The sequence below is a fragment of the Bos mutus genome, unplaced genomic scaffold (assembly GCF_027580195.1).
Source record: "Bos mutus isolate GX-2022 unplaced genomic scaffold, NWIPB_WYAK_1.1 CTG259, whole genome shotgun sequence".
In the NCBI taxonomy this organism is placed as follows: Eukaryota; Metazoa; Chordata; class Mammalia; order Artiodactyla; family Bovidae; genus Bos; species Bos mutus.
The window spans coordinates 41,483-112,686 of record NW_027219761.1 but is presented as its reverse complement, the minus strand read 5'-3'; the positions used below and the strand labels follow the sequence as shown (position 1 = coordinate 112,686).

The window sequence follows — 71,204 nt, the reverse complement described above, 5'->3', positions numbered from 1 at the left end:
TGCCACCTTGCCACCCCAAACCAGAGGAGATACACTACATGGGTTGTGATGAACAGCCTCCTGTTTTCCACACTGATAAAGGTACAGCCTATTAACCAGGTTAGATTTTAGTCCATCTGAGGTCAAGATTTGTTATAAATCTGTAATTTTCTGACCAAGGGAGTTAAGAGCCTAACAAATTTTCTTTTTTAGAGTTCTTCAAGTATGACACACCTGTTGGTATGCACTGCCTATTTCCCTGACAGCTTTGTATGTGTCCTAGCACTCTGTTCTTAAACAATATATTTATTCATATGTGTTGTGATTTTCTGCCAGTTGTGTATTACATCTTTTTGGCACCTTTTGCCATGCTGAAGTGTATTTAAATCTTTGTACAGTTGGCTTACTCTCTTCCAAGGGTCCATGTCCTACTCAGTAAAGCCTTCCTCCTCTCTGTGTTTGCCTCTAACATATTGTTTCATAATTCGAGCCACTAAAAACAATTGACTCATTGTTCTCTGTAAGGTATGCTTTCCTTTTCATTTGTAGCATGGATAATCGATTGTTAAAACATCATTTCCACAATGATGAAAAACTAATCGTATTATATGTTGTTGTTTAGTTGCTAAGTGCTGTCTGACTCTTTGGGACCCCATGAACTGTAGCAACCAGGCTTCTCTGTCTATGGGATTCACCAGGCAAGAATACTGGAGTGGGTTGCCATTTCCTTCTCTGATGTTCGATATTTTCAAACAGCCAGATGACCAGAGACGTCAGCCTTTGCTGCTCTTCCTGCTAAATGTGAAAGTGTGATGAAAGTTTTGGACTTAAACTAGATGACTAGAATAAGCCATAGCAGCAGGAACTTGAGAAACCTCTTTGCCTGGGACGATGCCAGTGAAGCGATGCTGTGAAAGGAGCATGCAGGTCAGGTGCATGGGAGCAGAGGAAAAGGTTCTTTGTTTCCAGGTAGGATTAAAGCATCGATCATTTCCAAGAGCCAAGCCCAGTGACCGCAGGAGCAGTGAAAAGGGCCACAGAGGTGCGGGTCTGCAGCTGGGGGGCCTTTGTCCACCCCACCCAACCATCGGGTTGCCTGGGGCTCAGAGACATCTAACTGTCCCAGCTCCTGCGGCTTCTGAGAACTGGAGAGTCAGTGGGGTGACTGCTGCACTCGGGCCCAAAGCTGTGCATTCCTTGTGGGATCCTGAGGTCTAACTGCTGGGATGCTCACAGGGACGTCGCTCCGGAGGAAGAGAGGAACCCTAAACCAGGGCCTTTCAGGAACCTCAGTCTCCTTACCTGAGGGATCCTCTGTGCTCACAGAGCTCTCTTCCTTTCAAAATTTGAGGGCAAGTTGTGTCCAAACATGCTTTTCTTGGATGTCACTAGGTACACCTGACCATATGGTTTCTGTAGTGTAGTGGTTATCACGTTTGCCTAACACACAAAAGGTCCCTGGTTCGAAACCAGGCAGAAACAGCTTCACTTTATCCCAAACTTTTTGATGTGCATTTTAAACATAAAAAAGCCTGCAAGAATCATAGGAGGAGTTCTGTGACTTCCTGAAAGCCTACTCAGCATTACAAAGTAGGCCTCCTTTGTCTGAGTCACTGTGGACACCAGGCCCAAGGAGGGCACAGAACAAGGCCAACTTGGGGTCATCTTTCAGTTCAGTTCAGTTGCTCAGTCGTGTCCGACTCTGCGACCTCATGGACTGCAGCACGCCAGGCTTCCCTGTTCATCACCAACTCCCGGAGCTTACTCAAACTCATGTCCATCGAGTTGGTGATATCATCCAACCATCTCATCCTCTGTCATCCCCTTCTCCTCCTGCCTTCAACCTTTCCCAGCATCAGGGTCTTTTCCAATGAGTCAGTTCTTCACATCAGATGGCTAAAGTATTGAAGCTTCAGCTTCAGCATCAGTTCTTTCAATGAATATTCAGGACTGATTTCCTTTAGGATGGACTGGTTGGATCTCCTTGCAGTCCAAGGGGCTCCCAAGAGTCTTCTCCAACACCACAGTTCAAAAGCATCAATTCTTTGGTGCTCAGCTTTCTTTACAGTCCAATGCTCACATCCATACATGACCACTGGAAAAACTATAGCTTTGACTAGACAGATCTTTGTTGACAAAGTGATATCTCTGCTTTTTAATATGCTGCCTGGGTTGGTCATAGCTTTTCTTCCAAGGAGCAAGCATCTTTTAATTTCATGGGTGCAGTTACCATCTGCAGTGATTTTGGAGCCCAAAAAATAAAGTGCTGTACTCAATATGCCAGCAAATTGGAAAACTCAGCAGGGGCCACAGGACCAGAAAAGGTCAGTTTTCATTCCAATCCCTAAGAAAGGCAGTGCCAGAGAAGGTTCAGACTACCACACAATTGCATTCATCTCACATGCTAGCAAAGTAATGCTCAAAATTCTCCAAGCCAGGCTTCAACAATATGTGAACCGTGAACTTCCAGATGTTCAAGCTGGTTTTAGAGGAACCAGAGATCAAATTGTCAACATCTGTTGGATCATCCAAAAAGCAAGAGAGTTCCAGAAAAACATCTACTTATGTTTTATTGACTATGCCAAAGAGTTTGACTTTGTGTGGATCACAACAAATTGCTGGAAAATTCTTCAAGAGATAGGAATACGAGACCACCTGACCTTCCTCCTGAGAAATCTGTATGCAGGTCAAGAAGCAACAGTTAGAATCGGACATGGAACAATGAACTGGTTGCTACCTGGGAAAGGAGTAAGTCAAGGCTGTATATTGTCACTCTGCTCATTTAACTTCTATGCAGAGTGCATCATGAGAAATGCCAGGCTGGATGAAGCACAAGCTGGAATCAAGATTACCAGAAGAAATGTCAATAACCTCAGATATGCAGATGACACCACCCTTATGGCAGAGAGTGAAGCAGAACTAAAGAGCCTCTTGATGAATGTGAAAGAGGAGAGTGAAAAAGTTGGCTTAAAACTCAACATTCAAAGAACTAAGGTCATGGCATCCAGGTCCATCACTTCATGGCAAATAGATGGGGAAACAATGGAAAAAGATCACCTTTACAATCTGGAAATCCCCTCAGTTCCTCTGGCATGTAAATCTCCTCTATACCCTGACAGGTAGTATAGCTCCAGAAGTTCATCCCTCTGAAGCACATTTGGTTTACATGAGAGAACAAAAGAAACCAAACCCAACTCTTCACCTGAGGCTGGAGCCAAAGACACAAATAAAGAACTCCTCTAACTGAGCTGTCAGGCACGAAGAGTCCATACACATGCCATTATCAGGAGAGGCACCTGAGCCACATCAGAGGTCAGGAAATAGATCCACCCATCACCCCCTGAGAGCCAGTCTGCACCTTTTTCTAATACAGACAGCAGAGGTTCAGACAGAGAGCTGGACCTTGGCTCTGCTGCACACAATGCTAAAGCTAAGCCAGAATGTAATCTAGGGGCAAGAGCTGGGGGACTTGCACAGCTTTATTCAGCCCTGCCCCACTGGCAATCACCTCCTTTCCTGCTCTTGGCATCTCAAGAAGTTAATTTTTACTTTTATAGTTTTTACCTGGAGACACTAAACCAGATACTTTGCAAGATTCCTTTGTGGTCTAGTGGCTAGGATTTGGTGCTTTCCCACCCCAGACCATGTTAGACTCCTGGCCAGGGAAATCTTTTTCTCTCTTGCATGTGTGTGTGCGTGTGTGCATCTGGCATGTGTGTGTGCGTGTGCTCAATGTCTCTGGCATGTGTGTGTGCGTGTGCTCAATCACTCAGGCGAGTCTGACTCTTTGGGACCCCATCAACTGTAACCCACCAGGCTCCTCTGTCCATGGGATTTTCCAGGCAAAAATACTGGAGTGGGTTGCCATTTCCTTCTCCAAAGGATGTCCAAAGTGGGGGTACTGATACTGCTTCTACAATGAGAATCCCAGAGGATAACATCCAAGGGGACTTTGACTTTTCTTACTGAAATGTAGCTTCATTTCCTACTAAAATGAAGAAGAAAAAACAAAAAGTTTAGTTTTACTTTATCATAGAGATAAGTTAGTATGTACCTTGTGTGCTAGGTATAAGAAAAAAATCAAGCTGAAAATAAGAATTCTCAAATATTATTAACACTCTATTCTAATAATTGACAAAAAATCACACAGAAAATGTTATATTTATAGAGAATATTCCTTGTATGTATCACACAGGTAAATAATTTTGGTCTAAAAACTGTGTTGCTTTTCAAATACTGTAATAACATGGAAAATACTGGTAACAAAGTACTCTAGTTTGCACAGTCTTGGATTTATTTTCTCTTCAAATTCTAATAACACTGACTGCCTAAGTTTGCTATACTGGTTTTACTTGTTTATCAAAAAATTTAAGGGACTTTCCTGGTGGTCCAGGAGCTAAGACTCCTTGCTCCCAATATAGGGAGCCTGGGTTCCATCCCCAATCATGGAACTAGATCCTGCATATGGCAAGGAAGACCTAGTGCAGATAAATAATGCAAATAAAACAATAAATGAAGAAAAAATTTAACTGGATAAACATTGAAGTTTATAAACTTAAAATTATGTGTTCTCAGAAATTAAATATACTATATAATATATGTTAAATGGAGATGTAGTATTATAATTCTAGAAATCATAATCAATCCACTTAGACTTTGGGGTATCATTTACTGTATGATTCCAACGTGCATTTCTCTATTATGTGACAGCTCAACTTTTGATTTTAAGGTCTATGTTTATCTGAGTTCTTTGACTGATATTAAATTAATTAATGTGTGATCTTTGCCTGTATCATGTATAACCAAGATAGAAATGAGAAACACTATTTTCCTATGATGCTGCCTCCTATGTTTATAGATTACAGAATGACCATATGTGAACAGGTTGAGAGGAGGCTCAGGTGCCTTTTATGGGAGATTGGTGACTATTTCCATCAGTGTCACTATAAGAATTGTGGAACACGTGGAATGTCTGCTCCATGAAGTGGGAAGCTGTTGCTGAATGTCTACTGTTTTCCTAAAGTGCTTATTTATGTAATTAAAAAAAAATTGTTTTGGTTCTTAGTTTTCTGCCTACTAAATCTGAAGTCATCCATCTTCATTGTGCTTCTCTTATCTCCATCACTGCTAGAACCCTAGGCCAAGATGAGCAGATTAGCCTGGGGAAAACTGCCAGGAATCATTTCTCCTCCTGCTGCACCACCCCTTTTCAATGCCTCCAGATATGAGCTCCACAGGGCAGAGACCTTGAGCTGACTCACTATTCAGATCTTTCTTCCTTTCCCCTGCCCATAGCAGGGCCTAGCATCTAATAAGTGCCTGAGAACTTCTCAGTGATTAAAGGCAATCTAGTGCAATGTCCTGGAAAGGGGAAAAGAAGAAATTAGGTAGATTGGGGGAGGCCTAGAGTATGAGGGACAGAGAATGACAGACAGAAAAAGAAGCACACTGAGAGACTAGAAAGAATGTCCAGGAACTAGATTTACTGTGTGAAAGCCTGAGTGCTCATGAGATTCAACAGGGAATTCATCAGGGAAGGTCGACTAATAACTCTTGGTACCAGGTCTGCACAAGATGGATTGTCAGGTGGAGAATCCTATTGGTCCCAGTAATTTGTCTCAAATGGGATAATTTTTGCAGAAACAGCCAAACATTGTCAAGGAATCATAAAGACACAGTTATTGGCATTCCAACACAGTCTTGAGTAAGAGGGTGGCCAGTCATTAAATGTGTGCATCCAGATGGCAAAAATGTATTCATAAAGAAAAGTGAAGAACAAATATCTGAGACCAGTGTTTTTTTCCCCTGTCCTATCCATAACTGGAAGTTTAGTGTGAAGCAACTGGAAGTCATTTGGGGTAGTCTTCTCAGACTCAAATAAATAGGTCATTACCAAAAATAATTACAATTATTGGAATGCTATCTAAACATCTTGGAAGTTTAGCTGTTGAACATGTGCAGTAGGGTATACTGGGTAATGTCCACTTAGAGTTTTGCTGTACCTCTGGCTTAACTGAATCAAGAGGGTACCCATCCTCTTACTAGAGTATCATACAGATGTGTACAAAGCTCGTCATGATGGCAAGAATATGAAGAAAAAAGCTCTTTCATGGATTTGGAAAGATGGAAATACAAATTGGCACACCTACTATGGAAATCAACTTAGAAACACATAAGATGCCTTCAGTTCAGTTCAGTTCAGTTCAGTCACTCAGTCATGTCCAACTCTTTGTGACCCCAAGACTGCAGCACATCAGGCCTCCCTGTCCATCACCAACTCCCGGAGTTTATCCAAACTCATGTCCATTGAGTCGGTGATGCCATCCAACCATCTCATCCTCTGTCATTCCCTTTTCCTCCTGCCCTCAATCTTTCCCAGCATCAGGGTCTTTTCAAATGGGTCAGCTCTTGGCAGCAGGTGGCCAAAGTATTGGAGTTTCAGCTTCAACATCAGTCCTTCCAATGAACATTCAAGACTGATTTCCTTTTGGATGGACTGGTTGGATCTCCTTGCAGTCCAAGGGACTCTCAAGAGTCTTCTCCAACACCACGGTTCAAAAGCATCAATTCTTTGGTGCTCAGCTTTCTTTGTGGTCCAAGTCTCACATCCACACATGACTACTAGAAAAACCATAGCCTTGACTAGATGGACCTTTGTTGGCAAAGTAATGTCTCTACTTTTTAATATGCTGTGTAGGCTAGTCATAATTTTTCTTCCAAGGAGTAAGTGTCTTTTTATTTCATGGCTGCAGTCACCATCTGCAGTGATTTTGGAGCCCCCCAAAATAAAGCCTGTCACTGTTTCCACTGTTTCCCCATCTATTTGCCATGAAGTGATGGGACCAGATGCCATGATCTTAGTTTTCTGAATGTTGAGTTTTAAGCCAAGTTTTTCACTCTCCTCTTTCACTTTCATCAAGAGGCTCTTTAGTTCTTCTTCACTTTCTGCCATGGTGGTGTCATGAGGGTGGTGTCATCTGCGTATCTGAGGTTATTGATAGTTCTCCCAGCAATCTTGATTCCAGCTTGTACTTCATCCAGCCCAGCATTTCTCATGATGTACTCTGCATATAATTTAAATAAGCACAGTGACAATATATAGCCTTGACGTAGTCCTTTTCGTATTTGGAACCAGTCTATTGTTCCATGTCCAGTTCTACCTGTTGCTTCCTGCATACAGATTTCTTAAGAGGCAGGTCAGGTGGTCTGGTATTCCCATCTCTTTCAGAATTTTTCACAGTTTATTGTGATCCACACAGTCAAAGGCTTTGGCATAGTCAATAAAGCAGAAATAGATGCTTTTTCTGGAACTTTGCTTTTTTGATGATCCAATGGATGTTGGCAATTTGATCTCTGGTTCCTCTGCCTTTTGTAAAACCAGCTTGAACATCTGAAAGTTCACAGTTCATGTATTGTTGAAGCCTGGCTTGGAGAATTTTGAGCATTACTTTGCTAGCATGTGAGATGAATGCAATTGTGCGGTAGTTTGAGCATTCTTTGGCATTGCCTTTCTTTGGGATTGGAATGAAAACTGGCCTTTTCCAGTCTTGTGGCCACTGCTGAGTTTTCCAGATTTGCTGGCATATTGGGTGCAGCACTTTCACAGCATCATCTTTTAGGATTTGAAATAGCTCCACTGGAATTCCATCACCTCTACTAGCTTTGTTCATAGTGATGCTTCCTAAGGCCCACTTGACTTCACATTCCAGGATGTCTGGCCCTAGGTGAGTGATCACACCATCGTGATTATCTGGGTTGTGAAGATCTTTTTTGTACAGTTCTTCTGTGCATTCTTGCCACCTCTTCTTAATATCTTCTGCTTCTGTTAGGTCCATACTATTTCTGTCCTTTATTGAGCCCATCTTTGCATGAAATGTTCTCTTGGTATCTCTCATTTTCTTGAAGATATCTCTAGTCTTTCCCATTCTATTGTTTTCCTTTATTTCTTTGCACTGATCACTGAGGAAGGCTTTCTTATCTCTCCTTGCTATCCTTTGGAACTCTGCATTCAAATGGGTATATAGTTCCTTTTCTCCTTTGCTTTTGGCTTCTCTTCTTTTCACAGCTATTTGTAAGGCCTCCTCAGACAGCCATTTTGCTTTTTTATATTTGGAGTGACAAAAATCAGATTTACCCTCCTGCTTGAAACCTCACCCTCCCTTTCTTGCCTGCCCCCACAGGAAAAAAAGGAAAATATATAATGCCAGTTTCTAGACACAGGAAACTGGGCAAAAGAGGACAGCTGAGAATCACCTGAGAATGAGAAACAAGGCGAGTCCTGCCACTGGCCCACGTGACCGCTTTCAGAGCATGTCCAGGTTGGGCATGAGAAGGGCGATCTGAGACCAGCTCTTTGGATTGTTGAGAGGAAGCTGAGTTTTGGTGGAGAGCAAGGCAGCTAGGGTTCAGAGAGCAAAGGTCCAGTGATGAAAGAGAAAAAGATATCCAGGGATACTAAACAGTCTCCCTGAGGTACTAAACAGAGGTCTGATAAGAGCACACTTGTGGAGAATTACCTGAGACCAAGAAAAGAAATTTTGGATCAGATCATGGAACAGTGCCTGGTGTTCACATGGGACAGGCAGTTGTTCTCACTGCCATCAGCCAGACTAGACGATTTATATAACTCATGAGCCTTAGGGCAAGAACACAGCTCTAGAATAATCAGCCCTACACTGACCTTCTGAAAAAAATCATAAAGCAAGATCCAAAGAGATCAAACTGTTTACAAGTCACTTAACTGTACTAACTGTACCCCAATACAAAACTCAAAATAATTCATAGGTATATCAAAGTAGCTAGTATCCAGAAAGGAAATTTTGATAATGTCCAGCATCCAAACAACAACAACAAATGTCAGGCATGCAAAGAGGCATAAAAATATGATGCAAAAGGAAGAATATAGTCACTCAGTCAAAACTGACCAGAACTGACATGATGAAAAAGTCAGCAGAGAGAACTTTAAACAGTTACCATGACTATGTTGCATATGTCCAAAGAGTTCATTAGAAATGTGGAACATACAAAAATGGCAAAAAGCAAACTTTGGAGGTAAAAACAATAACATCTGTGAATCAACAACAAATTAGACATTGCAAGAAAAAAAATTAAGGAATACAAAGCCTTGAACCACTGAAATTATTTAAAATGAAATGGCAATAATTTTTTTAACTGAACATATTAATAGCATCACTGAATGGTAGAGCAACTTTAAAAGGCCTAACACAAGAGAGTATTTGGAGTCTCAAAAAATACCAGAAGAAATTTTTTGAAGGAAAAAACTTTGAAGAAACCCAAGAGGACATACTCCAATCATAATGAAAATTATAAACCCACCATCTAAGGAGCCAGATGAACTGTGAGCACAAGGAACAGGAAAAAAACTGTGCCTAGTCACAGAGTAATTAAACTGCTCCAATCCATTATAAAAGAAAAAAAGATGTCCAATGAGCCAGAAAGAAAATACACAGTACATTCAGAAAGCAAAAGTAAAAATTATGTCAGATTTCTCATCAATAACAGTGGAAGTGAGAAGACAGAGAAGCAACATTTTTAAAGGACTGAGAGTGAAAAAGGGTGGAATCTTATGCCCCCTTCCCAAATCTATTTGAAAATAGACGTTGAATGATGACATTTATAGACGTACCCATGCTTAAAGACTTTGTCACCAGAACAGCCGCACAGCAAGAGAAGTTAAAGGAGCCCTCCAAGAAGAAGGGAACTCACGTGAACTGGAATTACTGATGGACACAAAGGAAATGAAGGAAAAGAGACATGGTCTATGCATGGGAAACATATGATTTTTTATCAATTAAATGTCTTTAAAAACATGGGGAATTTTTTTAAAAGTAGTAACCTTGGATTTGGGATTCAAAACATATGCCAAGTAAAATACAGGACAACATAAGCATAAGGGCAGGCAGGGGAGAAATGTGAGGAAGTGTGCCATCCCTTGAAGGCAGGCTGTGCTAAGTTACAGATGTATGTATGCTATAATGCCCAAAGCAGTTGCTGAAATAACAAAATATTTACACCCAATAAGTCAACAAAGGCAAGAAAAAGGAATTATATACAAACCATGTAAAGGCTATGACAGAGCAATTACTCTCCCAGGAGTCTACCCCGTATCCATGTGTGCAAGAATGATGACTGTCATAGGAAAAGCATAGAACCAAATTAATTACAAAAGTATATGGAAAGGGAAAAATAAAGGCTACTACAAACAGTGAAAGAAATTTCATTGGTGAAAGGAGTTTACAGGGTAAAGATAATGAGCCTGCTGTTTCCTGAATTCCAGGACCCCCACTGACCTGCTTTCCTCCAGAGACCCTTTCTGAGGATCAGTGACTATCTGGATATAGGTTCTCGTGTTTGTGTATACGAGCTTGGGGACGACGTGCAGACTAGAAATAATCAATCATACATCACACTCCAAAAGGCAGAAACACGTCCCTGGGTGGGCTTGAACCACCAATCTTTCGGTTAACAGCCGAACGCGCTAACCGATTGCGCCACAGAGACTGAACACTCACTCAGCTTTGGTCTCAACAGAGTGACTAATACTCAATCACTCACTCATCCCCGCAGAAAGCAAGCAAAGCTACAAAGGTAGGGGAAGCCACCTGCCTTTCGGGGGAGAGCAGCTCGGTCTCCAAGCCTCGGGCCATCGGAGAGACGGAATCCACTCAGTGTTCGTTCCAGTTGGAAAGCCAGGCGTCGGGCGACTCCGAAGGCAGGAGTGCAACCGAGAGTCCCTGCCACGTCTTACTCCACACCCGCCTCAGGTGCCAGCGCCCGGATGCCAGGCCTGAGCCGAGGGGAGCCCGAGGGAAGCTGAACCCGCGGTGGACTCAGTAACGGCTCCCTGTTTGCTCCACCTTCATCCGGCCATCTGCACCTTTGGGCAGCGGTTTAGTAGGTGTGGTCCGTGTGGCTTAACGGGAAAGAGATCACATACAAAGAGGAAATGTGAAAAGGAGTCAGAGCAAGCAAAGATATGGATGAAACCTGCCAGCAGACCTTCCAGGAAGTCTGTGAAGAGGCTTGGGCCAGATCCTCAGAAAGAAAAATTGCTTTTTTTAAGTAGCAAAATGGGGAGGAAGAATCGGAGAAGAGCATGAAAGAGAGAAAAGCACACGAACTTCTGTAAGTGTCCAGGAATGAAACAGTGTGGATTTATTTATGTGGAGATAGTTACCTGAAGTCATGCTGTGCATTGTGCTTGTATAGTGTATAGTGCTGTATTGTTGCTGCCACCTCAGTTCAAATCCAGGCTGTATCAAGTTAGTGTCTATAACCTCTTTCCATTTGCTTTTTTTTTAAATTGGCATATAGTTGATTTACAGTGTTGTTAGTTTCAGGTGTACAACAAAGTGATTCAGTTATACATACATTTTATTCAGATTCTCTTTCTGTATAGGTTTTTATTACAAAATATTTTATTTATTTATTTATTTACAAAATATTGAGTTTAGGTCCCTCCCTGTGCTAGAGGTCCATATTGGTTATCTATCTGATACACAGTAGTGTATATATGTTAATCTGAAACTCCTAATTTATCCCTCATTCCACCCTTTTCCCTTTGGTAACCAGCAGCTTGTTTTCTACATCTGAGGCTCTATTTCTGTTTTGTATATAATTTCATTTGTATCATTTTTGTTTTTGTGTTTTAGTTTCCACATGCAAGTGATATCGTATTTGTCCATCTTACTTCACTCAATATGAGAATCTCCGGGTCATCCACATTACTCCAAATGGCATTATTTCATTCTTTTTTTTTCTTTATGGTTGAGTAATATTCATTTTGCTTTTAATTCCAGCACGAGTTATTCTGCTTAGCAGTGGTTGGAGAGCAGTTTGCTGCTGGCCCTGCATCTGTATTCTGTGACGAGTAAATCCCACAGCACACAAGTGGGCTGGTCAAAGCAAAACCTAGGTCAACTGCTTGTCTCACTGTTGAGCAGAACATATTCCGAAGTGGAAACATTGCCTCTCAAGTAGCTTTGTCTGTAGTTTGCACTAACGAAATGATATGGTCAATGACTTTTTCTGGAAAAGGTATTTCTAATATCAGTAGTTTTTTTTTTGTTTGTTTTTGTTTTTTTTACACTAAAGGAGAATGAGTTTTCAATGTGTTTACAATAAAATGCAAACTAGTTGTCACAGTTTACAGCAGCTTGTCTCCACCCACCATCCACTGATTTTTATGGAAACAGTAAATCATTGAACTATACTGCACACCATGTAAAAAGCACACATCTTTAATTATAGGCCCAATTTGTGAACTTGGGCAAATGTAATCACCACCCAGATGAAGTTATAGAAAACTGCTACCATCCTAGCAATGTCATTTGAAACCCTTTTCAGGCAATTCCTACACAAGATCACTTAATTACTAAATCTGAAGTCTATTGCAATCATGTACTGTTGCCTGCTTTTGAAACTCAAATGAATGAATGTACATTTTTTGTTACTGATTTTTGTTTCATGCAACATTTTGTTCACTAAACATATTCATACTGTTGTGTATATCACTTATTAATTTTGGTATTGTTGGAGTAATTTTGGTGGGGGTTTTGTGTTAATTGGTGTCCTTGATGAATATTCTTGGTGTTTTGATGAATATTCCATATCAATCTTTTTGTATACTTCTGCATTCATGGATGTACTGCAATTTTGGAATCATGGAGTAGGTACAAGATTAACTTTATCAGAAATTGCCAACAGTCTTCTAGAATGATTTCAAACAGACTACTACAGATGCAATTGCTCCACAACTGTCAGCATTTGATGTACGAATTCTTTTAAATACAATCATGCTGCAGGGTAGTGATATCTCCATGTAGTATTAAGGTTTATTTCCCTGATGAGAAAAAATGTCAAGAATATTTTCTTATAACTTTTTGTTATTAAAATATCCATCTTTGTGATCCAGTAAGACCCTGGCTTAGGCTTCCCAGGAAAAGGAAATCAGGTCCTGTTGGAGACAGAGACCCAAGCCTGGGGAGTTCCCAGGAATGGCTGCTTCAAATCCAATGACTGGCCCACCAAAAGCACTCACCCAACCTCCCAGGCCTTTGCCATTTCCACCCACTCTTCAGTAGAGTGAGGGTGGATTATATTTTTTAAATATTCTCTTTCAATCCATTCATTCACATTCATTTCCCTGAGTAATTTGAGTTTCCAGTTCATCTCACTACCACAAAGGGAAAACTGTTATTGTTGACATAAGCAGAAAGTATGTGTAAAAATCAATACCAGAATATCAATATGATGGTGATCCAGGTAAATGTCCTGACTCTCCAGCTGCTGTTGTTGTTTGGAATCCCTGTGGTCTCCATCTGGCAGTGGGCACATTTTCCCTTTTCCCTTGGACACTCACTTAGAAGACCTGTTAGGATAAATGTTATGTCCACTGTAGGGCAAGAGGTGAGTGAGGAAGAGGGGGTGGTGGATGGGGGGGTGGGAGTGTGAACCAAGCTTGCAGAGGGAGCAGTAGATGAGACAGCACAGTGGCTCTGTGTGTGTGTGGCTCTGGAAGAGTTGATGAAAGGCAGTCAGTCTGGTGGGTGAGAGAGTGTGCTTTGCCTGTGTGGGAAGGGGCAGGAGAATTGGGAGATCTTTGCTAGAATTACTTTGCAGACAGTGATTTGGTAAGGGTAGAAGGGCGGAGGGTGACCCTGAGTAAAAGATGGTGGCTCTCGGGGTACGTGCTTATAGTTAGCTGGCAGCAGAAATACCTGATCTTGAAGGGGCTTTCTCCAGGGCAAAAACTTGTCCATTGCTTTCATGTGGTGCTGAACTCCGTGATTTCCTTACTAGTGGGAAACTTGACTTCAGAATTTCTGCTTGATAATCCCTAGATAGTAAAATATGTATATTCATTTAGGTGAGTTTGAAGAAAGGACAAGCTTAATCTGTGGGGTGGCCATCAGAATAGCTTAGAGTAGCAGGGGATGGATAGGCATTACTTGGAAAATGTATCAAAGGGCTTCATCATATATCAAAGTGTATCTTCCATACTACGTTGATAAAAATTTTTCTGAATTTCGATCCTGGTGATGATTTCACATCAAATAGCTGTTCATTAATGATTTGTGCATTTTGTTCTGTGATTACACACCTTAATAATTTCCTTTTTGGATAGAATTGGCGGTCACATTTCAGAGAACCCAGTGTAGACCACTACGGCGTTTAAGAAAAGAAAAAAACAAGGAGATGCCAGGTGTAACCTAATGCCGTGACTCGGATTCGAACCGAGGTTGCTGCGGCCACAACGCAGAGTACTAACCACTATACGATCACGGCGCACCACAACCCAAGCGTTGACAATTGTCCTTAATCTATGTCATTTAACATAAAACGATTCCAATTACTGCACTAATTTATTCTTGAAAACTCTACTCAGGTGTTCGTATTCTCTCTTTCACTGGCTTCCGCTCTCTTCCTCTCATTTCTGATACATGATGAGAAAACAAAACAAAATCAAAAACCAATTCTCATCTCCCCAGATCCGGCACGTGCCGTCTGGGTAGTCTGACTGTCCTCGTCCCCACCTCGCCGGATTCTTTCCCGGCTCTTGGCGTTTGTTCCTTGGACCGACCCTCCCCTCCCGCTGGTTCCAGCTCTCGCCTCACCGACCGCGGCCGAGCGGAGGGAGGGCAGCGCCAGCGGCTCAGACGGCCGGATGAAGGCGGAGCAAAGAACGGAAGAAATACTGGAGCCCAGCGAGTTGATCAGCTTCCTTCGACCCCTACCTATCCTCCGGTCTCAGGTCGGGCGTCTCAGGGCGCTGTTTCTGAGAGGGGAGGGAGGGGAGCAAGGCGCGGCTGGGGCATTCGGCACCCAAGGGGATGAAAAGAAGGCCATTTGTATTGAGCTTTGAGGCGTGATTGTTTAGAGCCTTTGCCTGTTAACCGGAAAGTTGGTGGTTCTAAGCCGACCCAAGGATAACTTTCTCCTTGTATCTTTTAAGTAAGTACTCCAAGGCTTTGTGGTTCTTTCTACTCTGCTCTTCCTTTCCAAAAAATGCCTCCTTCACTAACCTTCTGTCCCTCGTTTCTGGACCTAAACCAAGAGCAGGTTGCCCGGTCAGGGTCACTGGGAGTCCAAAATATCCTGAAAGAGTGCAACTAGCAACTTTATCTCTTTATGTTTCTCCTTTTCGGTGCACGTTATAAACCCTACAATCTTCCGTTATTTTAAAAAATCTGTCCCATATTTCTAAGAGATTTAAATTTAAATCTTATATATTTCCTTCATCCCTTTGTGTAAATCCAGATTTCCAGCTGGTGTCAGTGTTGTACTTCCTGGAGGACTCCTTTAACATTTCTTGTAATATAGCTGATGAAGTGTTTAAGCATTTTAATGTCTCAGTTCAATTCAGTCTCTGTCTTCTCTGGTTCTTTGCAACCCCATGGATTGCAGCATGCCAGGCTTCCCTGTCCATCCCCAACTCCCGGAGTTTGCTCAAACTCATGTCCATCGATCCTACCATGTCATGCCATCCTACCATCTCATCCTCTGTCGTCCCCTTCTCCTCCTGCCTTCAGTTTTTCCCAGTATCAGGGTCTTTTCCAGTCAGTCAGTTCTTCTCATCAGGCGGCCAAAATATTGAAGCTTCAGCTTTAGCATCAGTTCTTCCAATGAATATTCAGCACTGATTTCCCTTAGGATTGACTGGTTTGATTTCCTTGCAGTCCAAGGGACTCTCAAGAGTCTTCTCCAACACCACAGTTTAAAAGCATCGATTCTTCAGTGCTCAGCTTTCTTTATAGTCCAACTCTCACACCCATACATGACTACTGGAAAAAACATAGCCTTGACTAGACAGACCTTTGTTGGCAAAGTAATGTCTCCACTTTGTAATATGCTGCCTAAGTTTGTCATAGCTTTTCTTTCAAGGAGCATGTGTCTTAATTTCATGGCTGCAGTCACCATCTGCAGTGATTTTGGAGCACAAGAAAATACAACCTGTCACTGTTTAGATTGTTTCCCCATCTATTTGCCATGAAGTGATGGGACCAGATGCCATGATCTTAATTTTTTGAATGTTGAGTTGTAGGACAGCTTTTTCACTCTCGTCTTTCACTTTCCTCAAGATGCTCTTTAGTTCCTCTTCACTTTCTGCCATAAGGGTGGTGTCATCTACATATCTGAGGTTATTGATATTTCTCCCCTGCAGTCTTGATTCCAGCTTGTGCTTAATCCAGCCCGGCATTTCACATGATATACTCTGCATAGAAGTTAAATAAGCAGGGTGACAATATACAGCCTTGATGTACTCCTTTCCCAATTTGGAACCAGTCCATTGTTCCATGTCCAGTTCTAACAGTTGCTTCTTGACATGCATAAAGGTTTCTCAGGAGGAAGGTAAGGTGGTATGGTATTCCCATCTGTTTAAGAATTTTCCACAGTTTGCTGTGATCCACACAGTCAAAGGCTTCCTTTGACTAAAAAGTCTTGGTCAATGAAGCAGAAGTAGATGTTTTTCTGGAATTCTCTTGCTTTTTCTATGATCCAAAAGATGTTGGCAATTTGATCTCTGGTTCCTCTGCCTTTTCTAAAGCCAGCTTGAACATCTAGAAGTTCTCTGTTCACATATTGTTGAAGTCTAGCTTGGAGAATTTTGAACATTACTTTGCTAGCATGAGAAATTAGTGCAGTTGTGCAGTGGTTTGAGCATTCTTTGGCATAGCCTTTCTTTGGGACTGGAATGAAAACTGACCTTTTCTAGTCCAGTGGCCACTGCTGAATTTTCCAGATTTGCTGGCATATTGAGTGCAGCACATTCACAGCATCATCTTTTAGGATTTGAAATAGCTCAGCTGGAATTCCATCACCTCCACTAACTTTGTTTGTAGTGATGCTTCCTAAGGTTCACCTGTCTGGCTCCAGGTGAGTGATCACACCATCATGGCTATTGGGTCATTAAGATCTTTGTTGTATAGTTTTTCTGTGCATTCTTGCCACCTCTTTACTGTTTTTGTCCTTTATTGTGCCCATATTTGCATAAAATATTCCTTTGGTATCTCTAATTTTCTTGAGATCTCTAGTCTTTCCCCTTCTATTGTTTTCCTCTTTGTTTGCATTAATCATGGAGGAAAGCTTTCTTATCTCTCCTTGCTATTCTTTGAAATCTCACCTCCAACAGCCAGGCCCAGGTCTAGGGCCCTGAGGTCCAGACTCAGTGACACTTAGGAACTCAGTGCAGAAACTCTTCTGCATTGGATCTTGATGCAAAATACAATTCTGATCTGAGTAGGAAGAGGAAGTCTCCTGTGAGTACAGATGCAGAGTTTTCCTTGACCGGGAATCAAACTCAGGCCACAGAGTGGTGGACACCAAATCCTAGCCAGTAGACCACCAGAGAGCTGTACACAAAAGATGACTTAGAGCCTCCAAATGAAAATTGAGAGTGTAAAAGATGAAACCAGAGGTGCAGAGAACAGGAAATTGCCCAGCAGACCAGAGCTCTGTGCAGCTGTGCAAGGCTCCCAGCCCTTGACCTGCTTGCTCATTGCCCTTCAAATCCCCTTTCCTGGGGGACACTTCTGTTTCTGAGACCAGGTCCCAAAGTATCTACTGAGTCCCTCCTGGTCTAGCTCTAGGGCTGTGTGCTGCCTTGCTGCTCTCTTTGTGAACCTCCATTTTCCCTCGACTCAGGCATTGATTTCGCTTTCAAGGGGTGATGAGCAGATCCGTCTACCTCCAGATCTCTGACCTGGCCTCGGGACCTCTGATGACCGCACGGGTACCAGTTCCTTTCCCTCCGTGACCGTCTCAGTTCGCGGAGCCTTAAATTCTTCATTTCCGTGACTTTGGCTGGAGCCCAGGGTGAGACCTGGGTCCGATCTCTTTTCTTCTACCAGGAAAATAAGACTGCTCCTCAAGTGTGCTGAGGTGGAAAAAGCAAGTGAGCTTTACAGGAATGAGCTCCTTGGTTTTCAGTGACAATCTGTGAACATGTGAAAGATCCAGCAGCCCGACAAGGAGCCGGAGGGGTTTCCGGACGTAAAGGTGACCCGAAGTCAGCCTTGTCCTTCCACCCTGGGATGAACTGGGCCTGGACTCTGCAGAGACTCGGAGCAGAGAAAGGAGGGCTGCTTTCTTGTGCTGAGTAGACTTTCAGGAGGTCACCAACTCCTCCTACAGCTACGTCAGCTGCCTCACCCCGTGCCTTTCGCGCCTTTTCCTTTTGCCAATGAGAATGCAAATCACAGGGGGGAAAAAAGAGACCTATTTCCGCCTGGTTTCGAACCGACCTTTCACGTGTGAGGCAAACGTGATAACCACTACACTACGGAAAGGCGACAGTCGCTGCCACTGAGCACTGTATCCAGGAAAACCCAAGGTTCAGCCGCCACTATCCAAGCCACCAACTTTTAACATTCATGCAGAAACCTTGGAGCCCCACGCTCTCTCAGGCACGGAGACGGCGGCTCCCGAGGGCCCTGCTTTAGGGTTCCTCATCTCCCCTGAAGTGAGGCCCCTCGGACCCCCTCAGACTGCCTTCGGGGTCCCGCACCCAACGCAGAGTCCTCAGACCCTCAGCTGCGCACCCGAGAGCAGAGGTCGCCCCCGCCGACTCCCCAGCTCCCGCAAGCCGCAGGTGGCGAGGGGTGGGTCCGAAACCCAGGAGACCTTGCAGCCCGCAGTGTGGACGCCACCCTTCCCGGGCTGCGGACCTCAATGGCCCTTTTCACGGCGCCGGCCGTCAGCGCTCTGGGCTCTCAGGAATGACCGACGCTTCCAATTCACTCAGAACCATACCCCGCTCCCCGCTGGTCCTTTACACCTGACTCCTGTGCTCTTTCTCTGCAGCACTTCTCCGGTGTCCTCTTGGCAAAAGGGAGAACACCTCTTTGGTGTTCTCTAAAATTTCAACCCGCCGTCCCTGGGTGGGCTCGAACCACCAACCTTTCAGTTAACAGCCGAACGCACTAACCGATTGCACCACAGAGACAATGACACAATCGTCTGCTTGCCTCTGCCTGGAGTAGACACTTCCCTGGTGGTTCAGACGGTAAAGCGTCTGCCCGCAATGCTAGAGACCTGAGCTTGATTCCTGGGTCAGGAAGATCCCCTGGAGAAGGAAATGGCAGTACTCTTGCCTGGAAAATCCCATGGACAGAGGAGCCTGGTAGGCTACCGTCCACAGGGTTGCAAAGAGTTGGACACGACTAAGCGACTTTACTTACTTACTCATTCAAAGGATAAGACCTTTATCCTGAGGGAAAGGGTGCCACATCCTTCCCCCTACCCGCCGCAGATGCCAGCGCCCTCAGAGATACCGGGATCCAGGGCTTGGACCCTCGGGGCCTGAACCGAATGAGATCCAAGGACAGCTGAAACCGGTGGGCGCCGATGATGGCTCTTCCTGTATCCTTGCCTACACTCAATGAATGAGAGTTTGCCCACCCTGGCAAAGGCCTCCGGGGCCGAGGTTGTGCTTAGGTTTCCTGTGTCCACTGGGTAGTTTCCACCAGTGCAGAGGTCTGGTGATGGTCGCCCTGTGTCTGCACCCCTGGGACAGGGTTTGGCACTCACCGGGACACTCTAACACTTGGATGGCTACATTGTCGTCTTTAGCCCTTTGTCCCGTGAAGACCCCTGAGGACATATAGAAAAGTTTCCGAAGTGAACAGTTCTTTTGAAAAAGCCTTTATCCCAGCTATTTGATTTACCAGCATCCCATGGGGCGGGCCATGGAAAAGCTTATTGGGCACAGCCTATCGGATGGAGTTTGGGTAGCCCAGCTGGGTAGACTGTATTTTGTGAGGTCCACCTGGAAACGGGAAGGCGTGGGAATTGAAAACCAAGCAGGGAAGGTGGGTTTGGGAGGAGGGCATGGAGACCTCCCAGGAGGCTTGGGAGAGAGGAGCATTGTCTCAGTCCTCATAACAGAGTGGGGAAGGGGGCAAAGGGCTCTCCCCAAAAGGAAAGAAGGAGGCAAGGGAGGTGGGGAAGTAGGGGAGATGAGAGGGGAAAGGGAGGGACAGGAGAATCAAAGAATTTGTGCTTCCACCCATCCCTCCTCCCTCTTTTGCCCTCTCTCTCCTACTTGCTCTTCTTCCCATCTCTACAACTGAGACATCCTGACACAACTACATCTGAGAAAAAAGACCCAACTAATCTGTGCTCAGAAGCATAAACCCTTGGTTGTAAGAATGGTTCTGCCCATGTGTGGTCTTAGACGAATAAAGAAATTTCTTGTACCTCTCTTCTTTCTTCTGTAAAGTGAAAGCAATAAGACCATTCTTCTTCATTCCATTGTCAGATGTGCCTGGATTTAGAAACTATTGTATCAAGAACGTTATAGGCAGTGAAATAATATTGTTGTCATTATTCTCTGGATCTTTTGACAACCCCTACCCTTATTTATTTCATGTTAAATTAGCTTGTTGCTTCTAGAAATTTCAGTAAACAGAATCAAGACACTGGCTGCTGTGACTGTTCTTTTTCACCAGTTCTCTGATTGCAGGTCTGGAACCAACATATGGGCTGGAGGAAATGGGAAGAACACACATCTCTACCCAACACAATCTGACCTCACCTGATTCCCTCCTTGCCCCTTGTCAGAGCACGGTTTTCCGGGCATCCTGGCTATTCTGTGATCTCTCAACATATTTTCCATGGATATCTTTTCTTCCTATATCAGCCACAGACCATTTCTGATCCTTGCACTTATAAACTTTTACTGACCTTCAGGTTCTCTTGGAAGAGCTCTTTGTGTTGTTTGTTACCACTCAACTTCTTCATTATACAAAAAAGTTTCATCTTCTCACCCCGGAACTATGAACTTCCTCCTCATAAAAGAACTTCCCCTTTGCCTCCTTCTTCCTTGAGTCAACCTCTGTCCAGTCTCTGGGAACAAAATAAGTCTTCAGGCAACACTGGGCTTCTTTCTGACTCTGTTTTTTGGCCATTAAAACAGATGCTACTTTTTCTGTTCTGTGTATTGGATAAGGGAAGAAATGACACTGGGTAAAAACGAAGAAGGAAAGACAATTACTCTGGGCCATAATGTGGATTTATACCTATTATTCATGTAAATATTTAGTGTAAAGGTATTTTGTGTACATAATACTGTCTACACTGTAAGACAGCTTAGATACACACCTTCTATTATCCAGCAATCAGTGCTCTTGGGTACCTTGATTTTGTGTGCTTTTTAAAAAATTGTGAAGTTTCTGGATCTTGATACGTTAATTGGAATGAAATTGACTTGACCAATCTAGTACATCATGAGAAACGCTGGGCTGGAAGAAGCACAAGCTGGAATCAAGATTGCTGGGAGAAATATCAATAACCTCAGATATGCAGATGACACCACCCTTATGACAGAAAGTGAAGAGGAACTAAAAAGCCTCTTGATGAAAGTGAAAGAGGAGAGTGAAAAAGTTGGCTTAAAACTCAACATTGAGAAAACGAAGATCATAGCATCCAGTCCCACCACTTCATGGGAAATAGATGGGGAAACAGTGGAAACAGTGGCAGACTTTTATTTTTGGGGGCTCCAAAATCACTGCAGATGGTGACTGCAGCCATGAAATTAAAAGACACTTACTCCTTGGAAGGAAAGTTATGACCAACCTAGATAGCATATTCAAAAGCAGAGACATTACTTTGCCAATAAAGGTCCATCTAGTCAAGGCTATGGTTTTTCCAGTGGTCATGTATGGATGTGAGCATTGGACTGTGAAGAAAGCTGAGCGCTGAAGAATTGATGCTTTTGCACTGTGGTGTTGGAGAAGACTCTTGAGTGTCCCTTGGACTGCAAGGAGATCCAACCAGTCCATTCTGAAGGAGATCAGTCCTGGGTGTTCACTGGAAGGACTGACACTGAAGCTGAAACTCCAATACTTTGGCCACCGAAGTTGCGGTTGGGCGAAGAGTTGACTCATTGGGAAAGACTCTGATGCTGGGAGGGATTGGGGGCAGGAGGAGAAGGGGATGACAGAGGATGAGATGTCTGGATGGCATCACCGACTTGATGGACATGAGTTTGAGTAAGCTCCAGGAGTTGGTGTTGGACAGGGAGGCCTGGCGTGCTGCGATTCATGGGGTCACAAAGAGTCGGACACGACTGAGCGACTGAACTGAACTGAATCTGACAAAAAATGTGTGACTGCCTAAATGTCAGAGCCCTGCCTTGTGGCCCCTGTGGCATGTAGTTGATTTGAGTCACCCCAGGTGAGTTTGGCCTGGTTTGTCTGAGTGTTTTGTTCATTTTTACTTATCTTGTAAATCTAATATACACTTGCAAAAAAAAAAAAAAAAAAAAGACTACCCTCCCATCAGAAGTGTGAAGAATAGAATTTTCCAGCTCCACTCTCACTGGACTGCTGACACACTTCAGGTCGGGTGCCTAGAAGAACTGCCTTGGGATTACCAGCCAGACGGATGGAGCCTAAAGAAGCCCTTATCCATTTCTGGTAACAAAGAGCAGGTATCTTTCAAAGGGGTTCCATGGTGTAACGGTGAGCACTCTGAATTCTGAATCCCATGATCTGAAAACTGGGTGGGACCTTTCTGGTTAATTAGAACTAGGACACTTTTTACTCCCCTAATAGGACCTGCCTTCCAGCTCCCATGTCCCCAAGCAGCGTGGTTCACATGGGCCCGTCAGACAAGTGTGGGAACGACCCAGGACATCCTTGCTGGACCCAGGCAGCTCTGCACATCCCTGGCCATCGGAGGCCCAGCCCCTGCCCTCCTCTCTATCCCTCTCCCAGGGGAGCAGCAACCTAGCCAGTGCCGTCCCCCTGTCGGGTTACCTAGGGTCTTGGGGGCAAAAGGGAGAGGCTGCGCCCCCTGAGTCCTGCCCTGCGAGGGGGCTTCATATTGCACGTCTTGTAGTCACTGATCAGACAGGATGGCAGCTTTCCAGTACAGGGTTCCAGATCTGACTGGGAAGAACTATGTTTTATTCAGGTTCTCTATTATTCTGAATATTAATTGACCCTATCCCAGTTTATTATGATTTTATTTAGAGTTTCTTGCTCCTAAGTCTCCGCTGGGCATGCAAAACTGCTGTTTGGCCAATATTTGAACCTTGACTCTTGGAAATCTCATCTGTTGGTCCCAGCTCAGCTCAAAAAAGGAGCATGAGTTGCAGATTTCGGCATCTGAGGAAACTCCAGGTCCCTGACCCACGGCCGCCGGGCCAGGCTGCTCCAGGGCCAAAGGGGAGAGGAGCCACTGGGAGTCCAGAGCCAGACTGAGTCCTTCATCCTGCAGTTACTGTTCCACCGAGAAGACTTCCTATGATGGTGAGCAGAGCAAAACAATTGTGTCCTCTACTGCTTGGGAGAAAAATATGGATGAGGCCCGTGATGGACTTGAATAGCTAATTAAAGTGTTCCCTTCCGGGTGCAAAGGAGCACTTCTCAGATTCTTATATTTTGGAACCTTCAGTGGTTAAAGAAGGACTCGGTGACAGAGTTGTCTTTGTTTGTTAAGTCGCTCAGTCATGTCTGACTCTTTTCGGCCGCATGTACTGCAACACACCAGGCTTCCCTGTCCATCACCATCTCCCGGAGCTTGCTCAAACTCATGTCCATTGAATTGGTGATGCCATCCAACCCTCTCATCTTCTGTCATCCCCTTCTCCTCCTGCCTTCAATCTTTCCCAGCATCAGGGTCTTTTCCAATGAGTCAGTTCTTCTCATCAGGTAGCTAAAGTATTGGAGCTTCAGTCTCAGCATCAGTCCTTCCAATGAATATTCAGGACTGATTTCCTTTAGGATTTACTGATTTGATCACCTTGCTGTCCAGGGAACTCTCAAGAACCTTCTCCAACACCACAGTTCAAAAGCATCAATTCTTTGGTGCTTAGCCTTCTTTATAGTCCAACTCTCATATCCATAGATAACTACTGGAAAAACCATAGCTTTGACTAGATGGACATTTGTTGGCAAAGTAATATTTATGCTTTTAAATATGCAGTCTAGATTGGTCATAGCTTTTCTTTCAAGGAGCAAGAGTCTTTTGATTTGATGGCTGCTGTCACCATATGCAGGTCGTTCATTTTTTAAATGTAAAAATGTTAAATACATATAAAGAAGAAAATAAGCCATCATCCATAGTCCCACCTCCTGGAATGAACTACTGTTATCATCTTTACATATGTTCCTTCAAATCTATTTTTAAATTTCCAAGTTTTAGCAAAAAGTCCGTGGGTGCATGCTAAGTCACTTCAGGCCTATCTGACACTTTTGGACCATATGGACTATAGTCCACTAGGCTCCTCCGTCCATGGGATTCTCCAGGCAAGACTATTGGAGTGAAATATTCCAGGGGATCTTGCTGCCCCCGGGATCGATCCCAGATTTCCAGTGTCTTTTGCATTGGCAGATGGGTTCTTTACCATTAGCATTACCTGGGAAGCCCCTAAAGTATATATGTTTATTCTATAAAATTCAAATAATGCAGAAAATACAAAAATGTGGAATTTTGAAACATCTTAAATTCAAAAGTAACTTCTGTTAATGTAGGTAAATGTTGATGGAGTCATTTAGGCATATCAACAGAGAGAAGAATATATACAAATAAACTTTTATATTTGAGCTCTTATAGGTTCTATTCCTATTTTAAAGTATTCCCATTTAATAGTGTATAAATTCAATGGAAAAATACAAAAAGAAACTGTTAAACTTTCAACCTGTTTACCTTAAGAGAGATACATTTCTTTTGTGTGTGTGTGTGTGTGTTTGTAATAAAGTTTTATTAAAGTATAAAGGAGATAGAGAAAGCTTCTGACATAGACATCAGAAGCGGGTAGAAAGAGTACCTGCTTGCTAGTGTTAGCAATGGAGTTATGTACTCTCCAGTGAATCCAAAGAATGTCTGGAGGTTGTAAAGATCTCACCAGACCTACTCCCATAATTTACATCTTAAGATAACAGAATTAGCCAGAAGGTTTAATCCAGAGAATCCTTGTAAAGACCAGACCTATTTTAAAAAGTATTTTAGTATTTAAAGTATTTTAAAGTATTCCCATTTAATAGTGCATAAATTCAATGGAAAAACACAAAAATAAAGAAACTGTTGAACTTTCAACTTGTTTACCTTAAGAGAGATACATTTTTAAAATAACTAATGCTAATAATAATAAAAACAATGATTATAATTTAATCAAGCAATTAAAATTTGGAATAATTTTTCTCATTACTTTTAAAAAATATAATTCCTTAAGATATAATTTTAAAATAATGCAATGTATCCATTTCAAGTTTGATGACTTTTGACAACTGAACATACCCATGGAAACACTACCCAGTTCAAGAACATCTCCAGGACTCCAAAATATCCCCTTGAGCCCCTTTGCCATCAATACCCCTGCCACTCCCTGTCCCAGGGGCTCAGTGATCTAGTTCTTGTCACTATCGATTAGTTTGCCTCATCGAGTAATTCACATAAGTGGGCCCACAGAGTATGTACTCTTTTCATCATTCAGGGTGATGTTTTAATCCATATTGTTGCCATCTATCACAAATTTGTTTCATTTTATTGAAGAGTATCATTCCTCTGAATGAATATATCACAACTATATCTATTAACCTCATGATGGACATTTGAATGGTTTTCAATTTGGGAACTATTATGAACAAAGCTGCTATAAGCAAATCCCTTCTGTGGGCATATATTTTATAAATTTAATGTAAAATTTGTTATTCTTTAATATGAATTTATTCTCTGGAGAAGGAAATGGCAACCTACTCCAGTACTTTTGCCCTGAAAATCCCATGGAAGGAGGAGCCCGGTAGGCTACAGTCCATGGGGTCGCAAAGACTCAGACACAACTGAGAGACTTCACTTTCACTTTACTTCTAGTACATATTTATGTATATTCTTGTACATACTTAGTACATAATTCTTAGTACATGTTTATGTATATTAACATCTTGCCAGATGTTAATTGCATTGACATTTAAAACAAATTTAACTTTCTTAATTCTATTGCATCACAGTTTTATTTTTTAATTAAGTTCTGTTCTGATACATATTATTTTTTCTCATATTTATACATATTGGTTTTAATATTCCTTTTCTAGCTTTATGAATTAGATACTCAGATCATAATTTATTATGCTTTCTCTTTTGTTTTAATGAAAACATTTATGTTTCATTTTCACTGCATATCACAAGTTTTGCTCTGAACATTTTTTGTTATCATTGCTGCTGCTGCTAAGTCACTTCAGTCATGTCCGACTCTGTGCGACTCCATAGACGGCAGCCCACCAGGCAAGAGGACTGGAGTGGGGTGCCATCGCCTTCTCCGTTGTTATCACTAGCACTAAGTATTTTCTAAACTCAAGTATGACTCTAGTTTGATTATTATTTAGAACTATTTTTCATATAATTGTTCATGCTTTTAAAAATATCTAATTTAGTATTGTCAGAAAGTAAGTGCTGTATGTTTTTAATTTTTTTAAACTTTCTTCATTTATAGTACATTTAGTTCAAAATGTTACAAATATGTTATTCTAGGAAAAAATTAAGTTCTTAAATTTGAAGGTTAACTTTCTATCATCAAAACTCTGAGATTTTGCTTTCTCATATAGTAAGAGAAAATAAAAATATCTACATTAAGAGGATTAATAGTGACATATAAAAATATCTATCACAATTTCATGCCATAGTAGATGTTTTTTTTAAAAGTAGCAACTAAATAAACACACACTTCTTGGGTGCAAAAAAAAAAATGAATTTATTTTGCAAATGGATGTTACATTCATAAAAAAAAAATATTGAAATGTTTAAAAAATTAACTCAAATGTTACGAAAGAATGAAGTACCAGCTTATCTTTGATTGTTTCCTACTGGAACATACTTAATATTAGCCACATGCTGTGCCAGCTGCAGTACTTGGTCATCTCATTTAATCTACACAACAGCTTTATGAAGTACTTATTATTTCTTTCACAAGACGCTTGCAAAATTGACCTAGCAAACTGGAGTTGACCCAAGGTTAAATGGAAAGTAAGTGGTGGCGTCAGGACTAAAAAGAGGCCCCCCAGATGTTGGGCTCATTACATTTGGGCTAAATGTTCTCTGCCGTTCTTGGTTTCCTGTCTTCCTTTTGCCCCTGATCTGTGTGCTTGAGGCTGACCCTGGCAACCAGCATTTCCAGGTCTTTCTTGCCCACAGAATCCAATAGGTGCAGCCAAACAAATGAGATCAAAAGGAGAGAGGAGGAAAGTGAATGATAAACGTTACCTGCCATATCAGCAAATAAAGGCTGATCTAGCCACCAGCCACTACCAACCTTAATGAAGTGAAGTGGCTCAGTTGTGTCTGACTCTTTGTGACCCCATGGACAGTAGCCTACCAGGCTCTACTGTCCACGGGATTTTCCAGACAAGAATACTGGAGTGGGCTGCCATTTCTTTCTCCAGGGGATCTTCCCAACCCAGGGATCGAATCTGGGTCTCCTGCATTGCAGACAGACGCTTTGCCGTTTGAGCCACCAGGGAAGCCCTTAATAAGTATGTTAAAAAGAAATCTGCTTTTGGAGAGGGTATGGCAACTCACTGCAGTTGCCTTACCTTTTCTTGCCTGGAAAATCCCATGAAGAGATTTGTGGGCTACAGTCCATGGCATAACACAAGAGTTGGATATGACTGAGCATGCACGACTGAACACAGACTGTGGGATCTTAGTTCCACAAACTCTGTCCCACAGCTGTGAAAGCACCAAGTTCTAACCACTAGACTGCCAACGAATTCCTGTCACATCTTAAGATGTCAGTTCAGTTCAGTTCAGTCGCTCAGTCATGTCTGACTCTTTGCAACCTCATGAATCGCAGCACGCCAGGCCTCCTTGTCCATCACCAACTCCCAGAGTTCACTCAGACTCATGTCCATCGAGTCAGTGATGCCATCCAGCCATCTCATCCTCTGTCGTCCCCTTCTCCTCCTGCCCCCAATCCCTCCCAGCATCAGAGTCTTTTCCAATGAGTCCACTCTTCTCATGAGGTGGCCAAAGTACTGGAGTTTCAGCTTTAGCATCATTCCTTCCAAAGAAATCCCAGGGCTGATCTCCTTTAGAAAGGACTGGTTGGATCTCCTTGCAGTCCAAGGGGCTCTCAAGAGTCTTCTCCAACACCACAGTTCAAAAGCATCAATTCTTCAGCGCTCAGCTTTCTTCACAGTCCAATGCTCACATCCATACATGACCAATGGAAAAAGCATAGCCTTGACTAGATGGACCTTTGTTGGCAAAGTAATGTCTCTGCTTTTGAATATGCTATCTAGGTTGGTCATAACTTTTCTTCCAAGGAGTATGCGTCTTTTAATTTCATGGCTGCAGTCACCATCTGCAGGGATTTTGGAGCCCCAAAAAATAAAGTCTGCCACTGTTTCCACTGTTTCCCCATCTATTTCCCGTGAAGTGATGGGACCAGATGTCATGATCTTTGTTTTCTGAATGTTGAGCTTTAAGCCAACTTTTTCACCCTCCACTTTCACTTTCATCAAGAGGCTTTTTAATTCCTCTTCACTTTCTGTCATAAGGGTGGTGTCATCTGCATATCTGAGGTTGTTGATATTTCTCCCGGCAATCTTGATTCCAGTTACCTGGGTGTAAACTTTGTCGAAGCACTTCATTATATGTGTACTTGAAAGATGCAAGAGACTGGATCATAAATATTCTCATCACAAAAAAGAAATGAGAATTATGTGATGGCATGGAGGTGCTAGTTAATGCTCTGGTGGGAATCATTTTGCGATATATAACTGTATCCAATCAACATGCTGCACACCCTAAACTCACACAGTGTTGTATGTCAATTATATTTCAATAAAGCTGGAGAAAAAATTAATTAAAAAAAGAAAGAAACCTGCCTGTTACATCTTTGGAATCCATCAAAAGCCAAGGGGGACACGCTCCAGTGCTGCAAGTTCAAGTGCAATGCAGCTGGGGAGGAAGAAGGACTGCTTACTCACTGGTCACCTGCCCAAGGTTGTCTGCTTTGGCTCCAGAAACTGGTGGGAACTAGACTGGCCTTCAGCAGTGCCAGGAGGACTGGGTCCCTGCAGGCTCCCACTTCATCCTCATGAGGTGTTTCGATGAGGAAATCACCAAGGATTTATTCTTTCCCCCTAATCTATTACCACTTCTCACTGTGTCTCTTCAAGACCATTGTTGGATGCTGAGTGGACACAGCTTGAAGGAGATGCTGCCCTTCTCCTACTGGTCTCTTCTGGCCTGGACGTTACTGCCTGCAGGATCAGAACCAGGGGGCCAGGAGGGCACCAGCTGCCTGAGAACCAAAAGTCACCGCGTGCACCCAAGTGCGCCGCTCACCTGCGCCTCGCTGGCTCCGGGCAATTTGAATTTATGCCCCCTCCAGAGCTTCTCCACCGGCTCCACGCAAAGTGTGGGGCTCTAGACCTGGTGACAGGGGCCGCCTGAGGCGGCCTGGCCCTGCCCCTGACCCTGGAGGACAGGCCGGAGAGAGGCCAATATTGACCAGCCTGGCCAAGAGAAGTCTCAACTGTGGCCCAGCTCACACACTGGAGGTTAAAATTCTCAAACCCTCAACTTTTAGTGGAGCTAGACCTCGAGTTGAATCCATCTCCATGCCTCTATGAGGAAATCAGACCAAGAAAAAGATTATGTGTATAAAAATGCGCAACTAATCAAAGAAAAACAGGATTTTCTGACAAGTTGGCAGTGTGGTATGAAGGACTGGTGTTAAAGAGAAGTGTGTTTGGTCTGAGTAAACAGAGCATCAGATAAGATGGGAAAACACCCTTGTCACAGGGGTGGAAGGGGAAAGACCCAGAATTTTGCTTGGAGCCCTGGGGCCTTCCCTGATAGCATTATCCATTGAGGCCATCCACTTTCCTGAATCAGCCATCCTTAGTGATATTTCGGAACCCAGGTCTCAGTTGGGGGCCTCCTCATCCCCCTCCTTTTTTCTTTCTGAAGACAGAATCCCAAAGGTTTCAGCACTATGATGTTTGCTTTTCACCTATCAAGCTACCTAGAGCACCTGGGCCTCGCTAATTGAACAAGTAACTGACCAGAAGCAGCTCACTGACTTGCCTGAACTTCAAGCTTGGAAGAAGAGTGGAGGGCGAGGAGAGCAGATTGTATGGCTCCTGAGTGAATTCAAAGGTCTGATCATTTCTGAGAGCCGAGGCTACCGACTCCCTGTGTGATGAACAGGGCAACCCAGGTGTGGGTCCACAGCACTGGAGGATCAGGGTCTACATTGTTGCACAACAGGCTCCCTCAGGTTCAAACAAAGATAACCCCACTTTCCCCACTCCTGTAGCTTCCCGGAGCTGAGGCATCTGCTGGGCCAACTGCTGCTCTCAGGGGCATAGCAGTGGGACTGGAGACTCTGTGCTGGGTGTGGGATCTGGAAGCCAGACTCTGGGTGCTCAAGGATCCTGGTTTCAGGAGGAAGGGAGAAGCCCTAGAGCAGGGGCTGCAGTCTCCTTGTCTGACTTATCACTGGTGGTTCCAGGTTCATTCTTCAGTTTGAAAGACTGGTGACCAGGAGAATGTGGGAAGGACCAGAGGTTTACATGGACATAGCATCAAGCCAAACATAGGCCTTGTTTCCATACTGCAGTGGTTATCACATTCACCTCACATGCGAAAGGTCCTGGCCGGAAACAGAATTTCCCTTTTCCTGAGATTTACATTTCCATTCAAGAAATACAAAGCAGGGTGGAAGTTGTGGGGCATTTTCCTTGGCCCCAGAAACAGGGGGACAGAAAAAGAAAGGCAAAATGGTTGTCTGAGGAGGACTTACCAGTAGCTGAGAAAAGAAGAGAAGCTAAAGGCAAAAGAGAAAAGGAAAGATATATCCATCTGAATGCAGAGTTCCAAAGAATAGCAAGGAGAGATATGAAAGCCTTCCTCAGTGATCAATGCAAAGAAATAGAGCAAAACAATAGAATGGGAAACACTAGAGATCTCTTCAAGAAAATTAGAGATACCAAGGGAACATTTCATGCAAAGAAATGGTATGGACCTAACAGAAGCAGAAGATATTTTTAAAAGGTGGCAAGAATACACAGAAGAACTGTACAAAAAAGATCTTCATGACACAAATAACCACAATGGTGTGATCACTCACCTAGAGCCAGACATTCTAGAGTCCGAGGTCATGTGGGCCTTGGGAAGCATCACTACAAACAAAGCTAGTGGAGATAATGGAATTCCAGCTGAGCTATTTCAAATCTTAAAAGATGATGCTGTTAAAGTGCTGCACTCATATGCCAGTAAATTTGGAAAACTCAGCAGTGGCCACAGGACTGGAAAAGGTCAGTTTTCATTCCAATCCTGAAGAAAGGCAATACCAAAGAATGTTGAAACTACTAAACTATTGCTTATCTCATATTTAGCAAAGTAATACTCAAAATTCTCCAAGTTAGGCTTCAACAATATGTGAACCAAGAACGTCCAGATGTTCAAGCTGGATTCAGAAAAGGCAGAGGAACCAGAGATCATATTGCCAACATCTTTTGGATCATAGAAAAAGCAAGAGAATTCCAGAAAAACATCTACTTCTGCTTTATTGACTATGCCAAAGCCTTTGTTGTGTGGATCACAACAAACTGTGGAAAATTCTTCAAGAGATGGGAGTACCAGACCACCTTACCCATCTCCTGAGAAATCTGTATGCAGGTCAAAAAGCAGCAGTTAGAACATGACATGAAACAATGGACTGGTTCCAAATTGGAAAATGAGTATGTCAAGGCTGTATATTGTAACCCTGCTTATTTAACTTTTATGCAAAGTACATCATGTGAAATGCCAGGCTAAATAAAGCACAGGCTGGAATCAAGATTTCTGGAAGAAATATCAATAAGTTCAGATATGCAGGTGACACCACCTTTATGGTAGAAAGTGAAGAGGAAGTAAAGAGCTTCTTGACGAAAGTAAAAGAGGAGAGTGGAAAAGCTGGCTTAATACTCAACATTCAAAGAACAAAGATCATGGCATCTAGTCCCATCACTTCATGGCAAATAGATGGCGAAACAATGAAAACAGTGACAGACTTTATTTTCTTGGGCTCCAAAATCACTGTAGATGGTGACTGCAGCCATTAAATTAAAAGACACTTGCTCCTTGGAAGAAAAGCTATGACCAGCCTAGATAGCATGTTAAAAAGCAGAGATGTTACTTTGCCAACAAAGGTCCATCTAACCAAAGCTATGGTTTTTCCAATAATAATGTGTGGATGTGAGAGTTGGACTATAAAGAAAACTGAGCACCAAAGAATTAATTGATGCTTTTAACTGTGGTGTTGGAGACAACTCTTGAGAGTCCCTTGGACATCCAGAAGATCAAAGCAGTCAAACGTAGAGGATATCAGTCCTGAATATTCATTGGAAGAACTGATGCTGAAGTTGAAGCTCCAATACTTTGGCCACCTGATGTGAAGAGCTGACTCTTTGGAAAAGACCCTGATGCTGGGAAAGCTTGAGAACAGAAGGATAAGGAGACGACAGAGGATGAGATGGTTGGAAGGCATTACCGATTCCATGGACATGAGTTTGAGAAAACTCAGGAACTGGAGATGGACAGGGAAGCCTGGAGTGCTGCAGTCCATGGGGTTGCAAAGAGTCAGACAGGACTGAGCAACTGAACTGAAGAAATTTGGGAGGAGTTCCTTACCACCTGAAAGCCCAATGGGCCTACAACCAGCCCTCCTCCTTTCTCTGTTCTGAGTCACCTTGCAGAACAAGCCACAGTCTGAATCCAACGAGGGCACAGGACAAGGCTGACTGCAGGATACTTTTATCTCCTGATATCCCCTCACCTTTTCATCTGGGCCCTACATCGTCTTTAATGGTGACATCTATTATCTCTCTGAAAACCAAGAAGTTCATCCCTTGTGAAGAAACTTAGCTTTCCATCAGCCTGGCCCACCTGTGGGACAAACAGATTTGAGGTCAGAGAACAAAAGAGAACAAATTCAACTCTCCCCCAGGGCTCAAGCCAGAGACCCAAAGGTGAAGAGGGTCAGGCTCTACAGATTCAGCTGGTCGCGGAGGAAAAGCAGTTGGTCCTCCTGCCATTATCAGGGGAGGCCCCGGAGTCAGGATAGAGCTCAGGGAGTAGATTGACACGCTCTTCACCGGCTGAGAACCAAGTGGCCCCTGCTTCACAAGAAAATAGGTTCGGGAAGAGAGCTTGACCTCTCACCACACCTGGATTGCAGGTCTTCCCCCACGACCTGCAGCACTTACTTTGATCGGCCTAGGATGAGGCTGAACCTCTGATCGAGATGAAAGGCAGCCGGTGTTGCGATTTGTCTTGGGCTGCGTCTCTCTTTCGGGCATTTCTTCGGGGGCAGGGGATGGATCCCTCCCTTCAGCGCGCTCCAATCGCCGGCTCTGGATCCCCGTCCCTTCCCCTGGTGCTGCAGGGCGCTGTGTGTCTGTGGTCCCTCGGGCGCCTGCTGTGCGTCCATCCTGAGCGAGAGAGGACCACCGCACCCTCGTCAGGTCCAAGCAGGAAGGCAGCACGCCGGACGCGACAGAAAGACGACGAACCCGTTTCCTCTGTCTGGACGTGGGAGGTGAAAACTAGGACCTGTGGGGGAGGAAAGCAAGGGGAAATCTCATGAAACTGAAAGGTTGTTGTTGAATCATGCAAAGACACCGGGATTCTTGGCCCCCAGAGGAGAAGAATTCAATCCAGAGCCAGAGACGAGGCTTGATCGCTCAGAGCTTTTGTGTAATAAAGTTTTATTAAAGTGTAAAGGAGATAGAGAAAGCTTCTGACATAGGCATCAGAAGGGGGCAGAAGAGTACTCCCCTGCTAGTCTTCGGCTGGATGTTATATAGTCACTAGCAAGCAGTCTGTTAATGAAAGAAAGGAATGTCTTAAAATTCAGAATGGCACCAGGCCCCTCACCCATAAGATGCATTTTGGGATAATCTTGGCACCAAATGGTTTATCCTGGGCCATAAAATGATTAACTTGAATCTTGAAGAAGGGCAGACCACCATACAAATAGTTTCGTTTACATAGATTAGGAGAACAATATCTGAGTATAACAAACTGGTTTGTCAAGTAGGTTCTGAGCCAAGAGGCAGAATCGACTTGAAGAGAGTTTGGGGGTAAATGCATAGTACATTAGCATAGCTTGAGACAAACATTTCCATAAGAAAAAGGCACTGCTTAACTTCAAGTAAAACCAGGTGTCATGGCAACACAGTATTTTAAGAGAAACCTGCTTTTAAATTTGTATAGAGAAGGAAAAAATATCGCTAGTTTGTTTCCTCCTGCCGCTTAAGAGAGAGAAAAATGTCTGACACTTGCAGGCTATTTCCTCCGTTTGGAGACCCCTGGCCTTCCTGCCTGTTACCCTCTCAAAACGTCCGGATCTAAAGCCATTTTCAAGTCCGCCTCTTTGGGGACTCAGACCTCCAGACGCACTCGGAATCCACGCGGAATCAGCCGGAGCCCCGCGGCCCTGGGGGCCGGTGTGCACCCTGGGTTCGCCTTCCTGGGGTTTAAGCCCCTGAACCTCAGACGGGAAGGAAACGCAGTGACCGCCGCCCTAAGAAAAGGAGAAAAGCCACTGCTGGAAAAAACGGCACATGCATCCCTAAACTTGAGAAGATTTATTTCTAAAGGAAACCAGAGACAGACAAACACACAGACAACATTGCATTAAAGTCTTTCAGCGAAAACAAATTCTGCCTGCTGTGAGGTGAACAAGAAAACTCTTTAAGACACCTGCTTTCTGAGAAAACCGCCTTTACCTCTCTGTTAAAATTCACTCTCCATGAAATGTTGAACTGGAAAATTATAAAAGGCAAACAAAAGACGTTTCAGACATTGTAAAACGTAAAGCAAAGCTGTCCTTCAAGAATAATCCCAAGTTTGATGAGAAAGGAATGAAGACCGTCAGATCTGCGTGGACCGCGCCTGGCTCCTCCGCGGCTTTATGCGGGGTCAGGTCGGCAAACGAATTCAACAAATGACCTGAGCCTCAGCCTTTGCTGCACTTCCTGCTAAACGTGAAAATGTGATGCAAGTCTTGCATTATCTCAGTGGTTCCTGAGGAACCCCTGCCCCCACCCCCGCCCAGTGCCGGATGGCACCATAGAAGTGCTGTGATGGGGCTGTGAGAGAGCGCGGGTCAGGCGCATCGGAGCAGAGGGGAGGGCAGGTCAGAGGAGAGGGCATGTCATTCATTTCACGAGTGGAATTTAAAGCATCGAGCTCCCTGCCCGCTGGCGCCATGAAGAGGGACTGTAAAGCGCGCATTCGCAGCCTGGAAGGGCTGTGTCCACCTTGCAGGACGTCCGGCCTCCTGGGGATCAGACTCACCTAACTCCCCTGGCTGCTAGGGCTCCTGAAAACTGAGGACTCAGCGGGGCGACCTCTGCGCTTGGGCGCAAAGCTGGCACACAGGGACCTCGCTCCTGGAGAGGCGTGGAACCCTAAATCAGCCTCTTTCAGGAACTGCAGATCCTTACTTGACGGATTGCCTGTGTTTCCAGAGTCCTCTTCCTTTGAAAATGTGAAGGGCAGGTGTGTTCAAATATGCAATTCTTGTGTAAGTCTCTAGGCACTATAGACCGCGTGGTTTCCGTAGTGTAGTGGTTATCACGTTCGCCTAACACGCGAAAGGTCCCCGGTTCGAAACCGGGCGGAAACAACTCCACTTTCCCGCAAACTTTTAGATTCATATTTTAAACATAAAATGAAGGCCTGCCGCGTGGAGTGAGGCTTGGAACTTCAGCTTCACCGTCAGTCCTTCCAGTGAATATTCAGTGTTGATTTCCTTTCCTGACTGGTTTGAACTCTCCTTGACCTGCATACAGGTTTTTCAGGAGGCAGGTAAGGTCGTCTGCTATTCCCATCTCTTGAAGAATTTTCCACAATTTGTTGTGATCCAAACAAAGGCTTTAGCGGAGTCAATGAAGCAGAAATAGATGTCTTTCTGGAATTCTCTTGCTTTTTCTATGATTCAATGGATGAAAAACGGAGGAAAAGAATAGAACAAAATTATTCGGAAAAATATATGGAAAAAGTTAAATAGAGACTACTACTAACAGTGGAAGAAACTTCGTTGGTAAAAGGAGTTTACAGGATGATGATGATGAGCCTACTCTTTCATGAATTCTAGGATTCCCAGTCAACCTGTTTTCCTGCAGAGATCCTCTCTGAGGATCAGGTACTATCTGGTCGTACGTCCTTCTGTGTGTGTGTATACAAGACACAGTGGAGTACGGTAGTAGTGGAGCTTGGGAGAGGATGCCCAGACTGGAAGCAATCATACATCATTTACATTCTAAAAGAGAGAAACAAGTCCCTGGGTGGGCTCGAACCACCAGCCTTTCGGTTAACAGCCGAGAGCGCTAATCGATTGTGCCACAGAGACCTGAGACAAGTTATTCCTCCCTCCCACCGAAAGCAAGCATTCTTAGGGACCTAGGCAGAGCCACCTGTGTTTCGCAGCATGCAGTTTCCGCCTAAAATTGTGTCCCTAGCACGGCGTTTCTCCAGACAACTGGAGAGATGCAGTCCACTCAGCCTGTTCGTTCCCGTCGGGAAGCCGAGATGTTCCTAGGGCAGAAGGTCACCTGAGCGCCCCCGCCGCGCATTGCGCCCAAGAGACGCCGGAGCTTGAGCCGAGGGGCCCCCGAAGGAAGCTGCTGGCTCTTGGTGTTTGCTATCCCTTCATCCGACCATTTGTGCTTCTGGGCAGCGGTTTAGTGCGTGTGGTCCGTGTGGCTGCAGCTGGCAAGAGATCAGTTTGTCGTGATCCACACAGTTAAAGGCTTTACCTGTCTTTGGACTTAGGGAAAAGAAAGGTGTGAGGCCGGCGAAAACATCCGAGGAAGGAGAGAACAGAGAATGAGCGAGAAGAGAAAGGGACTGGAAGGGAGAGGGGCGGGCTGGTACCGCGGTGGGAGCCGTGGCTGGGTTGGGGCATCACAGCGCCTCACTCAGGAGCCATGCCCACCCTTTACTGAGGTGTCCAGGAATCCGGTTCAGCCCAAATTGCAAAGCTGCTGGCCTGGCATTTGTTCTGGCATTTTCCTTTGCCAGTTCCACGAGGAAGGGCAAGGTGGGCAGTGTGGGTTTATAGGTGAATGCAAGACCTATGGGCTACCTTGGGGATGACTGGTGGGCAAAGGAAACACACAAATTCACTTTCCCGTTTGCAGGCTGGTCTTCAGGGTCTGGGTGGGAAACTGGAAAATCTGAGTGCCAAAATCAATATTTATTTAGAGATAAGGAGATCCATAGCCAAGCAGTCAGTGAAAGTGGTTATGTTGGTGGGGGAGTGGGAATGGGAACCTGACTGGGGCCAGTGGAGTACTCTTTGGGGTATATGTAACTCGGTATCATTCACATGTGTGTGTGTGTGTGTGTGTGTGTGTATACAAACATATATACATAGTAAGGAGCATTGCTTATATTTTAACTTTAAATTTTTACATAGTCATAAATAAATATATATCTTATCTAAAATTCTGGGTTTTGTGTCATGTGTAAGAAGGTTTTCCACTTAAAACCTTAATTTTTTTATTGGGGATTTTTGAAGCAAGGAATTGGACTACTGTTCTTTTGATGAGCTGAGCAGATGAACTGGTAAACTGGCAGATCCCACTAGCCCAGGAGGCTACCACTGCCACTGTAAGGTATCAGGAACTTAAAGCCACACCCAGACTTTATGCAGTGCAGTGCCAAAATGCAAGACCTTACACTCAGTGGTGACATGCAAAGTGCCATGTGCCCAGGCATGGTCTACAAGTTTTACATGGGTGTACTCACTTTATTCTTTCAACAGGCTTCTATCATATCATCATCCTCATTTCACATATGAGAAACCTCAGATATGGAAGGTTAAATAACTTGTCTAGTCACTCAATCAGTGAGTGGGATCTGAAACCAGCATTTTGAACTGGAGCCTGCCTGGCTCCACAGGATATGGTGCCCATCAAAGAGGAACACAAATGGTAAAAATGTTTGGCAAGAAATTTAAGACTGTATATTTCTTTCACAAAACACCAAGGAGGAGTCACGTAACATGAATAAAATTGTCTGCAATATTCTCATGAACCACTTGCCTCCCAAACACCTTTCTTATTCCAAGAGCTGCTCCCCTTGAATCCCCAACTTAAATACACCTTCCGCAAGAACTAGATTTTTCCTCCCTTTTATCCTTTCCTCTCACCTTTCTAATACCTCTTCCATAGATCTCTTCTGTTCTTTCACTTCCAGGTCATTCATTTTTTTAATTACAAATATTAAATATATCTAAAGAAGGAAATAAGCAGTCATCCATAGTCCCACCTCCTGGAACGGACTCCTGTTATCATCTTTGCATGTTTTCCTTCAAATCTGTTTTTAAATTATTCTAAGTTGTAGCAAAAGGTGCATGGGTTCATGCTAAGTCATTTCAGTCCTGTTTGACTCTTTTGGACCCCAATGACTGTAGCCTGCCAGGCTCCTCTGACCGTGAGAGGATTCCAGGCCAGAATATGGAGTGGGTAGCTACACCCTCCTCCAGGGAATCTTCCTGAACCAGGGATAGACCCCACATCTCTTGTGTCTCTTGCATTGGCAGGTGGGTTCTTTACCATTAGTATCACCTGGGAAGCCCTTAAAGTATATAGGTTTATTTTTAAAATTTCAAAAAATGCACAAAATACAAATATGTAAAATTTTGAAACATCTTAAATTCAAAAGTAACATCTGTTAATGTAGGTAAATGCTGCTGGAGTCATTTAGGTATATCAACAGAGACAAGAATATATATAAATATGCTTTTATATGATTGAGCTCTTATAGGTTCTATTCCTATTTTCAAGTATTTCAATTTAATAGTGCATAAATTTAATGAAAAAATACAAAAATGAAGAAACTGTTGAACTTTCAGTCAAATTGTTTACCTTAAGGGATATACATTTCTAAAAGAACCCTCTAATGCTAATAATAATGATTACAATTGAATTAAGTTATTAAAATTTGGAATGATTCTTCTCATTACTTTTTAAAAATCAAATTTCCTAAGAATTAATTTAAAAATAATACAATCTATCCATTTCAAGATTGATGACTTTTGACAACTGAACATGCCCATGGAACCACTACCATGTTCAAGAACATCTCCAGCACTCCAAAATATCCTCTTGAGCCCCTTTGCTGACAATCACCCTGCCACACCCTGTCACCCTGTCCCAGGTGCTCAAGGATCTAGTTCTTTTCACTAGGGATTAGGTTGCCTCATCTAGTAATTTGCATAAGTGGATCCACAGAGTATATACTCTTTTCATCACTCAGGGTGATGTTTTAATCCATATTGTTGCCATGTATCAGGAATTTGTTTCCTTTTATTGAAGAGTAGTATTCCTTTGAGTGAATATATCACCATTATATCTATTCACTTCGTGATGGACATTTGAATGGTTTTCAATTTGGAAACCATTATGAACAAAGCTGATATTAGCAAGTTCCTTTTGTGGGCATATGATTTATAAATTCCATTTAAAACTTTTTATAAATTCACAAATTTATTTTGTGAATGTGAATTCATTCACAAATTATGAATAAATTCATAAAGACAAAATTTATTGAAATGTTTAAAAAATGTATTCAAATGTTACAAAAGACTGAAGTATCAGCTTACCTTTGATTGTTTCCTACCAGAACATCCTTAAGATTAGCCACATGCTCTACCAGCTGTATTGTTTGCTTATCTCATTTAATCTACACAATAGCTTTATGAAGTACTTATTATTTCTTTTATATGACATTTGCAAAATTGGCCTAGCAAATTGGAGTTGACCCAAGGTCAAAGGGAAAGTAAGTGGTGGCACTAGGACTAAAGAGGACCCCAGATGTTGGGCTCATTACATTTGGGCTAAATATTCTCTGCCCTTCCTGGTTTGCTGTCTACCTTTCACCCCTGATCTGTGTGCTTGAGGCTGACCCTGGCAACCAGCATTTCCAGGTCTTTTGCCCATGGACTCCAATGGTGCAGCCAAACAAATGAGATCAGAAGGGAGAGGGGAGGAATGTGAATGAAAAAGTTTGCCTGCCATATCAGCAAACAAAGCATGCTGTGCCATCTGCCACCAGCCACTACCGACCTTAATAAGTGCATTAAGAAGAAACCTATCTGTTGTTGGAGTAGGAAATGCAAGCCACTGCAGTATTCTTACCTGGAAAATCCCATGAAGAGAGGAGCCTGGTGGGCTACAGTCCATGGAGTCCCACAGAGTTGGATATGATTGAGCAAGCATGGCTGAACACAGACTGTGGGATCTTAGGTGCACAAACCCTGGCCCACAGCTGTGAAAGCACCAAGTTCTAACCACTAGACTGCCAGGGATTTCTTATCACATCTTGAGATGTCAGTTACCTGGGTGTAAACTTTGTAGAAGCACTTCATTATATGTGTATTTGAAAGATGCAAGAGACTGGATCATAAATATTCTCATCACAAAAAAGAAATGAGAATTATGTGATGGGATGGAGCTGCTAGTTAATGCTCTGGTGGGAATCATTTTGCCATATATAACTGTATCCAATCAACGTGCTGCACACCCTAAACTCACACAGTGTCATATGTCAATTATATCTCAATAAAGCTGGAGAAAAAATTTATAAAAAAAAAAAGAAACCTATCTCTTGTATCTTTGGAACCCATCAAAAGCCTAGGGAGACACATTCCAGTGCTGCAAGTTCAAGTGCTACCCAGCTGGGGAAGAAGAAGGCCTGCTTACTCACTGGCCGCCTAGCCAAGGATGTCTGCTTTGGCTCCAGCTGCTGAGGACAACTCCACCCACCTTCACCAGTGCCAGGAGGGCCTGGTCCCTGCCTATATTCACTTCATCCTCAGGAGTGGTTTAGATGAGGAAATCACTGAGGATTTCTTCTTTTCCCCTAATCTATTCCCACTCTTTCACTGTGTGTCTTCAAGACCACTGTTGGATGCTGAAAGTACAGGACTTAAAGGAGATGCTGCCCTTGTCCTACTGGTCTCTTCTTGCCTGGACGTTACTGCCCTGGGGTTCAGAACCAGAGCGGCCGGGAGGCCACTGGCTGCCTGAGAACCTCTGTCGCCACGTGCATCCAAGTGCACCGTGCACCTGTGCCTCTCCAGCTCCCTGCAATTTGAATCTGCTGCCCCCGAGCTGCTCAGGTGGCAAGAGAAGAGTAAAGCAGTCCTCTTTGACCTGCAGTTATCTCCAGGGCTGGGAGGATCTGTGAGTTTATCAGCTCATCTGATCAGATCAACAAAAGAGCAATAATGGTTCAACTCCTTCCTTCCGGAATTTTGAACTTTTTTAAAAAAATCATGGTTTTACAGTGGAAAACACTCCCCTACACATGACAATAGACCCAGAATTTTTAAAGACTGATACTTATGACTACACACAAATTTAAATCCAAAATACAAGCAATGAACTTTTGAAAATATCCTGTATGTAATACAATGTTACACACGCCCCAGACAGTAGTTTCCTGATCCCTTCCCATGTTCCTTTTTTCCAGGGATAACCACTTTCACTGACTGTTTGGCTGTATATCTCCTTATCTCTAAACAAATATTGACGCTCGGATTTTCCGGAGCCCGACGCTGCAGACCGGCCTGCAAAGCTGAAAGTGGAGTGTCTGTGTAGTTCCCTGCCCGCCAGTCATCTCCAAGGCAGCAGCCACCTGCAGATCTACATAACCCACCTCACCACTCCACACGGAACCCGCAAAGGGAACTTTGTCAGAACAAATGCCAGGCCAGCAGCTTTGCGATTTGGGGTGAATCGGGTCCCTGGACACCTCAGTAAAGGGTGGGAGCTGCTCGCAGTGAGGCGCTGTGGTCGCCCCAACCCAGCGACGGCCCCGCCGCAGTACCTGCCCGCTCCTCTCTCTTCCAGTCCCTTTCTGCTTCTGGCTCATCCTCTGTTCTCTCCTGATCTTGGCCCTTCCTCGGATGTTTTTGCTAGCCTCATACCTTTCCTTGTAACCTCTGAAAGTTTCAAATTATAAAGATCAGAGAGATGCTTCTCAGCACCGCGAAAGGAAAACTAACTATTCAGGTCCATCACGGGCCTCATCTGTACTTTTCTCCCGAGCAGTAGAGGACACAAATGTTTCCATCCGGTCACGTCGTGAGAAATCATCTCGGTGGAGCAGAGTCGAGGGAGAACGAAGGGAACCCAGCCCTCGGCTCCGGACTCCCAGCGGCTCGTCTCCCCTTCTGCCCCGGAGCAGGCTGGCCGGGCGGCCCTGGGTCAGGGACCTGGGTCTCCTCAGACGCCGAAATCTGCGACCTCTTTCGGTCTGAGCTTGGGACCAAAGGACGAGATTTCCAGGAGTGACGGTTCGAATCTTGACCGAACAGCGGCTTTGCGTGTCCAACGGAGACTTAAGAGCAAGAAACTCTGAATAAAATCGTAATAAACTGGGACAGGGCCAATAAAAAGTCGGAAGAATAGAGAACTTGAATAAAACACAGTTCTTCTCATTCAGGTCTGGAACCCTCGACCCTAAAGCTGTCGAGATTCCCGGCTGATTATCGACATCGCAGCCCCTCCACGTTACCATTTAGTCACAGGGACAACTTTTCTAATTAAACAGAAAGGTTCCACGAGATTTGAACTCGGATCGCTGGATCCAGGGTCCTCACCATTACACCATGGAACCTCTTTGGCAGCTCCTTCTCTCCACTGCCAGGGAAAGGGCATCTGCTTCTTCAGCCTCCATATGTCCCATTCCTACTCCCAAGACTTGAACACAGGTGACACTCACCCCTTTTGCTTTCTTTCTGCTCCTTTCCTCTGATAGGCTCAGTTCACTCTCACCTCAGAAAATGAGGTAAAATCCACTTTGGGTTTTGTGCCAGGGAAGAGCCCCCTAGCTCTCCATCATCAACCACATATTCTGCCCTGGTTAAGCAGAATGTCCCATCTTGAGCTAAAATTTCTGCAAATAAGAGTGTTATTTGCCTTTTCCTTGCCTTCACCCTTTTCTCATTGCTCCAAGAGGGCAGATGGTTGTCAGGGCAGGAGGCAGGATTTCCTGGGTCCCTTAGTTTTCCCATAGTACAGATTACCCTCCAAAGCCACTGCCACCACCTCTTATCTGTAACATGTAAAGTGTGTCAGCAGTGGAGTGGGAATGGAGGCAGGAGAACGCTCCTTTTCTTCATATATTTCTGATTTGGGAGGGGTGAGGTTTTTCACAGCAAGTGTATATTTGTTAGATTTGCAATATAAGTAAAAATAACCATTTACATCAAACACTCAGACAAACCAGCTATACTCACCTAGAAGTGAAGGGAACCTCGCTCAGTCTAGTCTGACTTTGTGATGCCATGGACTGGAGCATGCCAGGTTCCTCTGTCCAAGAGATTCTCCAGGCAAGAATACTGGAGTGGGTGGCCATTCCCTTCTCCAGGGGATCTTCCCAACCCAGGGATTTAACCTGGGTCTCTTGCATTGCAGGCAGATGATTTACCTGCTGAGCCACTAGGAAAGACCCAAAGTCACCTGGGGTGACTCAAAATCAACCACATGTTGAGGAGGACATGAGGCACAGCTCTGACACTTAGGCAGTCACAGACTCTTTGGTCAGGTCGGTCAAGTCAGTTTCTCTTCCATTTCTTAACATATCAAATCTAGAAATTGCAGTTTTAAAAAAGGCATACAAATATCAAGGTACACAAGAGCATTGATTGCTGAATCATAGAGGATGCACATCCAAGTTGTCTTACAGTACAGACGGTACTTATGTACCCAAAATACCACCACATTAAATATTTGCATGTATAATAGGTATAAATCCTATCAGGGCTCAGAATAATAATCTTTACTTCTTCATTGTATCCTAAAAGTGTTTCTTCCCTAAGCCAATACACATAACAGAAAAAATAGCACTAGTTTTTGGCGGGTCAAAAGAGTCAGAAAGATGCCTAGTGTTGCCTTGAGACATATTTGCTTCCAGAGACTGGAGAGAGGTTTACTCAAGTGCCAAGGTCCAGCCCGGCTGATCCAGGGTATTCGAACGGGAGACGGAGTCGGCGACTATTTACATATTTATCAAAGATATAAAGAGTAATAGAATGAGGATAGCTCAGTAGGAAAATTCAGTGGAGAAAAGAGGCTGAGTAGCTTGGTTTACACGGAAAATCAATATAACCCGTGACACCAGGTTAGCTCTGACCACGGAGGCCGCAGGCGCCCTCTCAAATAGCAGAAGGTGTCCCACCTTAGACACCTTCTCGAGTGGGTCTTTGAAGCCCAGGCAAATAAATGGTTGCAGAGGATATCCGCGCTCCAGATGGAGACTTCAGCCAGAATGTGAAAAGAATGACATGGGGAGACCAAGCGTTGGTGAGCAAGGCCTGTAGCTTTATTTTTAACAGGGGTTTATATACCCTAAGTTACACATAGAGGATAATAGGGGATGCAAAGTCAGCAGTCTTTGACCCTTATCAAAAACCAGGGTTTTTTTCCTGCAAATTTATCGTATACAAATGGTTTAGGTGATTTACATCATCTTCTGGCCAGAAGGCCTATTAACATTTTATGGCTCTTGACAAAGACTTATCAACCATAAGACTTATTTTCTCTAAGAGTAATTATTTTAAGGTTTGGCGCCATCTTCCGATGATAAAATTGCATTCCTATAGGGCGGATGTGTAACGGGTTTACAACAAAGGAAAGAATTTATTACCTTAAGGGTCTAAAGTTACTAACACCAAGGCCACTACTTATTTTTTCTACATACCAACTATATTAATTAATACACATTCAAGGATACAATTCAGGGGATGTGAAAACTTGGCAACAAGCATTGGCTCATCAATGAAATCTTTTACTAGTTTTATTCTGACAGTTTCTAACTCTCTGAGAGGCTCTAAGCTATTTGAATATCTTAAGCTTCCTGTGCCTCTCGAGGCTGGGAGACTGTAAACAATCGTATGCATAGCTGTAGGAGTCTGGGTAAACTTGTCAGGTGAGTTAGAGAGCCATCTGAGGGGTTTGGATTTAAACACTCCTAATTGCCCAGGAACTTTTATTAATTGGAGCTGTAAGTTAACTCTTTGATAGAGAGAGCGAGATGGTGGTACGGGACAGCACCCAGTAAAGTCAGAGGTGAGAGCACAAAGCAATAAAGTAAGCAGACTCTGGTTTTGGGGGGAAGATGCTCGAGAATATCCGGGGGGACTCCTGAGGCTCGATCCCGCCTTTGAGTATGCCGAGCCTCCTTCCTCATGACCTTTGTTATGAGTGGAATGCCTCACCGGCTCCCAGCACTCAAGGAGGAAGAAGGCAAAGGGGAGGCTCTTGTTATGAGGAGGAAGTTCACAGCTCCAGGGTGAGAATATGAATCTTCTTTTTGGAAAATCAAGCTGTTGAGTGGTAACGAACAACACAAAGGCAAGGTTTATGAGTTCAAGGACCTGAAATGGACTCTGACTTATAAAGGAAGAAAAGAAACCCATAGAAAGTATGTTGAGAGATCCCAGAATGGCCAGGAAACCTGGAGAACAGGGCTCTCACAAGGGACAAGGACAGAATCAGGTGAGGTTAGAACTGGGATGGGTGGAGATGTGTGTTCTTCCCATTTCCTCCAGCCTGCACATCGGTCCTGATCTGCAAGCAGAAAACTGGCAGTGAAGGGTGGTCCAGCTACATCGGAGCAAACTTCAAGAACACTCAGGGAGCAAACTGCAAGAGCAATCAGGGGAGCCTTTGTCTTGATTCCATTTACAGAAATTTCTGGAAGTATCAAGTTAATTCAAGGTGAAATAAATAAGGGTAGAATTCTCCAATCCAGGCTTCAGCAATATGTGAATCGTGAACTTCCTAATGTTCAAGCTGGTTTTAGAAAAGGCAGAGGAACCAGAGATCAAATTGCCAACATCCGCTGGATCATCAAAAAAGCAAGAGAGTTCCAGAAAAACATCTATTTCTGCTTTACTGACTATGCCAAAGCCTTTGACTGTGTGGATCACAATCAACTGTGGAAAATTTTGAAAGAGATGGGAATACCAAACCACCTGATCTGCCTCTTGAGAAATTTGTATACAGGTCAGGAAGCAACAGTTAGAACTGGACATGGAACAACAGACTGGTTTCAAACAGGAAAAGGAGTATGTCAAGGCTGTATATTGTCACCCTGCTTATTTAACTTATATGCAGGGTACATCATAAGAAACACTGGACTAGAAGAAACACAGGCTGGAATCAAGATTGCTGGGAGAAATATCAATAACCTGAGATATGCCGATGACACCACCATTATGGCAGAAAGTGAAGAGCAACTAAAAAGCCTCTTGATGAAAGTGAAAGTGGAGAGTGAAAAAGTTGGCTTAAAGCTCAACATTCAGAAAACGAAGATCATGGCATCTGGTCCCATCACTTCATGGGAAATAGATGGGGAAACAGTGGAAACAGTGGCAGACTTTTTGGGTAAGAGTCGGACAGCTGATAACAACTGATTCATCCAGTAGTTTGTCAAAAGATTCTGAGAATAGTGACAACAATATTTATGATTTCACACAACATGATCTGACAACAAATGCTTACATTCCTCCCATTTTAAAGCAGAAAGAAGGGAGGCACAAGAAATTTTTTTATTTGTCTAAAGCCACATAAGGACAGAACTATTTTTACAACCCAGAATTTGTGCACTCAAGCACAGATAGTTGGATCTGTCTTCTCAGAAGTGGGTGTATCAAGATTTCTCAGTTGTAGGGATGGGAAGAAGACCAAGAAGAGGAGAGAAGGCAAGAGAGGGAGGGGGGAAGGGTAGAAGCACAAATTCTTTTATTCTCTCCTTCCTCCCCTCTCCTTAGGCCTCCTTGATTCTTGCCTGCACCAGCCCTTTCCCTCCTTCCCCACTCTGCTACCTGGACTGGAGCACTGTTCAGCTCTAAGGATTCCTGCCCAAGCCTCCTGGGAGGTCTCCATGCCTTCCTCCCAAACCAGCCTTCCCAGCTTGGTTTTGACCCTTTCCCGCTCCCAGGTGGACCTCACAGAACGCAGCCTACCCAGGCTGGGATGCAGGAGCTCCAACCTGCTGGGGCTGCTCCGGGGGCCTTTCCGTTGCCAAACCCACTGGATGCTGCGGATTCCAAAAACTGGGATAAAGTCTTTTAAAAAGAACCATTCACTTCGAAAACTTTTCTGTGTTTCCCTTCTCAACGGTCTTCATGGGACGAAGGGCTAAAGACGACAATGTATTCATCCAAGTCTTAGAGCATCCCAGTGAGTGCCCGACTCTGTCGCCGGCATGCAGACACAGAACGACCATCCCGGCGACCTCTGTGCTTAGTCGCTAAGTCCTGTCCGACTCTTTGCCACCCCATGGACTTATCCCGCCAGGCTCCTTGTCCATGGGGATTCTCTAGGCAAGAATACTGGCGTGGGTTGCACGCCCTCCTCCAGGGGATAGTCCCAAACCAGGGATTGAAGCCGGTGTCCTGCATTGCAGGCAGATTCTTACCGTCTGGGCCCCAGGGAAGCCCACTCTGGTGGAAATCGCCTGGTGGACACAGGAAACCTAACACAGCCCCGGAGGCCTATGCCAGGGTGGGCAAACTCTGATTCGTTGGGTGTAGGCGAGGACGTGGGAAGAGCCATCATGGGCCCCCCCCCCCGCCGTGTGTTCAGCTGTCCTTGGATCTATTTCTGTTCAGGCCCACAGGATTGGAGCCCTGGCTCCTGGTATCTCTGGGGGCTCTGGCATCTGTGGTCGGTAGAGGGCACGGAAGTGGCACCGTTTCCCTGGGGGCAGGGGTCTTATCCTAGGAAGAAGTGTCAACCCCAAAGACTCCAGGAAAAGCCGGTACTGCTCTCTCCGTAGCGTTCGGCTGTTAACCCTAAAGGTTTGTGGTTCGAGCCCACCCAGGGACGGTGGGGTGGCATTTTACAGACCAAAGAGACTCCCTTTTGCCAGGAGAACACCAGAAAGTGCAGCGGCGAGCCGGCATGCAAGAGCACAGGAGTCAGGTACAAAGGAGCAGCGGAGAGGGCGGGTCCCAGGGGATTGGAAGCGTCGATCATTCCTGAGAGCCCAGAGTACTGACCGCCGGCGCTGTGAAAAGGGCCACCGCGGCGCGGGACCGCAGCGTGGGAGGGGCGGTGTCCACACAGCTGGGCCGTGGAGTCTCCTGGCCTCGGACACACCCACCGTCCCCGCCTCCTGGGGCTTCCGGGAGCTCGTCAATCGGCTGGGGCCACCCCTGAGCTCGGGTGCGGAGCTAAGGGTCTGAGGCCTCTGCGTTGGGTGCGGGACCCCGAATGCAGCCTGTGGGGGCCCCAGTGTCCTCACTTGAGGAGAGATGAGGCACTCTAAAGCAGGTCTCTCGGGAACTGGCGTCTCCGCGTCTGAGCTAGCTTGGGGCTTCAAGGTTCCTGTTTGAGTGTTAAAATTAGGTGGTCTAGATGCTGGTGACAGCATTCGGGATTTCATAAATACAGTGTTAAGTACTGGAGGGTGTCCCGTTTCCGTAGTGTAGTGGTTATCACGTTCGCCTTACACGCGAAAGGTCCCCGGTTCGAAACCGGGCGGAAACAGGTTGCTCTCCCCCACTACCCCACCGCGGAGATTTCTGATTGGTGGAACCACCTGGTTCTCACCCCCACTGGCTGAGTCAAGTCCTACTCTTTTCCACCCCTTGAACTGTAGCCAGTCAGGCTCCTCTTTATATGGGATTTTCCCGCTACTTTGCTAGAAGCCCATCGGGTCAGTGCAGCTGCCCCCTTCACTCTTGCCTGGCTCCCTGTGTCCTGCAGGGATCATAAAGTGTTCTGTCAGGACACAGAGGTGAAAAGTCCTTCTCTGTGGCTGGTGGAATAGAGAACCAGATGGGAAACGCGTCCAAGGGAGGGGGAGTATCCTCAAGAGCTTTCCAGGACTGTTGAGTGGGTGCTGTCAGGTGGGTCTAAGCCCCAGGATAATAATGCCTAGTCTTGTGTTGTTCTGGCCTTGACCCAGTCCCAGGTCCAGTCCGAATTCAAGCACAGAGGCATCCAGCTTTACCACACATATTCCACTCTCCCTCTCTCCAAAGTGGGGTAGTGAACCACCTTTTCTGTCTCAGTGAATAGAACCCATGTGGGTTGGGTATTTTTTTTCCCTCTTGAACTTTCTGATTTGCTGAAATGTAACACAGAAATATAAAAAACATTTAGCTTTAGATAAATTAGTGGAGTGGGTTGCCATTTTCCTTCATCTTCCTGACCCAGGGATTGAACCTGGGTCTCAAGAAAAAGACGCTTCAAATTGATAATAAGGATGAATCTTGAATACTTTTAACACTCTAGATAATTCTAATAATTTATATATAATTTGCATAGAAAATGTCCTGTCATACTCTCAGAGATGACTCCTGGTATGCCTTACCCAGCTTTAATAATTTTGGTCTAAAACCTACTTTCATGTTGACTTTCTGATTTTCTAAAAATGTGTAAAATATTGGTACCATACTATTCTAGGTTGTAGAAGTCTTGCATTTATTTTCTATTCAAAATCCCAATGAAAGTGAACTGCCTAAATTTCCTGTATTGTTTTGATTCCCTTAAGCAAACTCTAATTCCAAAAAATATTTCCATTTATAAAATTCAAAATTATGTGCCACAGAAAATTAAATATACCATATAATATTTTTTTCAACGAAGATTAAGTCATATAATTATAGAAATCATAGTTACTTATATTCCCCTTTCAACGTGGGGGTAAATGTTTTTAGGTATCATCTAATATGTGAATATCTGACATGACAACTCATACCGGCAACCATTTACCCACAGGGACACCCGTGCAGTTACAAGACTGGGCAGTGCGAAGCCCCCTCACAAGGCAGGACTCCATGAGCTCAGCCTCTGCCTTTTAATCCAGAGACCCAGGGCACCCGACGAGGGGGAGGCACTGGCTGGGCCGCTGCGCCCCTGGCCGGGGCTTGAGGGCAACAGATGGGCAAAGCCGCCCGGGTCCAGCGAGGACGCCCAGGATCGGTCCCACACCTGTCCGCCGTGTCCGTGTCAACCAGGCCGCTGAGGGTCGCGGGAGACCTCAGGTGGGTCCTATTAGGGAGTAAAAAGTGTTTCTCTTCTAAGTAGGCAGAAAGGTCCCACCGAGATTTGAACTCGGATCGCTGGATTCAGAGTCCAGAGTGCTCACCATTACACCATGGAACCCCCTCCGGAGCCACCTCGCCTCCATCGCCAGACAACGGTATCCGCTTCTTTAGCCTCCATACGTCCCACCCAAAAGCTCAGGGCAGTTCTTCTAAGGTCCTGAGGAGACTCCAATACGGTTGACTCCCCTAGGTGCTCAACCCTCTCGCTTTCTCTCCGCTCCTCTCCTTTGATCGACTCAGCTCACTCTCACCTCAGAAAATGAGGTGAAATCCACTTTGGGTTTTGTGCCAGGGAGGACCCCCTAGGTCTCTATCACCAACCGCATATTCTGTTTAGGTTAACCAGAGTGTCCCATCCGGAGGTAAAATTTCTGCAAATAAGAGTGTTATTTTCCTTTTCTTTGCCTTTTTTCCCCATAGCCCAGAGAGGGCAGACATTCGTCAGGGCAAGAGGCAGGGTTTCCTGGGTCCCTTAGTTTTCTCACAGCGCTGATCACACTCCTAAGCAGCCACCACCTCTTACCTGTAACATATAAAGTGTGTCAGCGGTGGAGTAGGAATGGAGGCAGGAGAACTCTTCTTTTATTCTTCATATATTTCTGATTTGGAGAGGGATAAGTTATTCTCACAACAAGTGTATATTGTTAAATTTACAATGTGAATAAAAATAACCATTTAAAGAAAACACTCAGACAAACGAGCTATACTCACTTAAACTGAAGTCAATGTCGCTCAGTCGTGTTCAACTCTTTGTGTCCCTAGGGACTGTAGCCTGCCAGGCTCCACTGTCCAAAGATTCTCCAGGTAAGAATACTGGAGTGGGTGGCCATTCCCTTCTCCAGGGGATCTTCCAAAATCAAGGATTGAACCAGGGTGCCCTGCATTGTAGACGGATTCTTACCGTCTGACCCCAGGAAAGCCCACTCTGGTGGAAACCGCCTGGTGGACACAGGAAACCGAAGCACAGCCCCGGAGGCCTTTGCCAGGGTGGGCAAACTCTCATTCGTTGGGTGTAGGCGAGGAAACGGGAAGAGCCACCGTGGGAGCAACCCGGTGTTCAGCTGTGCTTGGATCTATTTCGGTTCAAGCCCGGAAGCTTCGAGGCCTGGATGGCGGTTTCTCCGGGGCACTGGCATCTGTGGCGGGTAGGGGCAGGGAAACGGCACCGTTTCTCTGGGGGACAGAGCGCTCACCCCGGGAATGAGTGTCTACTCCAGAGAGAGTCCAAAAGAACCCCGTAGTGCTGTCTCTGTGGCGCAATCGGTTAGCGCGTTCGGCTGTTAACCGAAAGGTTGGTGGTTCGAGCCCACCCAGGGACGGTGGGGGTGACATTTTAGGCAACACCAAAGAGAACTCCCTTTTGCCAGGAGGACACCGGAGAAGTGATGCGCCCAACGGACTTTCAGAGAAACACAACAGGAGTCAGGTGCAAAGGAACAGCGGGGAGGGCGCGTCCCGGGTGGATTGGAAGCGTCGGTCATTCCTGAGAGCCCAGAGCGCTGATCGCCGGCGCCGAGAACAGGACCACCGAGGCGCGGGTCCGCAGCCATGGAGGGGCGGCTTCCACACCGCTGGGTTTCGGGGTCACCTGGGCCTCGGGCGCACCCACCGTCCCCGCCTCCTGCGGCTTCCGGGAGCTGGGGAGTCGGCGGGGGCGACCCCTGAACTCAGGGTGCGCAGCTGAGGATCTGAGGATTCTGCGTTGGGTGCAGGGCCCCAAAGGCAACCTGTGGGGCCCGGGGTCCTCACTTCAGGGAGAGGAGGAACCCTAAAGCAGGGCCCTCCGGAGCCGCCGTCTCCGTGCCTGAGAGAGCTTGGGGCTTCAAGGTTCCTCTTTGAGTGTTAAGAGTTGGTTGTGTGGTTACTGGTGGCGGGACCTCGAATTTCATGGATACATTGTTCAGGAATAGAGTTTATCCCGTTTCCGTAGTGTAGTGGTTATCACGTTCGCCTCACACGCGAAAGGTCCCCGGTTCGAAACCGGGCGGAAACAGGCTTTCTCTTTCTTTTTGCCCCCCTGAGATATGTCTTCTCATTGGAAAAACCAACAGGCGCGAAAGGCACGGGGTGAGGCAGGGGACGCAGCTGGAGGAAGAGTTGGTGACCACCTGGAAGTCTCTTTATTCAGCGCTCGGAGAGGCCCAGGAGCCACTTCAGAGATCTGGAGGTGGACGGATTCGCTCATCAGCCGCCACTCATCACCGAGCCTGACGACAAAGAAAACCGAGGTTCACAAAGAGAGCAAGTCCTGGGCTCGGCAGCACGCAGCGCTACAGCTAGACCAGGAGGGACCCAGTCCGCTACTTTGTGTCCTTGCCCCAGAGCAAAAGCGACGCCCAGGAAAGGAGACGTGAAGGGCGATGAGCAACGGGGCAGGGCTGGGAGCCTTGCACAGATGCACACAGCCCTGGGCCGCTGCGACATTGCCTTTCCCACTTTCTGACTTTCTGAAGGGTCATCTTACACCCACCTTTCACCTGGAGAAGCTAAATAAACATCTTTGTTCACAGATTCCTTCTGGTCTAGTGGCTAGAATTCTGTGCTTTCACCGCCACGGCCTGGGTTCCATTCCTGGTCAGGGAAAACTTTCTTTTTCCAGCGTCTGCACCCACACAAGTCTCTCTCTTCCCTGCACTCACACAAGCCTTCTCTTGCTGCCCAGATCGGAACTGTATTTTGCTTAAAGGTCCAGTGCAGAACATTTCTGCACAGAGTTTCTAAATGCCGCTGAGTCCGGGCCTCAGGGTCCTGGACCTCGGGCTGGCTGTTGGAGCTGAGATGCCGTGAACAGCCTGGGCTGGCCAGCTCTGGCCTCCACTCTTTTCTCCTGGCATGGTAAACCCAGAGTCTTACTTAACAGACTTTTCATTCAAGGAGAATGTGAGGCTTCAGTTCCAAAAATTCATTAAAATCCAATACCAAAAGCTTTTGTAAAATACCAAAAGTTTGCAAGAATATGAACATCCTATATTCTGTACCTAAGTGCCCAGTTAACATCACATTCTTTCTTTATATAAGAGTCATGACATCACTTGATAGTAACCTGCCGATATCTCGGGATTGTTCCTTTCCTTTGGCGTCCCTCTCAAAACTAACTTCTGTGGGACCTGTCTTCCAAGGCCAGGGAACAGCTTTCCCGTCCGGAAGAGGGTCCTCTTGGCCCTTCAGGAACCTGGAATCCGTTCTCTTTAGGATGTAGAGAAGGTATATGTGTGTTAGTCGCTCAGTCCTTTTGGACTTTTGGTCATCCCTTGGACTGTATCATTCCTCTGTCCATGGGCCAGTGAAGCCCAAAACAAACATAACCACAATGCATTGGCCAGGATCGAACCCGGGTCTCCCGCGTGGGAGGAGAGAATTCTACCACTGAACCACCAATGCCACTATAGAGAAAAATGTCTGTAAGGATAACCTAGATGGAGTTTTACTCAAGTCTTTCTCAAGTGCAAGTCACTCATGCCCTGTGCTTGTAGGACGGTCTAGGCTTTCATCCTCCGCCCTCTGTGGCACAGGCTGCCCTCTGCCCTCTGGCCTCCTGCGGGTTGCTTTGGCAGGCATTCAGGTGTGCTTTGGATCCATCTAAGTGATGGAACCACCTGGTGCTCGTGCACACTGGCTCAGTCTTGTCCCATTCTTTGCGACCCCTTGGACTCTAGCCCACCAGGCTCCTCTGTCCATGGGATTTCCATGCTCCTTTGCTAGAAACCCATCGAGGCAGTACAGCTGCCCCCTTGGCTCTTGCCTGGCTTTCCGCGCCCTGCAGGGAGCATAAAGTGTTCTGTCAGGACACAGAGGTGAAGAATCCTTCCCTGTGGTTGGAGGATGAGAGAACCAGATGGGAAATGCTGCAAAGGGAGGGGAATATTCTCAAAAGCTTCCCAGAACTGCTGTGTGGGCACTGTCGGTTGGGTGGCTGCCCTATGACAATAATGCTTAGCCTTGTGTTCTGGCCTTGACCCAGTCCCAGGTCCAGTCTGAATTCAAGCACAGAGGCACCCTGCTTTCCCACACATATGTCATTCTGCCTCTCTCCAAAGGGGAGTTCTGAACCACCTTTTCTATCTCAGTGAAGAGCAACCATGTGGGTCTTTTTTTTTTTTTTTTAACTTTGTTTTGCTGAAATGTAACTCAGGAATATAAAAAGGTTTAGCTTTAGATAAATTAGTACTCTCCATGCTACAAACAAGAATAAAATTCAAGTTGATTATAAGGATGAATCTTGAATACTTTTACACTCTGTGAAAAAATTCTAATAATTGATGTATAATTACATAGAAAATGTTTGTCCTGTCATGCTCCCAGAGATGACTTTTGGTATGCACCACACTACTTTAATAATTTTGGTCTAAAAACTACCTCATGGTTACTTTCAGATTTATTATTATTTATAAAATTTAAAATTATGTGCTCCAGTAAATTAAATATACCATATAATATCTTTTAAATCAGGATTAAGTCTTTTGATTTAAGAAATCATAATGACTTAATTATTCCCCTTTCAATTTGGGGTCAGTGTTTTTAGGTATCATCTAATATGTGATTCTAAGCAGCATTTATCAGAGCACGACTGAGCTCAAATTGCAATTTTAAGATCTATCATTAACTTTAAGTTCTTTGACTGATATTAAATTGGTTGAATTAATGTATAATCTTTGCCTGGAAAATTTCTAATTAAAGTAGAAATAATAATGCCCATATTTTTATAGGTTATATATAGAAGAGCTCTAGCTTAACAGCTTAAGAGAATGTGTGGGTACCTTTAGGAGATGTTCCTGAATGTAGCCATAACGTCACTTGAAGAAGAGTACAACACATGGACTGTCTAAGTTAAGTAAGGACGTGTTGCTTACCTGATGTACTCCTTTATTAAAAAAAAAAAAAAAAATTTCTGATTCTTAGTTACCTGCCTTCTAGATCTCAAGTCACCCATTTTCCCATGTGCTAGGTAATTCTTTTTTTACTCATTGCTGGGGTCCTTAGGTGCTGGCAGGCAGATGAACCTGAGAAAAACATGACAGGCTGCTCTCCTGCTGTGATTCTTATTTGTCTTGTGTGTGTGTGTGAGTTCTTATTTTTGATGCCTCCTGGTGTGAATGCACCAAGGAGTGGGACCTTGACTTTGCTCCTGATACACCAGTTTTCCTGGAGAAGGGCCTGGTACCTGGTGAGCACCTAGTAAGTGCTTGCTGACTGAAGGACTCCTAATGCACAGTTCTGGAAAACTGATGAAGAGGACAGAATGTGGGTAAGATCCACAGAGGCCTAGACTATAAGGGACAGAAGGACACAAACTCCAAGAGGGAGAGAGAAGGGCAGAGAGAAATGTCCTAGAACCTAGAGACATCCTCGACTGAGTATGGAAAATCTGAAGAGCTCTTCTTTCCTCCTGAACTTCAACTGAGGAATCAGTGGAAGGTGAACCAGGAACTCTAAGGATCCAGGTTTGCACAAGATGTATTATCGGTGCAGGATTCTGTAGCTTGCAACAATTTGTCTCAAATGAGATAATTTTTGCAGATGTAGCCACATACTGTCGAGATATCATACAGAGACAGTCTCAGGCTTGCAAATGCACCCACATACCAGAGGGAGACCCCTCATTAGATTGTGTGCATCCAACCAAAGCCAAAATACAACTCATGAAGGGAAGAGGATAAATGTCTGGGACCAGTTTTTTTTTTTTTTTTTTTTTTTTTAACTCCTGTAATCCATAAGCTGCTCTGCAAGAGGCTCTCCAGAGTCATTCTGGCTGGTCTTGTCTGGACTCAATGACTTGGTCACCAATGAAAACAGTTACAATTATTAGAATACTTTCCAATCAGCTTGGAAGTTTGGCTGCTGAATATGTGCAATCTCTGGAAATGTACACATTGTCTTTTCATTGTACCTCCCACTAAGTTGAGTCAGTAGGGCACAAATTCCTTTGTTAGAGTAACAGACAGGTGTATTGACAATTTCTTGTGATGGCAAGACCATGAAGAAAAAGACTCTTTCCTTGAGTCAGGCAAAATACATTGGAATATAAATTAGCACATCTATTTAGGGAAAATTAAGAACATAAAGAGATGCCTTCAGTTTCTAGCAAAGGTGCAGTGACAGAAATCAGATTAACCCTCCTTCCTAAATCTCACTCTCCCTCTTTGTCCCACTCCCAAAGAACAAAAAGACAAAAACATGAAATACTGATTTCTAAGACACTGGAAATCAGGCAGCAAAGGATAGCAAGCCTTGAGAGGTGACAAACAAACAAGATGAGTCTTGCCATGGGCCCAGCTTCCTGCTTTCAGTGAGTTCCCAGGCTGGGCACCAAGAGGAGGATTTCAGGTAGTGTTGGTGGAGAGCAAGGCAGCTAGAGTTCACAGGACAAAGATCCAGTGATTCTTATTTGCAAAGCAGATGTAGAGCAAAGGTATGGATATCAAGGCTGAAAGGGGTGTTGGGGGAATTGGGAAATTAGGATTTACCTAAATACACTATTGATGCTATGTATGACACCACCCTTATGGCAGAAAGTGAAGAAGAACTAAAGAGCCTCTTGATGAAAGTGAACGAAGAGAGTGAAAATGTTGCCTTAAAGCTCAACATTCAGAAAACTAAGATCAGGGCATCTGGTCCCATTACTTCATGGCAAATAGATGGGGAAACAGTGGAAACCATGGCAGACTTTATTTTTCTGGGCTCCAAAATCACTGCAGATGGTGACTGCAGCCATGAAATTAAAAGATGCTTACTCCTTGGAAGGAAAGTTATGACCAACCTAGACAGTATATTAAAAAGCAGAGATATGACTTTGCCAACAAAGGTCCATCTAGTCAAGGCTATGGTTTTTCCAGTGGTCATGTATGGATGTGAGATTTGGACTAAAAAGAAAGCTGAGCACAGAAGAATTGATGCTTTTGAACTGTGGTGTTGGAGAAGACTCTTGAGAGTCCCCTGGATTGCAAGGAGATACAACCAGTCCATCCTAAAGGACATCAGTCCTGGGTGTTCATTAGGACTGATGTTGAAACTGAAACTCCAATACTTTGGCCACCTGATGCAAAGAGCTGACTCATTTGAAAAGACCCTGATGCTGGGAAAGATTGAGGGCAGGAGGAGAAGGGGACAACAGAGGATGAGATGGTTGGATGGCATCACCGACTCAATGTACATGGGTTTGGGTGGACTCCGGGAGTTGGTGATGGACAGGGAGGCCTGGCGTTCTACAGTTCATGGGGTCGCAAAGAGTCAGACACAACTGAGCGACTGAACTGATCTCAACTGGTACAATAAATAACAAATGAGAACCTATTGTATGGCATAGGGAATTACTGGATGCTCTGTGTTACCTAAATGAGAAGGAAATTCAAAAATGAGGGGATATATATACATGTATAGCCAATTCACTGTGCTATTAACACAACATCATAATTAACACACTGGAAAACAGCTATACTCAAATAAAAGCTAATAATAAAAAAAGAAACATGAAGAAAGGTCCCGTGATGAGAGAGAGTGGGAGAGAGAGAATGCTGGGATATGAAAGGGTCTCCCTCAAGTACTCAGCAGAGTAATGATCGGGGTATCCTCATGAAGAAAGTGCCTGAGGCCAAGGAAAGAACATTTTAAAAAGATCCTGGAACAACTCCTGGTGCTCACACAGGACAAGCAATTGTATGTAAGTGATCTCCCCACACAGACTGGACTACTTATAACTCATGGGCCATTGGGAAGAACATTCAAAAAACTCTTGTGATGGACAGGGGGCCTGGCTGTTAAAATGCTGCACTCAATATGCCGGTAAACTTGGAAAACTCAGCAGCAGCCACAGGACTGGAAAAGGTCAGTTTTCATTCCAGTCCCAAAGAAGGGCAATGCCAAAGAATGTTCAAACTACTACACAATTGCTCTCATCTCACATGTTAGCAAAGTAATGGTCAAAATTCTCACTGTGAGGCTTTCACAGTGTGTAAACTGAGAACGTCCAGATGTGGAAGCTGGATTCAGAAAAGGCAGAGGAACCAGAGATCAAATTGCCGACATCCCTTGGTTCATAGTAAAAGCAAGAGAGTTCCAGAAAAACATCTACTTCTGCTTTATTGACTACGCCAAAGACTTTGACTGTGTGGATCACAACAAACTGTGGAAAATTCTTCAAGAGATGGGAATACCAGACCACCTTACCTGCCTCCTGAGAAATCTGTATGCAGGTCAAGAAGCAACAGTTAGACATGAAACAATGGACTGGTTCCAAATTAAGAAAGGAGTATGTCAAGACTGTATGTTGTCACCTTGTTTATTTAACTTCTATGCAAAGTACATCACGTGAAATGCCAGCCTGGATGAAGCACAAGCTGGAATCAATATTTCTGCAAGAAATATCAATAACCTCAGATATGCAGATGACACCACGTTTATGGCAGAAAGCCAAGAAGAAGTAAAGAGCCTCTTGATGAAAGTGAAAGAGGAGAGTGAAAAAGCTGGCTTAATATTCAACATTCAAAAAACTAAGATCATGGCATCTGATCCCATCACTACACGGCAAATAGATGGGGAAACAATGGAAACAGTGAGAGACTTTATTTTCTTGGGCTCCAAAATCACCGTAGATGGGGACCACAACCATGAAATTAATGCTTGCTCCTTGGAAGAAAAGCTATGACTAACCTAGACAGCATATTAAAAAGCAGAGATATTACTGTGCCAACACAGGTCCCGCTAATCAAAGCTCTGGTTCTTCCAGTAGTCATGTATGGATGTGAGAGCTGGACTATAAAGGAAACTGAGTACCAAAGAATTGATGCTTTTAAACTGGTGCTCGAGAAGCCTCTTGAGAGCCCCTTGGACTGCAAGGAGATCCAACCAGTCCATCCTAAAGGAAATCAGTCCTGAATATTTATCAGAAGGACTGATGCTGAAGTTGAAGCTCCAATATTTTGGACACCTGATGGGAAGAGCTGACTCAGTATAAAAGTCCCTGATGCTGGGAAAGATTGAAGGCAAGAGGAGAAGTGGGTGGCTGAGGATGAGATGGTTGGATGGCATCACTGACTCAATGCACATGCATTTGAACAAACTCCAAGGTTTGGTGATGGACTGGGAAGCCTGGCGTGTTGCCATCCTTGGATCACTACTGAACTGAAGAAATTGGGGAACAGTTCCTTACCACCAGAAAGCTCCATAGGGCCTCCAACCAGCCCATCTTTCTCTGCTCTGAGTCACCTTGTAGAACAAGCCACAGTCAGTGAATCCAAGAGGGCACAGGACAAAGCTGACTGCAGGATACTTTTACCTCCTGATATCCCCTCACATTTTCATCTGGGCCCTACATCGTCTCTACCTGTGACACCTATTATCTCTCTGAAAACCAAGAAGTTCATCCCTTGTGAAGACACTTTGCTTTCCCTCACCCCAGCACACCTGTGGGACAATCTGATTTGAGTCAGAGAACAAAAGGGAACGAATTCAACTCTACACCGCGGTTTCCAGCCAAAGACACAATGATGAAGAGGGTCAGGCTCTGCGGATTGAGCTGATCCAGGAGGAAAAGCAGCCGGTCCTCGAGCTGCTATCAGGGGAGGCCCCGAAATCAGGTCAAGATCAGGGAGTAGATGGACCCGCCCATCACCGGCTGAGAACCAAGTGGCCCCTGCTTCACAAGGAAACAGGTTCAGAAAGAGAGCTGGACCTCTCACCACACCTGGATTCCAGGTCTTCCCACACGACCTGCGGAGCCTCCCTTGTCCAGTTCTTGGATGAGGCTGAACCTCTGATCCAGGGGTTGGGCGGCCATCGTTGTGCTTTGTCACATCTTCGGGGGCAGGGGATGGATCCGTCCCCTCGGCGCGCTCCACTCGCCGGCTCTGAAGCCCTGGGCCTACCATTTCTGCTGCAGGGAGCCCTGTGTCTGTGGTCCCTCGGGCATCCGCTGTGCGTCCACCCTGACGGGGAGAGGACCACCTCACCCTCGTCCCGTCCCAGTGGGACGTCAGCATGCCGGACGCGACAGAAAACGATGAATCCGCTCCTCTGTCTGGACGTGGGAGGTGCAAACTAGGACCTGCAGGGGAGGAAAGCAAGGCGAAATCTCAAGAAACGCCCTGATCTAAAGCTATTTTCAAGTCCGCCTCTTTGGCAACTCAGGCCTCTAGCGCGATTGAGGGTGCTGTCGCGCGGTCGCACTCTCGACCGCACTCAGAGTCCACGCGGAACCAGGAGGAGCCCTGCGGCCTGGGGCCGGTGCGCATGCAGCCCGCGCCTCCCTCGGGGTCTGAGCCCTGAACCTCAGACGCGAAGGCAACGCCGCACTGAGAAAAGGAGGAAAGCCACTGCTGGAGAAAAGGGCACATGCATTCCCCAAATTGAGAAGCTCTACTGCTAAAGGAAACCAGAGACAGACAGACACACAGACACCATTGCATTAAAACCTTTCAGCGAAAAGAAACTCTGCCTGCTGTGAGGGAAATACGAAAACCCTTCAAGACACCTGCTTTCTGAAAGAAAAAAAAAAAAAAACCGCCGGTATCTGTGTTAAATTCGCGCTCCACGACCTGTTGAACTGCAAAATTATAAAAGGAAAAGAAGAGGCGTTTCAGACATTGTAAAATGTAAAACAAAGCCGTCCTTCAAGAAGAATCTCAAGTTTGGAATGAAGACATCAGATCTGCGTGGACCGCGCCTGGCTCCTCCGCGGCTTTATGCTGGGCCTGGTAGGCAAAGGAATTCAACAAATGACCAAGCCTCAGCCTTTGCTGCGGTTCCTGCTAAATGTGAAAGTGTGATGCAAGTCTGGACTGAAACTAGAGGACTAGAATCAGCCAAAGACGCAGGAATCTGAGGAACCCCCAGTGCCAGGCGGCGCCGGAAAAGCGCTGCTGTGAAAGGCCTGCGAGAGAGGAGCGCACGGGTCAGGCGGGGCAGAGGGGACGGCGGGTCCTTTGTTTCCCGAGTGGGATTTGAAACATCGAGCCCCGGTCCCCGCTGGCGCCATGAAAAGGGACTTTAAGGCACTGGATCTGCCTCTGGAAGGGCTGTGTCCACCTTGACGGACGTGGGGCCACCTGGGGCTCAGACGCACCTTACCCACCCCACCCCCATCCCCACCCCCGCTCCTGAGGCTTCTGAGAACTGGGGAGTCAGCGGGGCGACCTCTGTGCTTGGGCGCAAAGCTGGCACACAGGGACCTTGCCCCGGAAGAGGCGAGGAACCCTAAATCAGGCCCTTTCAGGAACTGCAGATCCTTAGTTGACGGATTGCCTGTGTTTCCAGAGTCCTCTTCCTTTGAAAATTTGAAGGTCAGGTGTGTTCAAACATGCAATTCTTGGATATGTCACTAGACAAACTGGCCGTGTGGTTTCCGTAGTGTAGTGGTTATCACGTTCGCCTAACACGCAAAAGGTCCCCGGTTCGAAACCAGGCAGAAACAACTCCACTTTCCCCCAAAACTTTTAGATTCATATTTTAAACAGAAAATAGAGGTCTGCCACCTGGAGTGAGGCTTGGAGCTTCAGCTTCCCCATCAGTCCTCCCAAAGAATATTCAGGGTTCATTTCCTTTAGGACTGACTGGTTTCATCTCTCCTTGACCTGCATACAGGTTTTTCAGGAAGCAGGTAAGGTGGTCTGCTATTCCCATCTCTTGAAGAATTTTCCATATTTTCTTGTGATCCACACAGTCAAAGGCTTTAGAAGAGTCAATGAAGCAGAAATAGATGTCTTTCTGGAATTCTCTTGCTTTTTCTATGATACAATGGAGGAAAAATGGAGGGAAAAAGGAGGAAAAGGATAGAACCAAATTAATTGGAAAAGTATATGGAAAAGGTTAAATAGAGAGTATATAAACAATGGAGGAAATTTCATTGGTAAAAGGCGTTTACAGGGTGATGATGATGAGCCTACTCTTTCATGCATTCTAGGATTCCCAGTCAACCTGCTTTCCTCCAGAGATCCTCTCTGAGGATCACAGACTACCTGGACCTACGTCCTTGTGTGTGTGTGTGTGTGTGTGTGTGTGTGTACAAGACACAGAGGATTAGGGTAGTAGTGGAGCATGGGAGAGGATGCATAGACTAGAAACAATCATACATCATTTACATTCTAAAAGAGTGAGACATGTCCCTGGATGGGCTCAAACCAGGAGCTTTGCGGTTAAAAGACCAACGTGCTAACCGATTGCGCCACAAAGTCGGGAGGAGAGTTTCATCCTCACTCCCACAGAAAGCAAGCATACTTACGGAACTGGGCGGAGCCACCTGTGTTTCACAGAATGGCGTTTCCACTTCGGAGCCTCGGACAACCTGAGAGATGGAGTCCACTCGACCTGTTCGTTCCCGTCGGGAAGCCGGGAGGTTCCGAGGGCAGAAGGTCTCCTGAGCGTCCTCGCCGCCGCAGATGTCAGCGCCCAAGAGAAGCCCCGAGCTTGAGCCGAGGGGCCCCAGAAAGAAGCTGATGGCTCCTGGTTTGCTCCGCCTTCGTCCGACCATTTGCGCTTCTGGACTTCGGTTTAGTAGATGGGGTGCGTGTGGCTGCAGCTGGAAAGAGGTCAGTTTGTTGTGATCCACACAATGTAAGGCTTTAGCTGTCTTTTGAGGACGGGAAAGGAAAGGTGTGAAGAGGGCGAATAGATCCGAGGAAGGCCAAGGGCAGGAGAGAACAGAGAATGAGCCAGAGGGAGAAAGGGACTGCAAGAGAGAGGAGCGGGCTGGTATCGCGGCCGGGACAGTCGCTGGATGGGGAGATCACAGCGCCTGACTCTGGCTCAGCTCCCATGCTTTACTGAGGTGTCCGGGAATCCGGTTCACCCCAATCGCAAAGCTGCTGGCCTTACATTTGTTCTGGCAGTTTCCTTTGCTGGTTCCATGAGGAGGGCAAGGTGGGCTGTGTGGGTTTGCAGGTGAATGCAAGACCTATGGGCTACCTTGGAGATGACTAGTGGGCAAAGAAACACACAAATTCACTTTCCCCTTTGCAGGCTGGTCTTCAGGGTCTGGGTGGGAAACTGGAAAATCTGAGTGCTGGCATGGTATCAATATTGATTTCGAGATAAGGAGATCAATAGCCAAGCAGTCAGTGAAAGTGGTTATGTTGGTGGAGGAGTGGGAGTGGGAGCCTGACAAGGGCCAGTGGACTACTCTTCAGCAGGCATGTGTAACTTGATACTGTGTGTGTGTGTGTGTGTGTGTGTGTGTGGTGTATATACACAGATATACACATAGTAAGGTCCATTGCTTGTATTTTAACTTTAAATTTTTATGTAGTCATAAATATATATATATATATTTATGTAAAATTCTGGGTCTTGTGTCATGTATAGGAATGTTTTCCACTGTAAAACTTTAATTTTTTTTTTAATTGGGGGATTTTTGAAGCAAGGAATTGGACTACTGTTCCCCTTTTGATGAGCTGATCAGATGAACGAGGAAACTGGCAGATCCCACAAGCCCAGGAGGTTACTGCTGGTCAGACAGGATTCCTTCACTCTCTCTTGAAAGTTCCACTGCCACTGAAAGATATCACTAACTTAAAAGAAAACCGCACCCAGACTTTATGCAGTGCAGTGCCAACATGCAAGAGCTTACACTCAATGGTGACATGCAAAGTGCCATGTGCTGAGGCACTGTCTACAAGTTTTACATGGGTGTACTCATTTTATCCTTTCAACAGGCTTCTATCATATCATCATCCTCATTTCACATATGAGAAATCTGAGACATGGAAGGTTAAATAATTTGTCTAGTCACTCAATCAGTGAGTGGGATCTGAAAGCAGCAATTTGAACTGGAGCCTGCCTGGCTCCACAGGATATGGTGCTAGTCAAAGAGGAACACAAATGGTAAAAATGTTTGGCAAGAGATTTAAGCCCGCAGGTTTCTTTGACAAAACACCAAGGAGGAGTCATCTAAGATGAATAAAACTGCAGTATCCTCATGACCCACTTGCCTCCCAAACACCTTTCTTATTCCAAGAGCTGCTCCCCTTGAATCCCCAACTTACACACACTTCTGCAAGAACTAGGTTTTCCCTCCCTTTTATCCTTTCCTCTCACCTTTCCAATACCTCTTCCATAGCTCTTCTGTTCTTTCACTTCCAGGTCATTCATTTTTTTTTAATTTAAAAATGTTAAATATATCTAAAGAAGAAAATAAGCAGTCATCCGTAGTCCCACCTCCTAGAATGGACTGCTGTTAACAACTTTGCACATTTTCCTTCAAATCTGTTTTTACATTATTCTAAGTAGCAAAAGTGCATGGGTTCATGCTAAATCATTTCAGTCCTGTCTGACTCTTTGGGACGCAGGGACTGTAGCCCCCCAGGCTCCTCTGACCATGAGAGGTTTCCAGGTAAGAATATGGAGTGGGTGGCCATGCCCTCCTCCAGGGAATCTTCCTGAACCAGGGATAGACCCCACATCTCTTGTGCCTCTTGCAATGGCAGATGGGTTCTTTACCATTAGTATCACTTGGGAAGCCCCTACACTCTATATGTGTTATTTTAAAAAATTAAAATGATACAGAACATACAAATATGTAAAATTTTGTGTTTTTTTTAATCCATTTTGAGTTTATTTTTGTATATGGTGTTAGAAAGTGTTCTAGTTTCATTCTTTTACAAGTGGTTGACCAGATTTCCCAGCACCACTTGTTAAAGAGATTGTCTTTAATCCATTGTATATTCTTGCCTCCTTTGTCAAAGATAAGGTGTCCATATGTGCATGGATTTATCTCTGGGCTTTCTATTTTGTTCCATTGATCTATATTTCTGTCTTTGTGCCAGTACCATACTGTCTTGATAACTGTGGCTTTGTAGTAGAGCCTGAAGTCAGGTAGGTTGATTCCTCCAGTTCCATTTTTCTTTCTCAAGATCAACTATTCGAGGTTTTTTGTATTTCCATACAAATTGTGAAATTATTTGTTCTAGCTCTGTGAAGAATACTGTTGGTAGCTTGATAGGGATTGCATTGAATCTATAAATTGCTTTGGGTAGTATACTCATTTTCACTATATTGATTCTTCAATCCATGAACATGGTATATTTCTCCATCTATTAGTGTCCTCTTTGATTTCTTTCACCAGTGTTTTATAGTTTTCTATATATAGGTCTTTAGTTTCTTTAGGTAGATATATTCCTAAGTATTTTATTCTTTCTGTTGCAATGGTGAATGGAATTGTTTCCTTAATTTCTCTTTCTGTTTTCTCATTATTAGTGTATAGGAATGCAAGGGATTTCTGTGTGTTGATTTTATATCCTGCAACTTTACTATAATCATTGATTAGTTCTAGTAATTTTCTGGTGGAATCTTTAGGGTTTTTCTACGTAGAGGATCATGTCATCTGCAAATAGTGAGAGTTTTACTTCTTCTTTTCCAATTTGGATTCCTTTTATTTCTTTTTCTGCTCTGATTGCTGTGGCCAAAACTTCCAAAACTATGTTGAATAGTAATGGTGAAAGTGGGCACCCTTGTCTTGTTCCTGACTTTAGAGGAAATGCTTTCAATTTTTCATACCATTGAGGATAATGTTTGCTGTGGGTTTGTCATATATAGCTTTTATTATGTTGAGGTATGTTCCTTCTATTCCTGCTTTCTGGAGAGTTTTACCATAAATGGGTGTTGAATTTTGTCAAAGGCTTTCTCTGCATCTATTGAGATAATCATATGGTTTTTATTTTCAATTTGTTAATGTGGTGTATTACATTGATTGATTTGCAGATATTGAAGAATCCTTGCATCCCTGGGATAAAGCCCACTTGGTCATGGTGTATGATCTTTTAATGTGTTGTTGGATTCTGATTGCTAGAATTTTGTTTAGGATTTTTGCATCTATGTTCATCAGTGATATTGGCCTGTAGTTTTCTTTTTTTGTGGGTTCTTTGTCAGGTTTTGGTATTAGGGTGATGGTGGCCTCATAGAATGAGTTTGGAAGTTTACCTTCCTCTGCAATTTTCTGGAAGAGTTTGAGCAGGATAGGTGTTAGCTCTTCTCTAAATTTTTGGTAGAATTCAGCTGTGAAAAACTGTCTGGACCTGGGCTTTTGTTTGCTGGAAGATTTTTGATTACAGTTTCAATTTCCGTGCTTGTGATGGGTCTGTTAAGGTTTTCTATTTCTTCCTGGTCGAGTTTTGGAAAGTTGTACTTTTCTAAGAATTTGTCCATTTCTTCCTCATTGTCCATTTTATTGGCATATAATTGTTGATAATAGTCTCTTATGATCCTTTGTATCATAAGGCCGTTCCCGCCTCCGTACGGCCCTCGCCGTCGCGCCCGCAACCAACTCCGCCGCCCGGCATGCAGGAGCAGAGCGCCGAGCCGCGGCCGCCGCCGCCGCCGCCGCACGGGGAGCTGCAGTACCTGGGGCAGATAGAACACATCCTCCGCTGCGGCTTCCGGAGGGATGACCGCACCGGCACTGGCACCCTGTCGGTGTTCGGGATGCAGGCGCGGTACAACTTGAGAGATGAATTTCCTCTGCTGACAACCAAACGTGTTTTCTGGAAAGGTGTTTTGGAGGAGTTGCTGTGGTTTATCAAGGGATCCACCAACGCTAAGGAACTCTCTTCCAAGGGAGTGAAAATTTGGGATGCCAATGGGTCCCGAGACTTCTTGGATGGCCTGGGCTTCTCCGACAGAGCTGAAGGGGATTTAGGCCCAGTTTATGGCTTCCAGTGGAGGCATTTTGGGGCTGAATACAAAGATATGGATTCAGAGTATTCAGGTCAAGGAGTAGATCAACTGCAAAAAGTGATCGACACAATCAAAACCAACCCTAACGACAGAAGAATCATCCTGTGTGCTTGGAATCCAAAAGATCTGCCTCTCACGGCCCTCCCCCCATGCCACGCCCTCTGCCAGTTCTACGTGGTGAATGGGGAGTTGTCCTGCCAGTTGTACCAGCGGTCGGGGGACATGGGCCTGGGTGTGCCCTTCAACATTGCCAGCTACGCCCTGCTCACCTACATGATCGCACACATCACGGACCTGAAGCCAGGTGACTTCGTGCACACTCTGGGAGATGCACACATTTACCTGAATCACATCGAGCCACTGAAAACTCAGCTGCAGCGAGAACCAAGGCCTTTCCCCAAGCTCAAAATCCTTCGAAAAGTTGAGACAATCGATGACTTCCAGGCCAAAGACTTTCAGATTGAAGGCTACAATCCTCATCCGACTATTAAAATGGAAATGGCTGTCTAGAGTGCTTTTAAAGGCATTGTTTGAAGGATATTTACACCCAGGTAAAAGTTCACTGGGCTCTAAAGGCGAAGGATCTAGGTCAAAACGTGTTAGTGATCTATTGGTTGTTATCCATTAACTTTTAAAAATGTTACCACTGGCAAATAAGAGCTGTGCTGTTCTCTTAGTAATAAAAGGCCTTGGGTTTGGGTGACTCACTGAGGGTGTCTGTACATACAGTGATTTTGAATAAAGACAGGAAAGAGAATTTATATATATTAATTCAAATTTCATAGTGTTTTTAGGAAAATGGTCAGTGCATTTCAAGAATTATATACACTATTTCCCTAAATCTGAGCAAGCTGGGTAACACCCATCCGTCATGTTAATGCCTAGTGTGGTTATGAACGTTTAAAGTTTTATATCTTGCTACAATAAATGTGCTGCGTTCATGTTTAAAAAAAAAATCAATAAAATTAGAAACAAAAATGGAGAGATCACAACAGACAACACAGAAATACAAAGGATCATAAGAGACTATTATCAACAATTATATGCCAATAAAATGGACAATGAGCAAAGGGAGAAAAATCAAATCAATAAAATTTAGAAACGAAAATGGAGAGATCACAACAGACAACACACAAATATGTAAAATTTTGAAACATCTTAAATTCAAAAGTAACTTCTGTTAATGTAAGTAAATGATAATGGAGTCATTTAGGTATACCAACCAAGAGAAAAAATATATATATGCTTTTATATGATTGAGCTCTTACAGAATCTATTCCAACTTTAAAGTATTTCAATTTACTAGTGTATAAATTTAATGAAAAAACACAAAAATGAAGAAACTGTTGAACTTTCAATCAAATTGTTTACCTTAAGAGACATACATTTCTAAAAGAACCCTCTAATGCTAATAATAATAATGAGTGTCATTGTATTAAGTTATTAAAATGTGGGATGATTCTTCTCATTATTTTTAAAAAATCAAATTTCTTAAGAATTAATTTTAAAATAATACAATCTATCCATTTCAAATCTGATGACTTTTGACAACTGAACGTACCCATGGAAACACTACCCAGTTCACGAACATCTCCAGCACTCCAGAATATCCTCTTGAGCCTCTTTGCCGTCAATCCCCCTTCCACTCCCTGTCCCAGGTGCTCAGTGATCTAGTTCTTGTCACTAGTGATTAGTTTGTCTCATTGAGTAATTCCCATAGGTGGCTCTGCAGAGTATGTACTCTTTGCATCACTCAGGGTGATATTTTAATCCATATCGTTGCCATGTATCAGGAATGTGTTTCATTTTATTGAAGAGTAGTATTCCTTTGCAATGACACCCCACTCCAGTACTCTTGCCTGGAAAATCCCATGGACGGAGGAGCCTGGTAGGCTGCAGTCCATGGGTCGCTAAGAGTCGGACACCACTGAGCGACTCCACTTTTCGCTTTTCACTTTCATGCATTGGAGAAGGAAATGGCAACCCACTCTAGTGTTCCTGCCTGGAGAATCCCAGGGACAGTGGAGCCTGGTGGGCTGCTGTCTATGGGGTCGCACAGAGTCACACATGACTGAAGCGACTTAGCAGCAGCAGTAGCAGTATTCCTTTGAGTGAATATGTCACAATTATATCTATTCACTTCCTGCCGGACATTTGAATGCTTTTCAATTTGGGGACTATTATAAACAAAGCTACTATAAGCAAGTCTCTTTTGTGGGCATATGTTTTATAAATTCCATTTACATTTTTCTATTCTTTAATATACATTTATTTTGTGAATGGATGTTACATTCAATGACAAAATTTATTGAAATATTTAAAAATGTATTCAAATGTTACAAAAGACTGAAGTGCCAGCTTATCTTTGATTGTTTCCTCCCAGAACATACTTAATATTGGCCACCTTCTGTGCCAGCTGTGTTATTTGATTATCTCATTTAATCTACACAACAGCTTCATGAAGTACTTATTATTTCTTTCATATGACATTTGCAAAATTGGCCTAGCAAATTGGAGTTGACCCAAGGTCAAAAGGAAGGTAAGTGGTGGCACCAGGACTAATAGGAGGCCCCCTGAATGTTGGGCTCATTACATTTGGGCTGAATATTCTCTGCTGTTCCTGGTCCCTGGTTTCCTGTCTAGCTTTTGCCGTGATCTGTGTGCTTGAGGCTGACCCTGGCAACCAGCATTTCCAGGTCTTTCTTGCCCATGGAATCCAATGGGTGCAGCCAAACAAATGAGATCAGAAGGGAGAGGGGAGGAATGTGAATGATAAATGTTGCCTGCCATATCAGCAAACAAAGCATGCTGTGCCATCTGGCCACCAGCCACTACCAACCTTAATAAGTGCATTAAGAAGAAACCTATCTGTTGTTGGAGTAGAAAAAGGCAACCCACTGCAGTATTCTTACCTGGAAAATCCCATGAAGAGTGGAGCCTGGTGGGCTACAGTCCATGGCGTCCCACAGAGTTGGATATGACTGAGCATGCATGACTGAACACAGACTGTGGGATCTTAGGTGCACAAACCCTGGCCCACAGCTGCGAAAGCACCAAGTTCTAACCGCTAGACTGCCAGGGATTTCTTATCACATCTTAAGATGTCAGTTACCTGGGTGTAAACTTCATCAAAGCACTTCATTATATGTACACTTGAAAACTGCAAGAGACCGAATCATAAATGTTCTCATCACAAAAAAGAAATGAGATTATGTGATGGGATGGAGGTGCCAGTTAATGCTCTGGTGGGAATCATTTTGTTATATATAACTGTGCTCAATTAACGTGGTCAACTCACACACTGTTATGTCAATTATGTCTCAAAAAAGTTGGACAAAAAAAACTTATGAAAAAAAGAAAGAAACCTGTGTTACTTCTTTAGAATCCATCAAAAGCCAAGGGGATACGTTCCAGGGCTGCAAGTTCAAGTGCAATGCAGCTGGGGAGGAAGAAGGACTGCTTACTCACTGGTCACCTGCCCAAGGTCGTTTGCTTTGGCTCCAGCAACTGGTGGGAACTAGACTGGCCTTCAGCAGCGCCAGGAGGACTGGGTCCCTGCAGGCTCCCACTTCATCCTCATGAGGTGTTTCGATGAGGAAATCACCAAGGATTTCTTCTTTTCCTCTAATCTATTACCACTTCTCACTGTGTCTCTTCAAGACCATTGTTGGATGGTTGGATGCTGAGTGGACAGGGCTTGAAGGAGATGCTGCTCTTCTCCTACTGGTCTCTTCTGGCCGGGAGGTTACTGTCCGCGGGATGAGAACCAGGGGGCCGGGAGAGCACCGGCTCTCTGAGAACCAAAATTCGCCGCGTGCACCCGGGTGCGCCTTGCCGACTCGTGGCGTACTGAATCCACGCTGCTGGCTGAAGCTTCTCCCGCGGGGCCACGCCTGCGTGGGGCTCTAGACCCCGCGACAGGGGCCATGCTGAAGTGGCCCGGCCCTGCCCCCGACCCTGGAGGACAGGCCACGGAGAGGCCAATCTTGACCGACCTGGCCAAGAGAGTTCTCGACCTCGGCCCAGCCCCACACACTCGAGGTTAAAAGACTCAAACCCTACAGTTTCAAAGGAGGGAGACTCTGGAGTTGAATCCATCTCCCGGCCTTTATGAGGAAAGCTGAGGGAGGAAATCAGACCAAGAAAAAGGTTATGTGCCTCAAAATGCATAACTAACCAAAGAAAAATAGGATTTTCTGACAAGTTGGAAGTGTGGTCTGAAAGACTGGTGTCAAAGAGAAGTGTGTTCGGTCTGAGCCAACAGAGCATCAGGTTAGGTGGGAAAACACCCTTGCCACAGGGGTGGAAGGGGAAAGACCCAGAGTATCTTTCGGAACCCGGGGCCTTCCCAGAAAGCATAATCCATTGACGCTGTCCCCTTTCCCACATCTGTGGTCCTTAGAGATATTTGGGATCCCAGGTCTCACCTGGGGGCCTCCATTCCAACTCCTTTTTTTGGAAGACAAATCCCAAA

At 44.7% G+C, this 71,204-nt stretch overlaps 11 non-coding genes and 1 pseudogene across 11 annotated transcripts; 7 read left to right on the top strand and 5 right to left on the bottom strand.

Annotated features, from left to right (window-relative positions):
- Positions 1 to 1,388: 1,388 nt before the first annotated feature.
- TRNAV-AAC (transfer RNA valine (anticodon AAC)) lies at positions 1,389 to 1,461 on the top strand. Its single transcript has one exon. It is a non-coding gene; the product is annotated as a tRNA-Val (tRNA).
- An 8,965-nt stretch (positions 1,462 to 10,426) lies between these two features.
- Positions 10,427 to 10,500, bottom strand: TRNAN-GUU (transfer RNA asparagine (anticodon GUU)). Its single transcript has one exon. It is a non-coding gene; the product is annotated as a tRNA-Asn (tRNA).
- Positions 10,501 to 14,214: 3,714 nt separating this feature from the next.
- On the bottom strand, positions 14,215 to 14,286 carry TRNAH-GUG (transfer RNA histidin (anticodon GUG)). The gene has a single exon. It is a non-coding gene; the product is annotated as a tRNA-His (tRNA).
- Positions 14,287 to 18,869: 4,583 nt separating this feature from the next.
- On the bottom strand, positions 18,870 to 18,943 carry TRNAN-GUU (transfer RNA asparagine (anticodon GUU)). The gene has a single exon. It is a non-coding gene; the product is annotated as a tRNA-Asn (tRNA).
- A 16,607-nt stretch (positions 18,944 to 35,550) lies between these two features.
- Positions 35,551 to 35,623, top strand: TRNAV-AAC (transfer RNA valine (anticodon AAC)). The gene has a single exon. It is a non-coding gene; the product is annotated as a tRNA-Val (tRNA).
- A 652-nt stretch (positions 35,624 to 36,275) lies between these two features.
- On the bottom strand, positions 36,276 to 36,349 carry TRNAN-GUU (transfer RNA asparagine (anticodon GUU)). Its single transcript has one exon. It is a non-coding gene; the product is annotated as a tRNA-Asn (tRNA).
- Positions 36,350 to 48,436: 12,087 nt separating this feature from the next.
- Positions 48,437 to 48,509, top strand: TRNAV-UAC (transfer RNA valine (anticodon UAC)). The gene has a single exon. It is a non-coding gene; the product is annotated as a tRNA-Val (tRNA).
- Positions 48,510 to 50,060: 1,551 nt separating this feature from the next.
- TRNAQ-CUG (transfer RNA glutamine (anticodon CUG)) lies at positions 50,061 to 50,132 on the bottom strand. The gene has a single exon. It is a non-coding gene; the product is annotated as a tRNA-Gln (tRNA).
- A 1,187-nt stretch (positions 50,133 to 51,319) lies between these two features.
- Positions 51,320 to 51,393, top strand: TRNAN-GUU (transfer RNA asparagine (anticodon GUU)). Its single transcript has one exon. It is a non-coding gene; the product is annotated as a tRNA-Asn (tRNA).
- Positions 51,394 to 51,994: 601 nt separating this feature from the next.
- On the top strand, positions 51,995 to 52,067 carry TRNAV-CAC (transfer RNA valine (anticodon CAC)). Its single transcript has one exon. It is a non-coding gene; the product is annotated as a tRNA-Val (tRNA).
- A 9,338-nt stretch (positions 52,068 to 61,405) lies between these two features.
- On the top strand, positions 61,406 to 61,478 carry TRNAV-AAC (transfer RNA valine (anticodon AAC)). Its single transcript has one exon. It is a non-coding gene; the product is annotated as a tRNA-Val (tRNA).
- Positions 61,479 to 66,329: 4,851 nt separating this feature from the next.
- LOC138986898 (thymidylate synthase pseudogene) lies at positions 66,330 to 67,674 on the top strand (annotated as a pseudogene).
- Positions 67,675 to 71,204: the final 3,530 nt, after the last annotated feature.